Source organism: Aphis gossypii, chromosome X (genome assembly GCF_020184175.1).
Source record: "Aphis gossypii isolate Hap1 chromosome X, ASM2018417v2, whole genome shotgun sequence".
Lineage (NCBI taxonomy): Eukaryota > Metazoa > Arthropoda > Insecta > Hemiptera > Aphididae > Aphis > Aphis gossypii.
Window position 1 is genome coordinate 43782922 of NC_065533.1, and position 72089 is coordinate 43855010.

Consider the following 72089-nt stretch of genomic DNA (forward strand, 5'->3'; position numbering starts at 1 on the left):
TTTTAGTGATAATTGTTATACGTAATTTAAGTTTAAACTTTAATATTTGCATACAACATTATTTAAACTATAATAATATATTAACTATCTGCAAAATATATTTTGAATTTAAAATCTATTCTACAACTTAATTTTCAAAATAAATTTACTCCAACGTACTATCAGGCTAATAATAAAATAAATTAAAGTTAATTTTTTATAAAATTTATCTATTTATTTTTTTGTAAATAACTTCGTCCATTTTTGGTATTGAAATTTATAATAAAATAAAAACATAATTATTTTCCAAATCATGGTCCTCCTTCGACTAATATGCTATAGGTATCTCAATAAATTTCATAAAACATTTAAAGTTATTTTTAAATTATATTTACATATTACATAGAATAAAATAAAATAAAAATCTTCCATATTTCTGTGATAACTTACAATATATAATATTGTATAAGTATTTGATTCATCGATATGAGCGTAAAACTTTTGGTTTTATACATTCTTTACTAAACGATCAAGTTACTATAATTCTGTAATAATAATACTCATTTATGACTTACAGCAGTATTTTTCTTGTTAATGTAATGTAAGAAGTGTTGTTTCTTTATTGTTTAATATAATATATTATTATATTCTTTAAACATTTTATTAAACACAGATTTGACCTATGAGAATTAATTGCATTTTCTAATAAACCCGTATAAGAATTAAGTATTTTATACTTCGCATTTATTTAAATTATATATTTTTAAATAAATATTAAACAATTATAAATAGGAAATGAGAAAAATGTTAGGTCTATTTAGACAGTTATTTTTTTTCTGAAAAATTGTATGATTTAATTTATAAAGTACAACAAAGTTATATTTATTAAATGTTATTTTATATGTAGTTTAATACTGATCATTGATGTTTCTGTTAGTGGTCGTATTTTTTTCTACTTAAAGTTGCATCACTAAAGTATTAATACTCAGATTATTAACTAATACGTGAAAAATATATTTATGTATATTCACATCCTTTTTTAAAATTTTTTTTTTTTTAGAATTATTTGATACATAACAAACAAATAAAACATAAAATTAAACAGGAAAACAGTATTTGTAGTAACCAGTAGATTGATATGTAAAATATGATTTTGTGTAATGAAAATGAATGTATTGTCACCTATATCTAAGAACAGTTTATATTTTATATTATATTAATGTTGTTATTTGAAACTATTTGTACATTATTAATTCTTTAAGTTAAAATAATTATTGTTAAAAATATAAGATACGTAACATATTATACATTAATACTAACATAGTAACGTATCATAGAAAGGTGTAAAGTGGTTTAATGATTTGTGATATTATCGATATTGATATCATAAAACGAGTTAATGTATTTTGTGAATTTATTTGTGTATACACATTACACAATACTACAATATTTGATATAACAACAAGTGACAGGTTTCTACGATATATTTTTTTTTTTAATTACAAAAAATAACTAAAATCGTTTGAATGAAAATAAAATTGTTATTCTTTGTTTAAAAATCTGATTTTGTGAAAATTATTACGTGTATAAAAATAAATTACATTTTTATTTATTATTGTACTGATATAGTATTTTTTTTTACTTTTTTTATAGTTGCTATAAATTATAATAATAATTTGCAAGAAACTTTGTATTTAATCATCAATATTTTTGATCGAGAAAAAATCGTATACTTTTTGATTTTAGCTTTTACTATTACTGTATGGGTTTTACTTTTGCAAAATAAATTCCAAGAAAATTCGAAAAATAATATTAACATAAAAAAATACATTTGTAATATTCAATTCCTGTATTAATTAAATTTGTGAATGATATGTTTTAATATATAATTATATTTTCACTTTGATGAATAAAAAGAAAAATTTTAACATAGGAATATATTATTATACATAGATTCTTAATTTAATTATAAAATCTTAAATAATACACTCATATAAAAAATGTGTTTTGAAGTATAAACATATGGACTAAATCAATACTCCTTGTAATATTCCATGGTTACAAAAGTTAAAAATGTGATCTTATATGAACAATGTGAAATCAGAGCTAAAGTTAATAAATCGAAATCATTCGTGATATAAAAATCTTAATTACTGAAAGTAAATACATAATTACGCATTTAAGTCATAAGTAACATCTTTAAATAACAATAATTTACATAATTTACATTCCGAAATATTATATAAATAACTTCAAATAGTTTGACAACCACTTGAATTCTCTAGTAAATAGCCACTTCTCAAAACAAATCCACCTTAAAAAGAACTCATGCAAGGACTTATATCTCCTTAAATAGGTACTTAATTTAGGAATACCATTAATATGTGCCTTTATATCTCCCTTATTATTATTATTATTATTATTATTATTAATTGAAAATTTGTTCGTTATTTAAATCGCGTAATGCACTCATGAAATTTGAAAAAAAAAGTAATATACGTAGATAATATAACTATTTGTTTCGATTATAAATGTATTAATATTAATGTTGGTATGGTTCTTTGACAATAAAATAACATTATTGTTCTTAATATGTAACATTTTGTGAGTGAAAATTTAGTCACATAATAATAAGAACAATGTTCATTGAACATACATCAATGTATTTAAAATTATAGTTTAAATGTAAAATGGGATTTCGTTTGAGGTCTTAAAAATTAAAATGTGTATTTTATTAGTGATTCAGGATTTCAGATATTATTAAGTTTCGTGTATAAATATCATCAGTGGAGAAACAAAGGATGGTAAAATTCCATGATCCAATAGTAAAAAATATTGTGTTCTAGTAACCATATTTCTCTACCCTCCTGAGGCTCAATACGTATTTAAAGTTTGTAGTACCACAAACCCAATTTTCATTTCAATAGATTTTTATAAATACATGTTTACCTTCCAAAATTATTTCTAGTTACCAAAGTTACCTAAATTGAGAGAAGTATAATATAAACAAAATTGGCGGGCTTTTTGTGGAGATAAGAAGAAATGTCCATTGTAATGGACAACGGGTTTGTAAAAATACAAACATTTTATTGTAAAATTAAGCTTGGGCGCTAAAGCAGTTATAATAATTGTCAATTATAATGGACATTGGGCCTCAGGAGGTTACTCACTACAACTAACAGAAATAAAGCAACGCTACAACATGGACCACGATAATAATAATTCCGGCTACGGCTATAGGCAATTTTAACCACTAGTGTTTGTTGGTTAGTATCTCAATAGATCAGATACGAAATCAATATTATAATATCTTTATCCTATTATTTTGTTAATAATCTTCAATTTCAAAGTCGTAATTTATTATTTATTGAATTTTTTTTCAAATTAAAATCAAAAAAAAAGGATACTTTTAAACTCAAAATTTAAATGTGGTTTTTAATGTATCCATGATGTGGTTTTATTATCCACATAATTATTACATCAATGAAATTCGAATAAACTAATACGTTATTCGTCACGTATTTTCATGCAGCAAGAATTATAATACGTACCGCCGTTAATCCTATGTCATACATGAGATATTATGAGTATAGATAAACATACTCGCAATGACTAATATTCTGTTTAAATTGATGTTGGTTGTATTTTACTTATAGTCTAAAATATCAAATTTAATCCCTTATTTGATATATGATCGATGCATTAGTCACTATACAGTAAATACAGATGCACACCTACAATCTACACTGATAAAACATTATAATATAACTTATAATTTGTTTAGTTTGGTTTGTAATATACAAGTATAGTGTTTTCAATGGATTATATTACCTGGAGTTTTTATATTATTCGCTTGATCTAAAAATTACCTAAACACAATTAGAAGAGAACACTAAATTTATTATTTCAAAACAATATTTATTTAATAGTTGCATAAGGTAGATAGGTACATTGGAAAGACTCGCGTTATCATGTTCGGTAAACATTGGTCCTACATAAAAGTCTATATAATATGCGTTGTATATTATCTGAATATTAATGTAAATATAAGGGGACCCCTTTTTTATCATTATAAATTATTATAAATTCCAAGCGTAATAATTATAGTGTGAAAATTTGGATATTAGTTTTTCAATAATTTGTGCTCATAGCTCATACATATTTATGAGTTCATAAAAAATTACAATAGTCATTTTTAAATATATAGTTATATATATAATATACATATATATTATACATATGAATTATGTATATAATATTATGTACATCGGAATTTATTTGTGAAGTTATAATAATTTGCTCAAACTGAACACATACTCACTATTATACGTCGATTAAATTGCATTGTTAATAAATATTAGTTTTCACAATAACTTACAACATGACACATGGCGCATACATAATATTATTCAAAAAATCCAAACAACTATATAATAATAATATTATTAAACTTTAAATTGTGTATCAATTATTCTTCAGATAGAACAACTATAAGCTTACTTTATTTAACAGCCCAATATGGCAGTATGTACTCGTATCTATATTTTCTTAAAAATGTATTAACACTTACAAGTTACAATTTATTGAAAATTAATATAGTTGAAGTCATGACAATTGTCTTAAATAAATTTATTAAAAAAGAAACATACGAGAAAACATTTAGGTTTTTATTATTACATTGTAATGTAATTTAATTTAAAAATTAATATTCTTACACATCATTGCAGTATGATTAAATACTATGTAATCATATTATAAATATTTCACACAGACGAAACAAATAATCATCATTCAAATAATAATTTGATTTAATTTTATAATTTGTATTGAAAGTTACTATAGTATAATAAATACATTTGAATAAAATAATAAATACAGCAATTTAATATTAAGTATTAAAAAAAAAAAAAAATACATTGAAACATTTTTATTTTTGGTCAATAACCCAATAAAAAATAATTAAAATCTACATAATAATCTACATTTATATTGTACGTAGTATTAAATAACAAATAAAACACGAGTGTAGTCTACTGAGTTTCATAATATATTGTAGATTATTTCTTCTTTTTGTAACCAAATTCATTTGTCACTAAAATAGATAAAAGGACCACTTAAGTTGTTAGGATGAAATAATTTATTATTTTTATTACGTCATACCTTTATAGTTGTCTTCGTAATAACACAATAAATTCCATAACTCTATGCCTTGGTCGGTTTCTATGTCCATGAGACCACCGTATTTAGTTGGTAAGCATTTGGCATCCAGATGTGCTAATAATGATGTATGGTCATAACCATGCAAAAGCATCTAAAACAATTTTTACAACAAACATGACATACAATTTTTCGAAACTTGCATTTTAAATATTTAAAAAATCAGTTATTATTGGTATACATAATATATTGTACCTATCACGAGAAATATAGAAATTTTAGGAATTGTAATAAAGGACCTATCAATTTTTTTTTTAATATTAAAATTATTATTTTAAGATTCCAATATTTCTCACAATGACAAAGCCATTTATGCACTGCCCTGAATTCTGAGGTCAGTTTAAATTGAATCAAATAATTATAAAAAAAATCAATGGCCTTGGATTGAACGTTAAATAGTTTGATATACATAATAATACTGTTGGAATTATAACATTTGGGTAGATCACTATCCATATAAAACTTTGTGTTTAGACTTTTAGAGTAAGCCACTCAAGTGTAGTTGCACAATTTCTGGTTGACTTTGCAACCCTCAGTATATTAATAGTGGTTTATGTAAGAACAAATAAAAATATATATATTATTTTGTATTTTATTTAATAAAATTTTATATGATATGTTTATCGCTTATTTTAAAAGTCATAATAGTAGTAAACATAATATACTATTAGGTATTTTTAGAACACTACGGTTTTTTTTTTATATATTTTTTTTTTACTTATTGAAATTAAATATAATAACATAATAAAATACAAATATTATTTTATATATAAATATAAAATAATAATATTTTAAATTTTTAATATATTTATATAATAACGTATTAAATACCATCAATTATGTCAATATTTAAATAAAGCAAGTATAATAAGTATATAGATACGTTAAATGTTATTATGTTCTCAATACTATACCTATACTAAATAAGGTAGGTACATCTGGTCATTCTTACATATTTTAATTTTAATAATTTTTTTCTCCTTTTTTTAATATAAAATTTGAGATTTATGAAGAGAAAATGAATATGGTACAATTTGAATACCAATTAAACTTAAAAAAAATTTAATAATGATAAGGTTAAAATACGTAAATTAGTTATTTAAAAACGTTTCCAGTATATTTTTAATATAACCATATAGAAAAGCAAGTTTATCAAAGAAAAAGTATATACGTAATGATATTATGCTAATTTTAATTAAACCCTATTAATCGGTTCTGAGTTTCTAGCGTAATCGACAAACTTGACTTTTTATTATTTATCGTACAAGACCAACGAAGTACAAAACTCTACATTTCTGATACGAGTAAATAAATACTAAAATATTAGGTAATAAGTATACTACTAATTTTGGGTTAATTGTATTATTGAAATAACAATTACTTTGTATAAATTAATAATTTTCATGGGCATATTTTTTTCTTTCATCAAATATTTAATACAAAATATATTTTAATAGTGTTAATAAAGTAGAAACCGTAACAATATCGTTTATATTTATTTTACTGCTAATTAAAATTAAATAATCATGATTAAAAGAAGTTGGTCTTTTATAAATTTATTTGTATTTTTTAAAAAGGTACATTTTTTTTATTTATTAGTTCAAAGATGTCTTACTTGAAATAGATGCAAAATGAAAAGGAAAAGAAATTGTAATCCTACACAGCAATCATAGTTGTAAACTATTATGAAATAAATCTTACTTTAAAATCCACCAATAACATATTTAATTAAATTTTCAAGTTTTTACCAAGAGAAAAATGCTTTATCGACATTTATAGAACATTTAAAATAGCCCAAAAATGTCAAAGTATTAAGACAAAGATTATTTATGTTTTGAAAAATGATAGTTATTTTTAATTTTGATCTCTCAAAAGTACCAAATAGATTTATTTTACTATCACCAGCTAAGTAAATTGAAGTTAAAAATTAAATCATTTTTTTTATAATCATACAAAAATAAAAATAGGTATAAATGTTTTGTATTTTAGTTTAAATAAATCAAACTGATTGAGTTTAATAATATTATAAAATGTCATAAAAAATGTTATAAGAAAAATAATAGGTAGGTTTATGTATTGGATAAAATATACTTTTAAGTGTAAACACTATAAACACAGAATACAAATAAATATTATACATTTTTTTTCAAAGTCTTTTATTTGTTGATTCAATAGAAATACTACACAATTAAACTTTACTTTTGTGTTGATATATTTTACTCAGAATATATACTTACTATACCTACATATAAATGAAAGTAGTTCATTAAGCTGGTAGTGAGGGATACTGCAATTCCATTTGGTATTTCATAACAACACAAGGAGCCTCCCGGAACCTTACTAGTACTTAAATACCTACTATTTCAAAGATATGTGTATCGTTTGTTATTTAATTAATTAATTATTATGTGCAATACTTGTAATACTTATAACCTTTATAATTCTCATAGTATATTTGACATAGTATGGCATATCTAATTATAAGTGGTTTATTAATTTTTCAATACTAGAGTATTTAATTATATATTTTGTGCATTTTTGCGTCTGTGTTTTATTTTACATTGAAGACTATTATTCACTTACAAAATGCAACGATTCTTTCTAAAATACTATAACGAATAACTTCTTTGTATATGACATTCTCCAGCTACTTTGCACAACGTTTATAGCATTTGTGTGCACTCAAATGATGACAAAGCTAGTATTTTTGCTATCACCTTATTGATACTTTCAAACTATGTAACACCATTTTTATTTCGGATAAAAAGTAACTTAGTTGAACTCACTTTTATATATGCCCCCTCTTCAAAAAAAAAAAAATACACTTCTTTCCAACTAAGGTCCAATATACAATATTTAAATTCCAATTGAAAAAGTTTCAGTAATACTACGTACTTAAGTTATTAATAACTGCAAAAATACTCCACAAACTCCCAAAAAAAGTAAATTATATTCTTAATACACACGTTAATTATTAAAATACAATAGATTCAATGCTTAGTTTATCTTACTACTTTGTACTATGACAATTTAATATCGTCATATTATTCTTCTTCAAATCAAGAAATCCACTAGACTATTCATCATCATATAAGCATATTAACCTAACCACTACTCAATTAACAATCTTGACATTTATGTTTAAAAAAATTGAAAAAATCCTATTAGAAGATTACTAAGTATCGTAAAAGTATTAATGAATCCATAATTTGGTTTTCAAAATAAAAACGCAAGTCTACGCAATCCATCAAATTTAACATACAGTTGACAAAATATTTTTTGAAGAAAAATAATACAATGTTGGCGCCTTCTTAGATGTTTCATAAATGTTAGACAGTATATTTGTATAACACAAGCATCTTGTTTTAATTAAAACTTATTCTACCACTTATCTATGTACTTTATCATTAAATCATATTTGGAAAATCGTTATTATCAGTTCGTTATGATGCATCCACTTCTTCACCAAAAACAATTAATACAGTTACCCCTCCTCTAGTGTGTAATATCTTCATATCTGATCCACTCGCTCTACCTATTTCTTTTATTTGTAGATTGCAGATGATTAAGCTATAACAGATAATAATTATGATTTATGATGCTTACACTGCTTTCCCTCATATTTTATACATTTTGAAAAATATTAAATGGAGTTAGATGTAGAACCAAATTAAATCAGATCCATATAACGCATCTTCACTATTCATCGGACAAAAATTCATTTCTAGTCCTAAATGAACTAAACTTATCAACTGCGCAATGGTATCTAATATTTAGGGATTACTATAAATCATCTGTTATGTATATTCTGTAATAGATCTATGCAACAAACTTTTTTCGTTAAACTATCATTTCAGTCTCTTTCACTTCTAGAATACTTCTAGTCACTCATAATATATCATCTAAACCCCTATAATCTTAATTTTATTTTTATGAATTTTGACACACCATATCTTATTATTGGTATCTTCAAAAATTTAGAATCGATATTATTCAACATATTTAATCCATAATTGTTTGATCTGTAACTAAAGAGCTATTTGTCACTCCAACCTAAATTAAATATCTTAAATCATATAAAGCCTCTGTTTAAATATATTGATATCTACAAATATACAGCTACCATGCTAACCTAAAAAAACTGCTAACTCAATAGGTAGTATATTGGTTCCAAATTTTCAACGTTTTTTTTTTATTATTATTACGGGTTGGCTTTGAAACCACTAATAAAATCACCATGTTTTTTTTTAACTATAGAAGACACCAAGGGGAAAGTTTTAGACATTTCATTTCGATATTTTTATATACAATAGAAATATTAAGATTAATAAATCATTACAAAAAGCCCACATTTCCTAGCGAAATCTATAAATTGAATCAACAAACTTGTCGGGTAGCTGCAGTTAGTTGAATTCTTGTACTAACAAATAAATAATCATATTTGTTCATGGGAATTTTATTATTATTTGTTATATAAAAATTGCGTATGATTTTAATTTTTTCATTGTTATATAATTTTGTTGCGTTATACTTATCAGAAAAAAATGTTGCTAAAAATATCCCGAACAATAAATACAGAGGTATTATATAAATATATTATATTTATATATAAATAACTGTGTAAATATAAAGATTTTTAATGAAAAAAGACAAGCCGGAAATGAATTGAAGCACCAAGAAATGTTTGTTTTTTTATTATGATTAATTAATTGGTTACTTTTATTTTACTATGAATTAAAGTACAATAAACCAGGGGCACGTTGATATAGCACCACATTTTATGTTTATTCATTTTTTTCCAGTGTGAAATTAAGGGATATAACTAGTATTATTTATATATATGCATGTTACTTAAATATCTATATCTTCAAGCTCGTATTAAAATAATTTTGGGTCCAAGGTCAAATAATTTTAGGGGCCCATAACCATAATTAAAATTTTGATGACACAAAAATAAAACTATTTCAGACAAAAAAATAAATATATTTATAAATTTATTTCTTACTTTTTTTAAATCCAGAAATAAAATTGTTATTTGTATAAATAATTTTTTCTTGATTTTTGGGAAGCAAACTCTTTAATTATATCCTGGGTATTAATTACCTCCAAAACATCACTCTCTGTACACAAAACCATAAAACTATTTAAATTTTCTTGAAAACTGTTTGTTCTATACTTGTTTTTTATACGAGCTTATTTGGAGAATGCTCTTTTAGCCGAACAATTTGCAATAGGTATGGTATAGCTTATATAAAACGTTAATGTATTATAATAATAATGATATAAGTTTATATCATTGCAAATCTTTGTATTTTATCTTATATAAACCAGTGTACATGTTTCTTTTGATTTACAAAATATACTATTATTACTATATCCATATATTTCTGATTTAATAATAAAAATGTACTATTCAAAAAGGGCCTACTATTGTTTAATATTCGTTGTGGGCCCGGAGCCATGTCTCCCTCTGCCCCCCTCCTTTAAACCGGGCTTGTATATCTTAATACTTAGTTTATACTTTATAACACTATTAATAATTTTAAAATGCAAATGCGATAAATATTATTGATCATCTATTATAGTAGTATATTTTACTATAATTATAACTTAATATGTGTTGTTCATGTATTAATTTAGTATTGTTATTTTGACGTTTTTTTAAGTACTTTGTAAATATGCATTTTAAAATACATAAAATTACATGTCTCTGCATACGTTTAAATTATTAATAATAGTTTTTTTTATGACTATAAAGATATCTACTGTTGAATTTTATATTTTATAACTGAAAAATAATGTTAATAGGAAATTACATTTAGATAGGTGTACCCAGTATTTTTAATGCATTTCGAGTGCATCTTCATTAAAGTTGAGTTTAACAAAGAATACAACTGGTACTCATCATCATTATTATTCATTAGTAATCCGATTATATTGTTTATGTTATACGAGTTGAAAAATTAAAATAAATAATTTTAACTCGTTAAATTATACTAGAAATCATTACAATTAGGTACATATACAATATACATACATCCTATTTGGTTCTATATTATATTAAAACCATTTTGAAGTATGGTATATGTCAATTTCATTTTATTATTATTTTTTTTGAATAAAATATTATTTGATAAATAATAATATGTAATTTTGTCCATTAAATGTACAGATATTAATGTATACCAAAATAATTTCTTTTTGCTAATAAATTATTTAAAATTGTTTATACATACTCTATTTCTCAATTTTTCTTGCATAAATGGTTTAAATACGGCAAACACCATGTTGAATATGTACGGTTGATTTATGATATGCACTTCTTTAAGTCTTGCTGGCATTGAATACTGAAACATAATGTTTTAGTAAATTAATAAATTATAATATAATATAAAAATATATAACGTGAAAATCAACATTATGTCTGTAACATAAATGAGATAATACCTAATTAATAATTATTAATATTGAGTATTGTAAGGAAAAAAACCTAACACAACGTTCATTATAATATACAATATACTGTATATATAAAATATTATATTATTCGTATAAATTTATGTTGTATCAATTAAAGGCATTTTAGTTTATATTTAATCTTGCATAATTTTGTATTTTACTCTGAGATTAGTTATTACTCTACTATAGTATAAGTACTCAATTAAAACATTTTTCAGATCCAATTTGTTAATAATATAGGTAGGTTATAATAATTGTTTTAAAAATTGTTAAATTAAAATGATTGATATTGACTTTTATATTTTATTTTAGTAAGGGTCGAAAATGAATGACAAAAATATTGGGTACAAACAACCAATTGCATTTTTTTTTTATTTTTTACTCTTCTTAGTATTTAAAAAAATATATATTTAACAAATTTAGTTAAGATTAGTTTTTAAATTATTTTTTTTTCACTAAACCGTATGTCTTCAGTGCTCAAGAAACCTTTGTAGCTTATAAAAATACGTGAAAAAAGTATGTATACATATAATGTTATAACTTATAATATAAAATCCATGTTATACAACGTAGGTGTTAAACATGGATACTACAGCAAAATTATTTTTCTGAAAAATTTGGTATATTTTTATTAATAAATTCGTAGAATATAATTTAAACTCTATTCGTCGGTAAATTGAAATCATTATTTTAAATTTAATAATTTTTTTTTTTATTAGTTTGTACCTATAGGTGCTGCCTTTGAATATATGTTTAGGATTTTAATTACGAAAAACAATTTATACTAAAATTTTATTTATAAAACTTAAATCAACAAATTATTTATTATATCATCACGAATAATAATAATCTAGAATGAAATTTTATTGCTTGAATATTATAATCTCGGTTAGGATTTTTGTTAATAATATAATGCAACGTATCATTATAACACAGTATAATAATGATCTCAATTTTTCATTATTTAATATAAGTCTTATAATTAATTATTATTCATAATAATTGTATCGATAAACATGTGCTATTTTTATATTTAGCTTTTTCATACTTAATTAACAATAATATATTATATTATACGGATTATATCATTCAACACGACTCTCAAATGAATAAATAATGTTATAGTGGTGAGAGAATTTGTCCGAGTTTTTTTCATTCATTGTTTGCATAATGAAATGGGACCATTAGATTTTATAGTCTTATTAGATTACATTACGAAATAAAAGAACTAAAATAAATTGTACAGTTTTATTCTTAATTGCTTCGTTATTTTACCAAAAAAGAATCAAAAGTTTTTATGCTTATAGTTAAGATTGGTAAATATAAATGTACCATGTTAGAAATTTGACATGGTTATACTAATATTATTATTTTTTATCATTACATTGCATTATGTACAAACAACTTAAATGTTGCAAACATTTAATTTAACCATTTTCTGTGGTATTTAATTAATCGAATTGTTCAATATTCGTAACACAGTTAACATAGGTATTTAATTTTTATAGTAATATGTATTTAACACTAAGTTATAATGAGTAGTGTGATAATTATGATTAATAAAGTGTTCGAAACTGTATTTCAACAAGTTTTCCGAGATAGTGGACAAAAAAATTAAATCATTGACATGTCACGGGGAAATATTCCTTAAATAATAATATATGTTTTTGATTATTAATATGTATTTTATATAAAAAAAAAAATAACAGCAACCAATAATTATTTGCTTACAGTAATGAAATTACTTATTAGTTAATAATCCATACAATTATTAATACACTATTTTAATGGAAAGGTACTTTTACAAAAAAACTTATGAAAATTCTTATGCAATATTTAATTTTAAATGGAACGTGCTTTTCTCATACATTAATATATTATTTAAAACATTAAGTTATGAGAAAAGTGTGGTTTTCAATTAAAATAATTTCAGTACCAGAATTTTTTTGAATATTTATGATCAAAATATTATAATAAAATGGATTAAGTCATATTCAAATTAATTTTTGACGTATAACAATAAGAATCACATGCGATCAGTTGTGCAATGAGATGGGAACAAAACATTCGTCCTTACCTGTATCCAGTCCAAAACCATTTTAGCGAAGTTCGGTGTGAATTGCCAAACATGGTTAATAGTTAGACCAGCAAAGTCTACTAACAGCACAGTGCCTGACACTTGAGTTCTAGGCTCGAGAATAGCCGCTTCTATCACCAGCTCAACGCCACGAAATATCTCTGTCAGTGAGCAATCTTTAACTTTCCACCTCTCTACAGGAATGCAAACAATTTATATAAAAATAAATACATTTCAGATCATGAGAATCTGTGTTAGAAAGTTACATAACATAACAAGTGGCAACAAATAGAATAAGTAAATATTAAATAATTCATAATTTGTTCATTGCTATCAGAAAAAAAATAATTAGAATTTACGCTAAGCAGCAGTGCATGCTATTTATTTTTTTGAACTATGTATTTTCTATACGATTTCCAAATACAAATTAATAACAAAATATGTCATATCAACACAGTTTGTACTGAAAAAAAACTTATTTACTTCAGAAGATTTATAAACTTTTAATAATAAATTAGCGTCTAATATTATAATTACATATAGTTTACCTATTATTATTCGTATTCATGTAAAAAACGAATATAATTTCTATTTAAATACCCACTTTTAATTATAGTTATTATAGTTATTAAAATAAATGGTTACATTTAATTTAAAACTCTAAAATGTATCATATTTGTTTTTAAATTAAATTAAATACAATATATTCGTAAAATAAAATTGGCTTAACTGACTTAGTACAGACTATTTTCTTACTTCAATATTTAGATATACATTTATTGTTTTTAATTTTTGATTTAAAATTTTGAAATATACAACACAGTGAACTATCTAATCAGAATCATGGTCTCTAGAGACACATTACTCTGTCACTTCAGCATACGTATTTATTTGTATTTAGTATTTACACATTTTAATTGATGTGTCAGTGGTCATTGGTGAATAATTTTACTTCCCAATGAGGTAAATAATATATTTTAAAATAAATATAATAGTTATTTAGACGTACGTCCACATTCTGTGATTAATATCCGTCTTCCGTGTTGATCACGTGATGGTAAGACTGTAAGAATATTTTGCTCAAAAACGTTTTTTTCTAAGGTCGGTAGTAGATCATTGCAATACTTTGGATTTTTTTGTCGTAATTTGTACAAACATTTCACCTACAAAATAAACTGGGATTTTAATTTTAGTAAAATTATACATTTATAAATTAAATGATAAATAAATAAAATGACATTATGCTAATAATTTATTCGAGTGTATTATATCTGAATATATAAAGTGATTAAAACCATAATGTAAAATAAATTAACGTTACCAGTTAAAAGTGATAATGAATGAACATAAAATTAAATAAATTGTTTGATAACACGTTAAATGTCCTCTAAATTTAACAAATTAAGATTTGTGTGTTCATCCTTGTTTTAAATAATTCCAAGAAAAACTCTCTTAATTAGTTTTTAAAATCATGCTGTATAATTTTTTAAATAAGTACTTAATAAAACTCATTCAAGGAAACACAAATTAATATATTCAGACATAAAATTTCATTCCATTAGTTAATTATTTTTAGCTCTAGCATTATACTAGTATAATGCATAATAATATTTTTGTTGGTAGATACATGCAAATTAAATAATATACTAACTCTTTTGAATGCACTCTCTGGATAGAATTTGCAAACCCTCAAGAAAGCCAACAAATACAGTTCTGTAGATTCGTCAGTAGGAAGGTAAAGTTTTTTCTCTTCTGAAACACGAAAAAAAGCAAGTAGAGTTATAACAGTCATATTACTTAGTATTATAATAAAGGCCTCAAAAAGTCTAAACTAAGACTATTTATTGGTTGTAAAACAAGTGCTAAGGCTCAGATAAATGTATGACATCATATTATATGGTGTACAATTTCGCTAATAACTGCAATAACTATTAAGTATGTTATATAATATAATGTTCATGTAAAACAGTGCACACATCAACGGTAATATTATTAAATTATATAATTATAAAAGCATATAGGTAGTTGTCTATATTATATTTTATTACAACCTATGTAATACTCACGGCACAAGCATTTTCCATGCGATCGTAACACGATTTATTTGTTTACATTCGTAATTCATTGTATTTATTTACTCATTCATTGTACTGTAACAAATCAGCACTCTATGTTTGTGTGTAAGACTCCTCTATTCATAACCGGGAAAAAAAATAAAGCTTACAAGTTACAATACGCACACGTATTGCGGTGTTTTCCCGTATTTTATGTGAGGATTTTTATGAAGAGAGCACATTATACGACCAAAAGAATTGTAAAATATATATTGTTGTTAAAAATATACGTGACCTATAGTAGTGTATTGTATTCAATTGTGAATTTAATTTATTTTTAATAATAATAATTTAATACGCATAATACGTTGATAAACATTTTTTTTTAAAAATGGTTGAGAAATAAAATTTTTGATATTTCAGACAAAAAATCGTTTTATATGAGCATAAAAACCGCATAAAACATAGTAGTAGAAAAATGTTTACTTAAAAAATATTTATGTGAAAAGGTATATACATTTACTAAAAATGGACAAGAGAAATGTAATTTAAAATTAAATAAATATTTTAGAAAATTAATAATAGAAGTATATAATAAACTATCAAATATTTGAAAATATATTTTATTTGCTCGTTTTACGAGTATAACGAAATTAAAAAAAAAGTTATTTGTTTTACTATTTAAAACGTTTATGTGCTGATATTTTTTGTGTTGAAATTATTAAAAAGTATGCCAATTAATAAGCTAGTATATTTCATTTAGTGAAACATTACGAGTCATAATGACCTAAATTATAAGTTTTTGATTAAATTTGTTTCGATAGTGTTGTCCTGTGTTCAATCATTTAAGTTACAGATAATTACCATAAATAAAATAAATGAACAATGGTTAAATTATTTTGCAGACTTCAATTTTAATTTTTTTTGAACAATTTTATTATAGAACAAAAAATCATTTCTATTGATTTCTATCTCATTTTAATTTAAGACTTATAGCTATAAATTTCATCCCAAATCGTATTTTATAAAATAACACGAAAAAAATAAAATACTTTTTCGTTTAAAACACATTTTTTGTAGATCAAGTTTACCAGCAACTTGTAATATTAGTTAGTGAATAAAATATTGATTTTTAGTTATTGTAATACAGTATTTATTTGATACAAGTATATTTTCTATTATATGTAATATTTTAAAATACTATATTATTTTTCAGCTAGAATGTGCACAACACACACTCATTGAGCCGTTAATGAATGTTTATTTTACTGCAGTGTCATAAATATCGATAAAACAATATCAACCGTAAATTTGTATTTAAATCTTGGGAATTACAGGAAACGTATTAATTCTAAATCGTAAATCTGCAAAAATAATCGATTCATATAAAATAAAGTGCACAAACATATCTAATAAATATCAAATATGAATTCAATAAATACGCCAGCCAAAGATAGGAAATATTTCTTCACGTTATCAGAAAACTGAATTTGTTACTGCAAATGTCTGTATTTCATTTTTATTTTTATTTTTATTTTTTTTTAATAATATCATTCCAATTCCATTGAGACGACGATAGATTTCCCATTTTATAAACATCTAAAATATAGACTTGCACGTTCTTTAAAATAACCTCCTCGAAGTCGTTTAATAGGCTATAAAGGAAATACATATTTGAGATGTATGGCGTACCGAACTAGTAATAAAATCAGCAGTGCAATTTTAGTGCAACATTATGTCAAAACTCACGAATGTTCATTAAAAGTTAACGACATGTTGTTAAACGGCCGAACCATCAAAAAATAGTTTTGGCACCATCGAAAACTATTTCATGGAATATATACGTGTAAAAATCTGATGATAAATTCAATTTATGAGTTAGTAATGAGTATATCAGTGTCTCGAGAGAAGATACTTTTAAAACATACTCGCCTTAATGTGCACGGAAAAAATAGATATATTTGTACAATATAAAATTTAACATTTCCTATGTATGCAATTTTCCATGGTGTTGCATGTTTATTATATTGCACTTGTACTTAATGTATATAGAAATATTAACATAAATATAAACATATTATTTTATTGATATGTAAATTTCAATATATGGCCTATAAAATAAAATGAATTGGTAATTACACAAGATATACACACAAAATAACCACATAAATAGAGTAGAAATTACAACAAATTAAATAAGAATTTAGTATTGAAGTATATAATATATATATATATATATAGGTACTGATTGCAAAGATGAATAAGATGAAAATAACTGCATTGTATTATTTAAAAACATTTTTATTTTTTAATAATAATTTATGTTGAATATTATAACGTGTAATACAGCAATGTTTTCTTTTTTCTTTAACTGAAATTTTAAATTTTAAAAGAACCTCTTTTAAAAATCAATTCCAGTGAAGTCTAAACTGATGTCATTCGGAAATGTAGATATTATTTAACATTTTAAAAATAATTAGAGTATTTATTTTAAAGCACTTCCAGGAAGTATAAAAAAAAACGTCTTCGTATAATGCTTAATACCCATCTGTATATATTTAATATTTAAAATGTTAAATGAAACATCTGATGTTTTTTTTTTCTGTTTTTGTTGTGATAAATGCTATTGGTTAAAATTAATTTAAAAAGACTATGTTGATGTTATTCAAACAACAAATAACTTATTTTATACCGGCAGCATTTACAGTTTTTGATTTTCTCACTCTTAAATAACTGAAAATTATAATTTGTACGTTATGAATGCAACATATTCGTGGAATTAAACTTTAGGCGTTTTACTTCCGAGACTGCAGATTCTTCAGCAGCGCTCTTGTTCGCGTGCATGATGTGTTGTATTTTTCTTCTATAGTTTCGGTCTGAATAAAGACGCGGGGAGACCAATACACTTGTTGTCAAACACACGCAGTAACAATAATTATTATATAGCGCGTAGAATTTTAATATTTGGTATAACATTTTTTTTTTTTTTTTTACTACGGGGCGACAAGTCTTTAGACTTTTGACATATTTGACGGCATTCAACCCCATGCCACGATCTCGTTTTCTAGAAACCATAAAGTACCTCTACGCGTAATTTTATATATGCATACAATGTATATTATTATGTTTACGTACACACACACATACACATAGTTTACTAGAGGATAATAAAATTATAACGTTTACTAAAAAAAAAAAAAAAAAAAAAATAATAATAAAATAAAACTACTTCTGCCAATACAACAACTACTGTTACAGATTACGTTTAGTAACTGCGGCACAAGTGGGTCGACCGATAACCTGCAGATCGCTTCGGTAACGACACCGTAACCTAATTAGCGTTGGCTAGAGAGAAATATACTATATAATATTGATATAATACGTACATTATCAGTAAACCGGTCAATAAACTCCATAGTCGTCATTATATTATATTTGTTTGATCTTCGAATTTGGATTGATTGGCAAACTTGTTTCTCTCATTTTATTTTATTGTAATTGGTAGTAATTTAATTGAAAAATAGATATCATTAGCGTTGTACACGTCGTTTGACTTTTACAAATTGTAAATCTCAGACTGCACACAGAGAGATATTTAAGTGTAGGGTTTCAATTGGTTTAAAGCAGACAACCAAACCGATTCGAAAATAAATTTACTAACGTTTACTTTTATATTGTTGATTCCTAATAATACGACTACATTTTTGAATGGTACCTACTCCTTCGTGCCAGTTATGCTCAGTCTGCGGTGGAATTCATAAATGTGGTCTGTAATACATTTCGAGTTAAAATACATTTATAATATATAACTATTTTTTTTTTTTTTTTTTTGGTTTATTAAATTAAAATTGAATTGCATTTACAAATAAAGAACATTTATTTTTCAGCTGATTTGGGATTGAATTTTTGTGTACCTAAAAATTGACTGAAATGGATTCGTTAACCTTTTTTTGTACTATAAATAGATTTTCGTGTTTTTTTAGGGAAAATATAATATTGATAATACGGTATGTTTGTATAATAATACATTAATAATTATAAAATATACGAAAATAGCATTACCAATTTATTGACAACTTTATTTTTTGCTATTATATCATTTTTGTATGTCTTTTTATAACAATATCTCATATAAATATATACTTTTTCATATGTGACATGTCAATCAACAAAAGTTGGGTATCAGTGAATCACTATATGATTTAAACTCAAATCGAAATATACAAATTTAATACGATTGTTTAAATATATATATTTGAGTAGGTAGTTGAACCGTATTTTATAGTATAACGATATAAATAATAATCCCAATGAACAAAAATAAATATATTAAGAAAGTCATTTGTAATTTATTCGAGTGTATAAGTAAATATAAGAGTATATTTTTATGCAATGCAAAAAAAAGGTATTAAATACTTACTTAACATTGAAAAAAATCTAACTCGATACAGTTTTATACAAAAATAACATTGGCGTAATTATATAGGGGCGACACTTAGTTTCTTAAGAAACTTTTCAAACCTTTCAAAAAAAAAAAAATAAAAAATGAACTAAATAATGTAATTATACAAGTTATATAAATTCTAAAATACACTTGCCACAGTTTAACCTTCCCGTAAAAGGTTTTTGACTTATTTAATGTTACTTGATTTAATAGAACTTGAAGGGCGTATCTTTTCGTGACATACTTCTTCTAAAACAATTACTGAACCTTAAATACTCATTATGTTTTATATCAAATTTTACACCAGAAAATAAAATTATGCAACTATGAAATATTAAATATATTAATATTATATTAAATAGGAAAGAACAACGAAATCATGTATAATTTATTGATAAAATATTATAATAATGCACTTAAAATATTGTGACATTTTTACTCCACAATATAAATAGATGAAGGATTCTCTGCAATTATTAAAGCTACTAAAATATTAAATTTGATCAATTTAAGTTTCACATTTTATGACATATTGGTAGTGGAATATGTACTGTACTTTTTAGTAAGTTATAGTTTTAAATATTTATATAGGATAAGTATGTGTACGAGAAATATACGTTATCAGTATCAAATAGATAACCTAATTAAAAACACCTATGCAAAGTGCGATATCGTTTTATTATTATTGTAATATTGCATTAGCCATTAATACATATTATATATTTATTATTATATAATATATTTTTTCAATAATTATAAATACTAATTAGTATTGTTCTGTAAACAAGTATCATTTTATTTTAAAAGTATAGATAATCATGCGTTGATTGTGATATTAGTATATTTTTACTTCAGAAATAATAAATTGAGTACGCAATTAAGTCATGGTATTATGAATATTATAATTAGAAATAGAAGATAATATTGTCCGATGATGTGCTTCATGTAAACGAAAATAAGCATTTACGATCAAAGATACAATTTTGGACTGAAAATATTTAATCACACCAAGTTTGATCAAAATTTTCAAATGACTGTAGTGATGAATTAGAAATGAATTAGTGTACTGTTGGTAATATTTTGAGGTAAAAACAAAATGCATTAAAATAAATGACAATGTGATAAATTCAACGAAATATTTTATTATAGTTGTATATTTTTTTTAAATAATATAAAAGAATGATATGATATTAAGACAGTAAAATAAGTGTGATATATTCTGGTAAATATTCAAAATGTCATATTGTGTACAAGTGAGGGATCAATATACCAAAGTTTAATTTAAAGTTTCAAAGCTAATTACATCCACGTAGAACATTCCACTGAATTTAACTCAAGATTTAATATTAAATAACTTTCTTTTAACGTGATTGGTATTAATTTTGCAGTGTATATAATGGATAGTAAAATAATGTTATATTAAAATCTAAATAATAAAATCATTTGTTTTTTCGGTAATTATTTTTAATACACGCATTAATAATACGCGCACAATTGAAGATATTTCTTTTTTTATTAAAAACAAGAAATTATTAAGTAAGTAATAAAACAAACGGTATAACATTATTTTTTAATTATGACCATTAGCTGTGAGCTGTCACAAAAAATAGGTACCGAATATCTAATATACAACATTGCGCATTAACCTCACAGATATGATTGTAAATTAAGGTATCACCTGTTGTCTTGTATATGAAAATTTAACAATTTATTAGTTTATAATTTTAAAGATTTTCATTCGCATAAAAATAAACTTAGCGAATAAATTATGCTGATAAAATGGCGTTACGAAATATATTTGGCAATAATCCATATTATTTTATTCTCTGTAAAAAAAACAAAAAACAAAACAAAACAGTACTTATAGCTATATCAATGATTTTTACTGGAATTATAACCATAATAAACTTTATGTCAAAATATTAAAAAAATAGTCGGTGTAAATGTTTTATACACACACTTTCTAAACTTTTAATAGTAGTTAATTTAGTTGCTCGTATAATTCAGCTTTATATTTAATTGAAGACATCAATTAGTTCAATGTCAACTTATTTTAGTGCTTAAATAAATTATAAATTTACAATTATAGCACATTTGCGAGAAATCTATGAAAAAATATCAATAATACAACTTATATTCTTAAGGAAAATTTCAAAATTAATATTTAATATGACTTATATAATAATATTTTTTATGTATCTTAATGTTTAAACTTTAAACACTCAATATTTACATTTAAAATAAAGTGACATTTTAGATACACATAAAATATCAACTACGCAGGTATACACAAAATAACTAATTTAAAAAATTTAATAAACATTGTAAACAATTTTAAAATTATAAGTATCTATAATATACAGTTATGATTTAATGAATGTTTTCTACGTCTTATTCATAATTATAAGTTATCATAATTCAATAACACAAACATGTTTGATTATAGGTATTTCAAGTTACGAAGATACATCATTGAAATCTTAAAGAGTTACTTGACATTGACCTTAACCTTAGATCATTCTCGTAAACGTATTTTAAGTACTTTAACGTCTGGTATATACTGATTCAATTTGATATTACACATAGCAATCAACTTTAAACCGCGAGTATACTGATTCACTGCCACAAATTACAATATAAGTATCTGATTAATTGACTATTATGACTTGAGACATTGAAAACAATTTTTAATAAATCAGGAAAACCCATTTTTCCATATTTCACCAATACGCATTTAGAGAAATTCGTCTTTAACGAGCTTATAATAATATGCAAATAGTGTCATGAGATATTGAGAACATTTTACGATTCAAATAATACCATATTATACTGTTGAAATAGTTCTGAAGTAGTGGTATAATATATCATGAAGTTTGAGCATTACACTTAGAATTCGTATGATAAATAAACGAATACATCTTGTCATAAGAACTCTGAAAAAGTATACAAATCCACTATAATCTTTGGGTATTTGATAATTTTTGATTCTTTATTCTTAACACCTCATCAAATTAAGTGGTAATATGTTTAAATGAAATTTTACTCATTTTATTTTTATAGATATTTGGGTAAGACGATTTTTATAATTTTGTATTATATTATTAAACATGATCAAAATATTAATTTAAATCACTGCACCAAATCAATTTATATAGAGGTAATTATAAGTAAATAAGTTATGTTACATTATATTATATTGTTTATACCATTAGCTGTTGATGGAATAAAATTATACTCATACTCACTGGGCCATACATAATATATAAAACTATCCATTAAAATAATATGCGCTTTTTTGTGTTACAAGTATATTATAATGGCAGTATAAAGCTTATCATCTTCAGGTTTTTAATGATTTAACTTTCAAAAAGATTTTAGTTGTACATGGTAAATATCTACAGTATGTAAGTGTATTAAAATAAATCTACCTACCCAAAGCTTTTCTTTAAAATATTGTTTTAAAAGTGTACAGTATTTATTATCAAACGAATAATCATCATGTATAACAATGTTTATAACATAATATAATATTATGTGTGTAAGTGTCTGCCTGTGTGTATTATGTACTTTGCTATAGATTTTGTTTTAATTAAGAAATATTACATAATAATGTAATATAATATACATTATCATGGGTGTAGCGAGGTTGGGACAGGGGGACAACTTGCTACCCCTACGCCTCAAATTGAATTCTATTTCTTTATACCTATCAAACGCGTAAGTTTTATATTAAAATCGAAATATTAAATAAGATACAAGAACATGAAGTCTAAAAATAGTTTTATGAGACCTAGTGTACTCGTTTTATATTTTATAGATTGGTTTATCTGTAGATTATTTGAATTACGTGTTTAACGCTAATCATTTTGCGCTTTACACATTAATATCAACTTTTACTCAAACTGACAGCAATAATGTGGATATTAGCCGATTATCTAATCGCTTAAGTGATTGGTATAATAGATTGATTTTGTGAAGACTCTATACTAGTCTAGACGATTATCATTGATATAATTTAAAAATAATATTCGAAATAAACACTTAAAAAAAAAAACAATCAAATATTAATTTGCTTCCTCCTGATTGAAATCCTAGCTACTCCATATACATTATATTAATATAACATAATTAACTTACAGGTACCTATAGTATTATTATAAATTATTATAATCAATTTTTTTCGTCAACTATCAAGTCAGCATACTCATCATTACTCATATATATTATAATAAGCGTGTGATGTAAATATTTACAATATAATAATATATCATGTAATAATATTTATTATTGGCTAAGTTTTGCTTAGACAAGCAAAAAATGTTTCTATCTTCAAACCATGATGATATGGAATTATACATTTTATCTTCAGAGGAAGTAATAAATAACTAGTTTATCGTCATATTTTTATTTAACTAAACTCCCGAAGTCCAAAATGTTTTATAGTCTTTGAATATTTTATATAAAAAAAAGACTGTGAAATAATTTCAATAACGGCCTAAATTATGTGGCCTTAATCTCATTAATATTAATAGCAGTATTGTAACTGATTTGAGTTTATGAATCGCCAAACTCAATTTTGGGGTAGAGTTCAATAGATTAAAAGCAACGGCTTAAAAAAAACATATTAAAATATTTAAATGAAACTCTATCATTACTGAGGAAGGGCATAACCCGTCAAAAAAATATGTATATTGTTTGTTGTTGGAGTGAAGTTACATGCACATAATAGGATATGCGCCTATAACCTTATAATTTATCAATCAATAGTTTCCTAGACCCTCTTTGTGTTTATTATGCATCTCATTTTATACTAATAGCCATGCAGGCTACTATACTAAAATTTAAATTATATTCTACATAACCTTATCAGACAAGTAAGGTTTGTGTATCATATTGTACGATTCATTCATTTAAATTTTGTTGACCATAATGACTGGTAGAAATATAGAATATTCGATTTCGAAAATATATTAACAAAAAATTGCTTGGACAATTAATTTATTTGTTAACTTTAATATTTATTATTTGTGTCAACCATAGATTTTATAGGTACCATATTTAACGACCCATTATTGCATAAGATTGTGCCGCGAGTTCTTATAGACGAATAAAACACACATAATTTTAGCTACACTATTTACAATTGCATAGGTTAAACGGCGTATGCAATTAACAGACCAGAAACCATTTTTAGAAAATGTTATGTATAATACATTTCTCTATAACAGGTTACGACGTTTTCGATTGGGAACGTCGCAATGGTTAATATTTTAATTAAAATCTAATTGTTGTATACCAATTAATAATAATCGACATCGTTCGTCACCAAGCGAGTTCTTTAAATAGCGCTCCCTTTTATGTCAAATGTGTATGGTAATGATCACTCAAGAGTCAAGAATCACCTCTGAGGCGTTCTTCGTCTTTAAAAAACAACTTTTCTCGTTACGCATTATTATAGTTTATAATATGCATGCAATACTATATAATACACACCACGTGGGCACAAGTACCTACGTATATACCATACGACTTTTACGTTTGCAAAGTCCATAACGTGGGTACCGGAAACTCATCTTTTGTCGAAAGGACACCATACGGAAAATTGACTCAGCCAGTATATACACGGGGGATCATCAATTATGATTACCCTGATTTTCCATTTTTATTAATGATAATTTAATTGAATTCTAGATTTTGTAAAAAAATATTTCAATTCTACTAAGAATAGAAGTCCCTAATTATTGTTTTACAAAAAATATAAAATATATTATGTAATAATTACTTAATCTAGTATTTATAATAATACTCTTATAATTTTTACGAACTACAAAATGTTCGTAGAATAACATAAACGAAATAACTATAATTCATTATTTATTCATCATGGCTTTTACATCTTCTAATCCTGTTATTATTATCATAGACCAAATTATCCTTAGCAGATAAATAAAATTTCTTGTTCAAATTAGTCTATGATATGCCTATTAAAACACTTAAAAAATTATAATTTGAATAGGATATGTATCGCAAAAAGAAAACATGGATTCGAGCTTGTTTGAAAAACCACTCTGTATATTACATGTAGTGTTATACACTTATTGAACCATGTAGGTATATGATAATGTCGTATCTCGGACGACCATTCCAAGAATTCCACGCTATTTCAGTTTTTTATGTATGGAGAAATAATGGAAGTATCTGATAATAATTGCACTCGTGTGAATCTGAGATGTGTCATCATATCACGTACGTGTTTGTTAACAAGAAAAGCGTCAAAACAGAAGGATAGGCGTTATTTTTTTCGCGCGTACGTCAATAGGGGTTTGATCGTAAAATCGAATACACATAATTCGTTAGGTACTCATCACAATTTTTTTAAAAAAATAAAATGTATCCGCAATGTTCTGAACTTCAGTTTTTATCGGATAGTGACAAACGCGCGAAGCCAGATTCTGGGCGATGTGATTTCAAAATGATGCGAATATCGATACGGAAACCGTTAGTCGAAAATAAAAAAAAAAGGATGTACGTACTATTATCAATACTTTCTTAAGAGGATTTCAGTGCACTGTTTGTTTTCTTTCTCTCTTTTTTTCCACACGTAACATAAACAAAACACATTCATGCAAAATATTATTTTTTAAGTTATTTTTGAGTAATATTAACATTTTTGATTTGTCTAAATATTATCTTAAAAACAATTTAACATATTATATTTAAAATTAAATATAAAGTCATATAATAATGACGTATATAATGCATATCATATTAAACCTTTAAATACATTATACTATGTAATTGTTACAATGTGTGTTTTACTTTTCAAAAACTCAGAATCACAAAAAATGATTTTACGTGTAATATTGAGCTGACATGTATCTTATTAACAGGTAGGTACGTAGTCAGTTCCAATGAGTGAGTGGAATATATACCTACGTCAAACATAGGTGTGGTTAGAAATGATGATATTATTGTAAATTAGGCCATATCGGCGAAGCTACAATACCATTTTTTGTGTTATTTTGAAACACGCTTCCTCCCCGCTACCCCCTACGAGAACTACGTAACTATGTAGTTGTACATACATTTTATTTTGAATAGTGTTTTACTATTGTAACATAAACATATATCGTCCACTATCATGATAGAATACGATACTCAGTTTTTAGAAATATTCGAAAATTTAAAAACCTAAATAATACCTTATCACATAGAACTGGAATTCAATCAAGAAGTGAAAAAAGATTATGGCGATGGCGGTGTGCCAGTTAAAACTTATATTGTTCTTATTGAAAAATTGTACCCTCTTAACGAAATATATTGCAAGCTCTCGCAAATATACCAGTAATAAGCAGCTTGTAAATTGAACATGTCTAACTGGTTAAGATGGTAAAAATAAATTGAAAGCCCATTACTACTGCAAACATAATATAATATGTATAGTGTATACATTGCATTATCGCCTCTCATTTAAAAATGTTAAGACTAGGCAAGTTGATGATATTCTTAACTGAGTTTAAGTTGATAAAATTTATTTAAAAAACTACTATTAGAATTTATTTAGAGTTATTATCTAGAAATATTATTATTTGGTATAGTTAGCTAATATAGATAGGTATATAGCTTAATGTTATAAAAATTATGAATATTATTGAACGCTGGCCGAAGATTTATAACTTATAACTTAGGTATTTAGTATGTTATTTTATAACGTTATGACGAAAATATTTTATATTTTGATAATATTGTGTTTATTTATATTGGCATTTATTACCAACATTATTATTAGTTTTACATATCCAATTATGATATCAAAAATAAATCATATTGTTTAATAATTCTGGCCAAAGACAACACGGAATAAGTATTTTACATTTTGGACTCCTATAATTGTGTATTGTAATCAGTGCTTATTTGAAAAGTAAAACATTAGAATGGGCTGGTCGTATTTGGAAGTCTGGAGGTATAGCGAACAAAACTCAAGAGACTGAACTGAAAAATGTTCTGGGGTCGACCGACACGAAGATGGGCGGAAAGAGTAAAGGCAGATCATATCGGAATCGCACAATGGACGAGTATAAAAGACGCCGAATGCATAGGTAAGTGAAGAGACGTGGTCGATGCATCGAGGTCCAACACTGCTCGAGGTACTCGACTTTTAACTATTAACTCGTTTGTACCTACACATATCAATATTTTAAGTATATTTTAATACGAAACGCACAAGTATACCTACGTCATGATTCATACGATGACATATTATTATGAATAGAAGCGCGGACGAATTCGATTTTTTCCCCTAGAAAGCAAGACATTATTTTTCTCGACCTGAGGTATTACTTTTTTTTTTTTTTACCTATTTTTTAAACCTTTCGCAGCCGCCCCCCCCCCAATTTATCGTCTATCGACACGACGGTGTCCGCGGTTTACAGTCAAAAACGACGCTCCGGTCACGGCGATTACAATAAGCCGCGCGTCTACTTGCAACACTCCGACGACGGGTACGTCTACCTATTCGCTTACAGTCCGTACTCGTCGAGACGACATCGTTTACGAGCCGGCGCATAACACTTTCGGGACGATGGCTAAAACTGGTTCGGGCCGGCGGCGCCACCGGTACGCGTTACGAACGATAACACGACGCGCGAACGTTGCGTAACGCGCGAATATAATATCGTCGCCACACATTTGCCCTAACCCAGCTGCGACACGATCGCCTTGACCCAGTATACGCACTGTTACGTTCGCACGCTATGGGTGTGCGCAGGTGACTTTTATTTTCTTCCCCGAAATGTGAAATGCATCGAACGCACAGGTCAGTAGGTACGCGCGGAGTGTGCCTATAATAATAATAACAACACGTCGTACAATAATAATAATAATAATAATATTTTGTACCTTATAAATATTATTATATGATAATAATATTGAATGTGTATATACTATTACTTTATACTATTTAGGTCCTATCGCGGTGCGTACATACGGCGTAACGATGTCCGCGATATTTATAAAATCGTCGATATTTGTCATAGGAAATAGTAAGTACGATAACCTAACCTAACCCTTATATTATTATGGCGCGTGTGTTGTATTACGTCGGTTTTTGTATTTTTGGAATGAAAAAAAAAAAATAATAATAATAATAATAATGTTCTCGCACAGTAACACGATTTCTGTACAGTGCGGTGTGTCTAATCTAATTAGACCCACAGACGATATATCTATGACGGTTTCGACGTGTGTAGAATAAAGTACCTACACTAAAATATTTATTTTATGAGCATTTAAGTCGGTTTATCATAATTCGCGAAAAAATGTGTGGCACAATTGCATATTGTGAAGTACCTGCTACTTCACGCGGGTACCTACTACACCACTGTGGGCAGTCTTAGTTATAAATGTTTAAAAATAAAAACAACTATTGCTTTAATATTTGGAGTTTAATTTCTCGACTTTTCATTAAAATATTTCGCTTCAAAATACGAAATTAAAAGATACGGCGGCGCGTTGTCTTTTAAACGAATTAAAAAACTGTATACAAAACTACATATTTTTGCAAAAATGTAATCGGATAATGTTGGGTAAAAGTACTTCAAATTGTATTTATACAAACATTTTTTTTTTTTTGATTGAAACACAAAATTTACTGGGAAAATATGTGTTCTGTTTTAGAAGAATCAACTTGACGTATAAAATATACTATAATATATATATATATATATATATTATACTATATATATTATATATGATTAGTGTGTACATTTCTTTTCAGATCAGAGACGAGACGAGGTATAACGTCGTCGACTTTATACGTGTAAGTACATTTTTCTCTCTCACTTTTTTTTTTTTTTTTATTGCGATGACCTATTAATGTCATAATACTACTGTTTCAATCATTTCTTGCATGTGTAGTTACTGCAAATGTTTATTATCCTTTGCGCAAACATTACAATATTTGATCAATTTAATTTTATTAATACCAAAATTATTATATTTTAATGTTTCTTTGTTACAACAAATTTATTGAACGCCGCCGATGTACAAATTAATTGTAGTTATAATTTATTTCTGATGTCGTAAATTGAATAAATCGTTGTAAAATTATACAGTTCCTCTTATTCAAAATTACCTATCCCACAAATTTTATATTTAAAACAACAATACAGTAATTTTACAGTTTTTATCTTATAGTTTCTTATTTTAAATTTTGACAACAAAAAATACTATTAGGTGTACAATATTTTTTTTTTTTTTTTGGGGTGGGACAACATTTTATTTTAGTATTAGAATTTAATAATTCTACAAATTTAAAATAAAAAAATTAAGGTAACTTCAATGACACATAAATTAAGTTTTCTTAAGTTATCATAGGCTTATTAATGGTTTAGATTTTAATGACATTTGTTTTTGCTTTATTACGAACGTAATCTTGAAAAAAATGTACCTATACAACTTTATTGTTTTTATCAGATTTATTGAATTGCAAAATTATATGATTTATATTGAAAAGTGTATGTTTAGGTATTAGGTTGATGTATATAAACCATAAAAATCAATCAATTAATATGATACCTATTTCTTATAATGTTATGTACCTACAATCTACATTATGTTAGTATAAGTAAATATTGTTATTCTTCAGAAAATATTGTACGAATAAAATATTTAGCTTGACTAGGTAGAAAGCTATAAATTTTCTTTTTTTTTACATATATACGAAATAAGATATAATTTATCGGCCAAAACTATAGTTATTTTCTTCCATTAATAAGATACCATTTTCCTACAAAAAAAAATAATAAAAAATATTCTTGACTATTTTCCTCTATTTTCCGTTGTCTACTAATAAAGAATTATATATATATATATATATATATATATTTATTTTAATTATATTATAATAAAATATTATATATATAATATGTATTATATATTTTTTTTATAATTATAGGAAATTTCAATGGAACACATTTTTTAATGAAAAAGTATACTTAATAAATAAATATTTACTTTTTTTACATTCACTGATTGTAATTGGAAAGCAATAAAACGAATAGTATGATCTTAGCCTCAGGTACTCGCCCACTATCAAAGTACTACAACACAGATAAAATATCAGCTATGTATTTTTATGTTTGGTGGAATATTTAAATTAATCTTTTTTTTTTTTTTTTGTAGGGGAAAATTGATGATAGAAGAAAATAGTATTTCATTTTTGTAGGAAAAAATACCCACTCGATTTAAAGATATACTTACATTTGGCTAATAATAAAAAAAATAATAAATAGTGTAGGTCTTTAATTCAATTTATAGAACAAACGGAAATTGAAACACAAATCATGTGGATTACATATTGTTTTATGTTTATTATTATTCAAATTTTGATTGTTATTGTAGCTATATACATTTTCAAACGATCATATATTTTAAATTATTTTTTCAAACCTTCTTTTTATCATAATATTGTATCGGCTATGATATTTTTATTAGGCCTGCCACGGTACTTTCTACGTCTTCCATTTAACGAGTGATGTTTGGCATAACCAGACACAACTTGATAAGTAGCTTCAGCATTCATAGTCGTATATATTTTCATCCTTTCTTTATCCATAGACTCAAAGTAATAATTGTTCATTGTATTTTACACACATACCCGATGTGAGCAAACTGTCATGATCAGATTACGTTTGGAAGATTGTTTTAAATGGTATCAGCTGCAGTATGTTTTGAATTTCCCGAGTATAAACATTGTGTATATCTAAACTCCTCAATTCAACCTCATTCTCGAAGTTTAATACTATTGGTTTTTAGATATTCGTAATGTGACCACATTGTCTAAATGTTTACAGAAATAGATAAAGAAACAAACGCAAGAGTTAAAATATAATATAAATTCTTGATCAAAATGAAACAGCAAAATAATGTGTATCAGTTTAATAATTTTGTTTTATTTTCTAATTGACTTTTATGTTTTATATAAATATTATAATAATAGGTATGTTATAAGCTTTGTGAAATTTACAAAAAAAAATTAATTCATTGAACATTTCCCTATTATATTATGTTTTCCACTTATTAGTTATTACCCATGTTGAACTTTTTTAATTAATGAAACATATAAATATTACGAACATAGTTTTTTTTTTTACAAAGCATATAATTTAATAAATAAACTGCTTCAATATTTAATAATAGTTTATTGAAATTTATATTTATAGTTACTTATTTGTTTGAGCATCGTGATATTTGAGCACGTGAGGTAAATAAAAACCCGCACTAAAATGTAGGTACATTTATTGCTATTTATGAATAGCTATTCATTTTTTGAAAATTAAATTAAAATAGTTCAACAAAATGTTTAATAGATAGGTTAGGTAACCTACACTTAATAATATTTAAATATAAAAATACGATTTTAATAATTTACGATTATCTTTTCAGAAAGTAATAAAATATTTTTTTCCAATTATTAATTTTGTACAATAAGCATTTATTCACTCAATTAATAATAATAATAATTATTATTTTATTTTATGTTGCACAGACTACAAAATATTTTTTAATAAGAAGTATCTACTAAATGGAGTAGTTATTTGACAATAAAAAATGTCTAATCTCTACATTTACATCGAACAATTAAAATTGTATTCCTTCTATGTATATTGTAGCAGTGTGTACAGAGAATAAAAGAAAAAGTGAAATAAATATTTAAATAAATGAACTAGACTTTTTTGTTGAAAAATATATTGTTATTGCGCATTTTTATGTCTTGATATAAATTTGTTAATAATTAAACGTTAAAATATTGTATTCATAATACCTAATATATATTATATAAATATCAGTAGACATTCTCAATTAAAAGTTATCGATTTATGACTACTGAAAACTTAAGTGCACACAACGTAGAGGTATACTTCATGTTCGTGATTTATTGGGCATAAATTACGTACTATTTTATAACAATACGTTGTTATTTACACGTTATAATATGATTTCTTTCAATCGGAAACAATTGATTTTCATCACCATTTATTATTTTCCTCCGACTTTTTATTATTATCGATAATATTATTGCAGTTGATTTTGTTTATCTAAAACGTATGGCTAAGAATATACTAATATTTACTATATTTTTATTTATTACACTTCTCTGTATCTTAAAACATAATATTTGATGAATTATAGGTAGGTACATCGGATTTTTTTTCCAATTAAAATTCTTCGCGTCGTTTTGTGCACCGATAAAACAATAATTAATTAGGTTGTAGGTAGGTACATTTCTATATTTGATATCAAAACAATAATGTAGGTATACTATATTGTATAATGCATGGCTCAGCCATTAAACTTTGCCATTTCTGAATGAGGTCGACGACACATTATATTATAAATTATTTAAATTATTATTCATCTATTTTGCATTCTCGGTACATAATTATCGTATCATAGATCACCTATATGGTATATTCTGTGTCGATAAAATATTTATTAGCCAATCTGACCGCTTGTACTCGGCTTATTAATAATTGGATTATTTATTAACCTCTGCATTGTGTTAGTAATTGTATCCATAATTTTGCGTATTTCATTTTCAATACGAAAACGATAACGCAATGTTATGTTTTATAATAGTTAGGTAGTTATTTTGTTTTTCAAATAATCATTATTCGTTTTTTTTTTTTGTTATAATACATCTAGGCTTTAAATCGGTATCTAGATGATTATAATTCATAATGATGTACATTAAGTCAAACGTAATTATTATTATACAAAGATATAATGAATACAAGATAGGTAATAGTATTCGACGTGTGATTTGAATATCATATCGATAATAAGATTTGTCGACAATTTCAACAGGTTTGCAGGTCCGACAAAGAAATGCGGAGCTTTTGGCGTAATGGTTTTTATGAACTTAGCGGTTTAGGTTCTAGCTCGGGGTAAGTAATTACTTCACCACAGTTATTATACATTTACCGAGCATTGTGGGACGATGCGCGAATATGCATTTATATCATATTAATTTCGTATAGAGCATTAATAACTGTGTCTTCCGCCAATTAGGATTAAATATATAACAACCTATATAGTACGATACAACGAGTATCTAGATACATAGTTCGCGGAAAAACGACTGTGGCCGGTTAGTTAACGTCGATGGCGATTAAATTAATCGCCTTTTAATCTGGGAGTTATGTCAAAACAATATATTTTATTTTGATTGAAATTAAAATTTCAGTTTATTTTGAAGCAAACACGTAATGGCTCGAGAATAGCACAAGCACCGATACTGAAGGGTAAAATTGAATACGATGACAAAAGTTATGCTACATACTACACGGGAATGACATTTGTAGCGTGGAATACTAAGTTCACTTCGTCGTATGTAAGTCACGTTTAAATGATGTTGGTATGTAGTTTTGTTCTTAGAACGTTCTTAGGATAATGGTAAAATGTAAATTCGCTCGACAAAGAGCATAATTATTATTACTTTTAATTCTATTATTCAATATACGCCGCTTTTAAAATATAATCAAAAACTCTCAAGTATAAATTCAAAAGGAAAACAATGTTGTAACCGTTTTACATGTATAATGAAAAAGGTGTTAATATATCTATAACTGCTAAAAGTACGTACGCTAAATTATTTATAACTGCATCCCTCTTTTTGTATTGAATAATTTACACAATCATTCACAGTGGTAGCATTATTATTACTCGTAAAAGTTTCTCTAGAATATACATTTCATGACATTTATAATATAGATACAAATCGCTGAATTTTAATTCGAAAAGATTTCGTCGAAACTATGAATGAATAATGAATATCATAATAGTAATTCAGCTCAGTTCAAATAACTAGTGTGTATGGTAATTTTTAAAGATTATAAAGTCTTACCTGTAGTAACAGTTCATTTACCTATCATCTTCCGTATACTTTCATATCATTTAAAATTATAATACCTACATAATTTATTTACATTATGCCGACGAGGAAATCGGCTGAAGGAAGAAAATTATTAATTTTTCTTTATTTCGATTTATTGATATATGCGTATGAGCATACCATATATTGTTATGCACTTATACTAATACAAATGACGTTTATTTTAATGCATTTATAATGAGTAGGATGTAGGAAGACATTGTTATTTGAGTTACAATGGAATACTACTACTACTACTACTATACTACTAATAAAAAAAAAAAAAAAATTGTAAAACAACTACTGTTATTAGAACTTTAAAAATCTATTAAATTTGGGGATAATATTGTATAGATCAAAAGTTCATAAATAATTAATATTATGAATTTAGAATATGTAAAATATACCTAAACACTTGTATATTTTATTATACAATGTACTAAAAAGTACTTATGTTGTATAAAGTTATTATTATTATTTAAAAAAAAATGTTTTACACATCCTATGGAAAATATTCAAAGGTCCATATAATTTAAATCGTATTATACCTTATTATAGGTATTTAATTTACTAACTTTTTAACTCTATTAAGGTTTATCGAATAGATATGTATATTAAGTCGAATCGCATATAACTTTTTACGGTAGCATAAGGTTGCTCTTCTCTCGCGAGGACGCCAATTTATTTTAATAGGATTAAAGGAAAAAAGCTCTTTATGGAGGAATCAATTATTATTAGTAGTATTATTTTAATCCCGTCGTTCACAGGGTGTCCTGTGCTATAAATAATGAAAACGGATCACAAAACCGTTTATATACCTATTACAATACTATCACGCTACAATATTATGATATTATTTCTATAGGGAAATATTATAATACGATCGGCAAAAATCTTTGTATTCCATCATTCGTTTGCGAAGTGTCAAAATTAAATAAATAAATAAATAAAAACGGGATTTACGAGCGCTTTACCTCTGATTAGCCGTCGTAGTTGCTCGAGAGCTTCGGCCCTGCGCTCCGGCGTCTCGCCCAGCTCGTTCTTGGCGCGGTGCTGGTACGACTCTTCGAAATCGCTGTCGTCCTCGAACCTCAATTCGTACCCGGCGCCCATTTTCACGACCGGTCCGTATTTGTCCACTTCCATGATCGATACGGTCTGGGTTTTTCTTTTCCCGGTGTGGTTATGTACGATGAACGACGGTCGGACGATAAAAAAAAAATCCGATTTATATATACGACACACGTATTATATATTGTATTGTTATATCGATGTACCGCGTAAAACCATATATATACCGATCGCTACGCAGTTAGACCGACGACGGGATCAAACGGTTTTACGCAAGAATCGATGTACAGCGATATTGTTCTGCACGCTGATCGACCAACCGGTACGGCGTGTGCTGAGTGTTTGCGAATGTGTGCGGCGCTCGGACGTTTGGATGCAAATGGAATTACAACACGACCGCCGTGGTTATTATAATGGGTGATAGGCTGCGATAATAATATTATTACTTGCAGACTGATAGTAATATTATTATTACGAGACGGCACTCCCGCCGTCGACCGCTGTCGGACTGGTTTCGTCGGCCACTAGCGCCGACAGACGGGTGGTTTAACGGTCAACTATAATACCTATCCCGAATTTCGACTTAATAATAATAATAATATTGTTATTTTATCGTCCGTTCACAGATCCGAAATATTTATCTCACGCGAGGAGAACCTAAGTTATTATCGATGTCGGACATAATGAATGAATCCAAAAAGCTAAGTCAACGGTACCTACGTTTTGACTTAAATTTTTTCGTTTGATCTTTCTGAAATTTAACTTTTAACTTAACCGATACCGGGCGATACAAAATAAGTTTATCATTTTGACATTGGCTTAATGAATAATGAATTACTCCACAGTCAAATCCAAGCTATGTTTATTTATAAATAACTGTACTATAATTGTGATTATGAATGATATGTTATGTAATAGGAAATTAAAATTTTTTTAATTTATTTCTCGTTGCCAATAGACAGCATTGTTCAGTTCAAATAACTTATCGTGATACCATATGGAAATTCATTTTAAACTAAATATTCATTAATTATAATAATAAAATAAATTAACTTTTTTTAAAGCTATTGCCATTTTGTCCTCATTAAGTTATAAGTAGGTACACTCTTCGGAAGTAATGATCCTATCTTGGAAAACCAACCAATTTTAATCATTTTTTTTTTCTTCAAATAATAGAGAAAAATATTTCAGTGTCTAAATTGAATTTTATTTTTTAATATTTTAATCACGTGCTTAATAAAGTGTCTTTGAAAAAGATACCATTATTTGAAATGAACTAAACATTTTTTTTCAATACGAACTATATAAAGTCTGCCCTAAATAGGTATCTGGTAGTAAATTATTGAAAAAGTAATATAATTTAAGGTGCAACTAAAATACAGAATATAATTTTAAAAATCTATCGGAAAATTAGAAAAATTGACTTCAAACTTCTTTAGTTACCTAGTATATTAATTATTGATTTCTCTACAACTCTTACCAATATTATTTTATAATGCGAAAATATTTTAATACGATTGTGGACTACGACTACAACATTTTGCCAAAGTGAGTAAAAAGTTTGGCCTGTCACAAACTGAACAAGCCTCATATGAAAATAAAAACTAATTATCGAGTTTATAGTAAGTATTTAACCATTTTTCAATTAACAGCTTAGCGTCGATGTAAAGTTTTCCTTTTGTGTGGTTTAAAATATTAACAGTGAAGTGTAATATTTATACATATTTATATTACATATTATAAATACATATTTACATTTTTATTTTAAAAACCACAATCTGTTATACATTATGTATTGAAAAATTCGACAAGTGTATTATAAGTAGCTTGACGTTATTTGGTATCCAGTAAGACTACTTTGGCATAGTTCATCGACATTTCAAAGTAACTCATCATATTTCGTGTAAATTTTTTTTAAATATTGTTTTAGGTAAAACGGTTACAGTTCGTTTTACTTCAATATATTTAAAGAATTAAAACAAGTATTTATCTATTTAATTTACACCTCCAATATAACATTGTACACAAATATAATATGATGTTATATATATTACCTATGTTAATGGCATGTGCTCGTATGAACTTATTGATATGTAAGTGGTATAAGTCTAGTGTACGGTATCTTTGAAGAAATATGTAGGTATGGTAAATAATATGATTATAATTAAATGTGTCCACGTTGACTAATCATTTTTAACGTTTACGTAAACCAGCTATTTTTACTTCGTAATAGTCACATCGTTTACACTCGTCCTCATTTTTCAAACCACGAGTTTTAGGTTACATGGTAACAGCTTGAAATCGTTCAATCTAACATTAAATAGGTATTTAATTACAACGAATTAATAGTAGATTCCGAAAATATTTCATACGTTTCTATTGTTTTTATTCACCAATCATACCTATTTCAAGTTATTGAGTATACGATTATCTCAATTTTTTGTTTTTTTTTTTTTTTTTTAATTATTTATTATTAAATTTCAGTTATTTTGCATTTAAAAAAATAAACATAATAATAATAATACACACCTTTACAATATTTTATAAACTATGTTTTTTTCGATTATGTCTCTGCTATTTATATTATACACATTATGCACATGTTCATCTGGTGTTCTTTATTTCTGCAAAAAAACCGGTAACGTTCAGTTATTGCAAAATGTATTATTGCATTTTTTTTTCAATATAAGTTATCTTCTCAAGTATAAATTACCCCCTAATTAATATCCATGGTTTTGTTTTTAATTTTAGAAATTATGTCAAACAAGTATTAACATCAAATATTATATTAAATGTTTATATGTGCTGTTAATACTTGTTTGATTCAATACCTACGTACGAAAACTTATTAGTAAATATTAAATAGTAATTAATAGTTCGATTATCGAATTATTTGAAAATTTGAAGTAAATACATTTTTTAATTCTAAGTAATTTCTATCAATTTTTAAGACATAATGATTACCTAGTAGGTACATAGCTTAAAGCAAAACATTAATAATTTGAGTTATCGTTTCTTATTGATTTTTGAAAATGTCTTTTTTAAACTTTATTTTCTCTAAGTGATATGAAAAGCTAATTATAGTAGGTATCAGATATCATGATTTTAATCGAACTCCATGTATTATTATTTTTTTGAATATGATGATTTATTGTTGCTTTCTGATTTAACGTAAGACCAAAAAATAGCCTACGCCAACTACCGAGAAGAGAGAAGCGAAACGAATTTACAAAACTCATCAGTCTTTATATATATTTTAACAAGCTTTGTTCTATCTATAAATTTAAAAATATTTATAAAAATTGCATTTATTTAAATTAAACTATAATTTATCTATAAATATACTATGCAGCGTGTACATTACATAACTATTAAAAATGTCAATTAATTATATAATGGGTTCAATAAAAATAATATTTTTATTTTTAAGTCTTTAATTGTGAAAGTTGTGAGATCAAAATGACCATATTTTTAAGACATACCAAATATGCCTAATCGGTTAGGTTATACAGTCTGTCTCGGTGAAGACAAAATCACAAAAGTTATCAAAAATAATATTGTAAATAAATTGTGAATGTTCTTTTCACCTATATTATTTATATCATAAATTTACATTTATAATAATTCAATTATATAATATTATTATAATACGACTATATAAATAACTAGAATACTAGCTGACCCATAAAAAGTTGTTTTGATGATGGTACAGAGTAATAAATTCTAAAAAATACATACATATTATATGGTTGCAAGTTCATAAATCGAAAAAAAGCATTTTCGTTTTTTTTCTTCAAATTTTCAATTTATTTTTTATTCCAAGTATTACAAGCATCAATAAAAAATGAGTCCAATCGGTCTATCTGTTTTAAGTTCGCGTTTACCAATGAACAGAATTTCATATATATACATTATAGCAGTGGTGAATATTGACTCTGATGTATATAGGCATGCTTATTTATCATAATGTATTATAGTTCTATTTAATTTATAATTAATAAATAATACACGAATTTGTATTAGTTTATAAATAAGACTTTAATGTAATATATATTATTATATACAATAACACTTACTATAATAATACTTTAAAAATTGTAATTGAGACTTGACTAACTCTTTTAACTAAAATAAAAAAAATTGTCATTTACTCGTACACGTATATTTTATAAATTACGTTGACGAAGCGCAACAGAATGAGCATGCCCCAGGTGCTTAATACGCGGCTGCTAGAAGAGGGGGTCTCGGAGTAACTGGTTTTTTACAGCGATAACAAGAGTCATATAGCTTGCGCATACATATATATTGCATGTTCTGTCATTAAATGTTAGAATAAAGATAAACACAGATACCTAAGTATAACAGAAATAAATGGATTAATGTAACACATTATATTTCTTTTAAAATACGTAATATAATATTGATTATAAAATAATTTTTGTACCTATTTTGATTAATAACGTTTTTATTTCTAAGCATGTAGCGCATGCTGGAATGCCTGGAGAATTCGCCACTAATATATAGGTATTTATACACTTAAACCTAATGCTATTAATCATAGTAATGAAAAAAAATACTCATTACTTGACAACGCAATTACTATGTATCTAATGTCTATGTTTCTAGCATTGGAAATCATAAATCTAGTCACCTATAAATATTTTACATATTTATAAGTCCTTGTGTTCTACATATATTACGTAATGGTTTTCTCAGTGTATATATATATCTTTCTCGTATACTTCCAAAAGTATAATTAATAGCAATCACCATTATCATAATAATAAACTCTTCATTCAAATTAAATAATCCATTATGCAAAATGTGTATTTTTAATTATGATATAAATATATAATAATTGACATCATATTTTCACATCGTACAAAAAATATATTCGCTACACCACTGATGGGAAATTTATATTTTTGTGTTCATTTTGAAAACTATCCGCTTGAAACCTTGAGCAAATCAAATGAAACACTATAATTGACACGATAAAAAAATATTAACAAATCTCTTCAATATATATATATATATATATAACACTACATCCTTCTAATTAATTTAGTCTAATATTGAAATATCTACATAATAGTAAGATTATATTATAACGAGTATCTATGAAGATTAATTATTAATAATGTTTAATACTTTAATTTATACCCAACAACAAAAACACTATAAATTCTAGTTCCTATAGGAATAGTTTATTAAAAATAATATGCATATATATATATCATAATACATATAGTAACCAGTTTAATTGGTAATACTGAAATAATTCTAGTTGCTAATACTTAATTAGGTAATAATCTTTATTTATTTTAAAATTCTAAAGTTTTACCAAAACTGAGCATTTTTTGGCTTAATATTGGTACAATGTAAATATATCTCTGCTAATTATTAAATAAAACTAAAAATACAAGCAATGGAATAAATCATATGTTAATTGTATTTACAAAATAAATAAACTTATAACTTATTACTTCAAAAAAACATTTTATTTTTTAGGTATATATAAGTAAAATTAATTTTTTAATAAATTTATTTTTAGTTTTTTTTCCATGAATACCTAATTAAGAATTGAAAAAATATTTATATAATTGTTTTAATTATGTATGTAATTATTGACGAATTATATCGTATTATTTAAAATCTATATGCGTAAATAGACTTTATTTATACTTTAATATACAGTTATAGAAAATTGAAATAATAACCAATAATAATATAAAATTTATAAATATTGTATAATTACTACTTACCTATAAGTTATTATACTTAACCACTAGTCATATTCTATATAAAATATGAATATTCGTTGGACATTGTCTTAATACAAATAATGTGTTATGTAAATTATCTTCGAATAAAAAAAATGTAATAATGCTAATATACCAACGTATAAACTATTAATATTTAATATGTAAAAAATCGTGTAAATCGTGAGTTATTATCCATAGGACTTTGGTCTCAAGCGTACCTATATTAATGGTATAGCATTTGGGGTATGTACTCATATTTTTTGAATCATTAGATGTATTTATTTATTCAGTTAATAATTTAATATTAAGAAAATAATAACAAGTTTGGATATCAAATCATATTCAGTTTACATATTATGTTCAGAAACCTTGGTAAAGTTAATTAGGTAACTATTTTTCTAATTATTTATTTGTATAATTTTAGTCAATTTACCTAATAGTACATACAATACTATACATTTGATAAACATTTTTGTCACACTTTTACTGTTAAAGAAACAAGTTAACTTAAAACTAATAGTTTTTTCTTTAATTTATCCTATGTTCAGAAAGCTATACCAATTTGTTGTAATTATTAATGATTGAAGGAAAGTCACCGTTTTCTTCCAAACAGAGTTTGTTATACGATAAAAATAAAATCGATCAGTGTCGACGATTAACACGGTAAATGAAAATAAAATACTCTTGCACACACATACAAAAAAAAACTTATCTACAAAATCTTATATATCACTAATTATAATGATGATAATCATATTTTTGACTCATTCACTCCTAATAAACAAAAGAAATAACTCTTTTTCAGGTAACTTGCCGAAATAAAAGCAGCATAAAAGGCTAAAACGAATACCAAATTAATTTCTATAAATAAATATAACCCATGTTCCATTTGGAGAAGCCCCAATAAAAACAAATACCACTCTCCAATCAAATACGGAATCGCCAAAAACCACTTCAACTTCAATAGCCAATAGCAATGCTCATTAAAAATGCATAAGTTCGTGAATTTCGGTGTAAATCCTATGTAAATGGCCACAATTTAAACGCATACTCAAATGGTGTTTATAAACAAATCACCAAATATTTTTATGAGAGTTTTGATTAAAAACATTAAACAACACAACTCGACTACTACTTTTGTGCCGTTGAATTATAAATTTAAACCAAAATGTAATTACGTTTTTGTTGTTAATATTATTATGTTATTAATAAATTTAAGATACTTTTTCACGGTGTTCTAAATTAAACTGTAAAATGATTTTAATATGTATATTAATACAATATTAACATAAAGTTTCATAAACTAATATTATTGTCGATTGTAGAGAATTAATTAAATAAAATTAAAGTATATAACAGCCTTCGACGTTTTCTAATTGTTATAACAACTTTTTAGAATGGTAAAAAATATAATTTAATAGTTTATCCACTTAATTTTATTATTTTATGGTTAAGAAGCATACAATTTTAATTTGCTTGAAAAATATTTTGAGATTGTTTTTTAACAAGGCAAATTTATAAAATTAAAAAAATTAAAATGCTATAAGTTTAGTTCATGAGTGGTAGATGCTTATATTATTAGTAATAAAAGTATATATTTCATTTGTAAACAATGGACAGTTACTTCCTTAATAATATATAGTTTGAAGAGAAATTAATATTTAATACTAAGTTTGAAATCCACATTCGATATTTTTAATGGAGTAATGAGTAATTCAATAATGAGTTTCATGTAATAAAAGTCAAGAATTATAATAGTTGTTTGACTATTGATGGATCTATTTATTCATTATAGTTGGCGCTCAGCGGTCACTGTATATGATAATATATTAATTATTTAAACGTAACTGCTGAGTGCCGATGTTCTAAAACATTTCTAAAATACAAAATAATATTTTCATTTGACCTAAGACCAAAGGATAGATAATAATTATTAATTGTGGCATTAATCAAAAAATATAATATAGCGAAAAATTATTTATTATTCCTATATCTAATGCGAATTATAATTTATTACAGTTTAATAAGTCTTATACATCATGCTACAAAAGCCTAAAAGTAACAACTAACTTTCAAAGTCAACAAAGTATTATTTTTTAAACTATTTTAAGTTATCTTATTTCAAATGTACTTGGAATATGTATAGTTATCTACCTAATTATTACTTTTAAATTTATAATAAAAAGAAAAATACAATTTCTATAATTAAGCATACTTATTTATTTTCTACAAACTTTAATCTATTATTACTTTTTACGGATGTATATGTAACAGTTATAACATTACTATAAATATTAATAATAAATGTAGTAAATTAAACATAATTTATCTTGGTTATATAAGATTTGAAACTTAGTTGGTTTTTTTTCCAAGAATGAGTTTTAGTAATACTACATTGCACTCAAGATAAAATTGCTTTTGTAAAAAATATAATTTATTTGATTCTATCTTCGTCTGTGTGAAGTTACTAAGTCGATTTATTTTTGTTAATATGTTATAATTTTTAGATATATCTTATATTATTAAAAAAATTACAATTTTTAAGTGAGAAATTAAACTTAAATAAACATATTACAATACATAGACATTTTTTATTTAAATAAGGCTTCTAATAATAATACATTAAGGCAATCTATTAGTTACAATGTGATTCGTTGTAAGATTTATCATCTTGTGGTGATGTAAAGTATCTCCATGACCACACATAAAATTAAATGATACATATCAATATCTATTATCTATAAATCATTCTGCAAATAATATTTACGTATATTATATCGATATCAAGAAAAAAACATTAAGAAACCAATAAGGCTATTGATGCATTTCAATCAATTACAATCAATTCTAGTTCATTAGTAAAATACAAATTTGTTTTGTTGTTATTGTTTTTTTTTTTTATTAAATTATAAAACAAAAATATGTTTTTTATTAGACTCGTTTTATCACTTAATTTACCTAGTATGCGTTTACAAAAGGGCAAATATCTATTAAAAATGTCAAATTTATATGAAAAATTAAATTTTATAATTTATATTATGCTTTGATTTTGTAATATATTACGAATAATGAAAATATTATTCATGCATAACATATTATGTTGCCAAGTATCTATATTATCTACCACGCATGTGAGTACATCTAAATGATAAAATAAACGTCTTATTGAAATTTATAATATCTGATCGACAACAATGAAATATTACAAACATATAGGTAAAATGTAACAATTATTTAATGAATTTCTATTAAATAAAACTTATGCATTTTATGGAACTATTACATTTTCATAGAAAAAACATTTCAATTTAACAAAAAATAAAAAAATAAATGTTTATATAACGAGTTAAATCATATTATTATTCTATAGCAAATGTAATAATATTATATTATAATGTTATAAAATACATGCAAGTATAAACTTTGTCATTTTATTTAAATTTATTTATTATTATTTTACATATTACATATTATTATTTGCATAGTTTATTTTGTACAGTACAAATAAATTTCAAAAAATCATCAAGTTCGTTAAATATAGAAGTTCCACTGTAAATAATAAATACACATTTAATATAATATACTGTTAATGGTACAAAATATTATAATATTATAAAGGAATTAGTCAGTATTTTTTATTAACTGATATGGTATTAAATAAATTCCTTGAATCGAATTTTCAAGTTGAAGGAATACCCATGTTTGGTCAAGTATATCTGGTCGTTGCCCCGTGATATTCATAGCCTAATAAAAAAATGTTTTCCGTATTACATACATTAATATTCATAACTGCAGAGCGGTCATGGCCAAAATTCATCAAAACACTTCGATTATAATATAGAAAGAAACCGTTAAAACCGTCTACTTTTTGAAGCATATTTCAATATTTTATGTTTACACTATTTGCAGAAATGATAAGTATGATAATACCGATGATACGTAGTAAAGACTGCAAGGCCCAAGTAAACCGTTTAGTTTTAAATTGAATTTGGATGTCGAAATTTTGAAAGTATAATATAATACACGTTGTATACGTAACGATTGTCAGATTCTCGAGGCGTATGTCTCACATAAAGATAAATATGAATAGATCTATAATAAAAGTGTTTAATGATAGTAAGCATTTATCATATTTTAGATCCTTATAATAACATCATACACGCACTATGTACCTACAACACTTAAACCTTGTGAAAGTTGAAACGTTTGAACTTGATTCACAACATTAGTTATCAAATAGGCATATCTACTTATATCGTCTAGGACAGAACATACCTATTTATCCAGTCATTTCGTATCATATCGTTTAGTTTTTACATTTTGACAACAATGTGCGTTTTTTGTATACCAGAGAAATTATCGAAATATAGGGTAATTAGCGATGAGACTGATATTATTATTATTGTGTTAGTCTTTAAATAATTAGTTTACCTAGCGCAGCAGCGAGCAATATTATTACGTTGACATATTGTATTATTATTATAATATTATATAGGCTGCACACTTAATGATTCGTATCCCTTAAAGACTATTAAAATTATGATGATCATATGGTATGATGATATGAAAAGTCTGAACCGTTGAAAATGTTTTCTAGGAACGTCATGATTAATAGGTAATTATACAAAATAATTTAAGTATTGTCATTAATTGGAAATATTGCGTAACAAAGTTTGTTCTTTGATCGGGAACCAACTGAATAGATGCACTTTAAACTGCAAAACGTACGATTTTGATATAAAATATAATATATATATATATATATATATATATATTATAATATTGTTAAATTTATTCTCGTACTTGTTAGATCATACAATATAATATTTTATCAATAATCGTTTATTCCATACCATTAGACATATCAATTCGACTTGATATTAAAATGTTATAATTAAAAGCGATTCGTATAATATGTATTATGCATATTGAAATTTGAGATTTATGCGTAGACATTATTTATTGTGCACAAATCCCGTGAAATATCTATCATAATTTAGCGCAGTAGTCAGTAGATACACTGGATATCAAGAATATTCGTAGTATTATTGTTACCCGTTTTGTACCAACACCGTCAATGAATTTACGTACTTTCAAAAACCGATTCACTAAAATTCAAAATACAAAATCAGAATTAAACGTGTTTGGTTCATCGCTACCGCGGGATTCTGGATTCGGTTACATTAAACAGAAAAACCACAATTCAAACTCGTGTTTTCCATTAATTAAACAAATCAAATTGTACATACACTGTCCACGCGAGACCGATATTATCGTACTTGTGTGTGCTTTTAAATATATTTATACACGTATTGTCTAGTATTGCACATCAAACATCATCAAATAAACGTTGGCGCACGATGAAATAAAATCCATTATTAATTGTCCTCGTTACATTAGTTTCGAAACATTTTGTAATTATTATACTATCCGCGAGACACGCTGTGATCAATTGTATGATATTCATCAAGTTAGGCGTGTGTATAAAAAATTTAGAGTAATACACGGTTACGCGAATCACGTCTTCGACAATGCAACAATCGCTACACGCGTGCAGTCTGTTGTCGAAAACGGTAATAACAAAATTACAAAACTTTATTTCGAAATGTTCACAAAGTGCTAATGTACCTACCTACGTTGAAATCCAAAATAGTTTTTTCATTCATAAGATATGGTACTTATACTAAAACTCCCAATGACATAACCGGTAATTACTCAGTGCAGATACAACAAAGTGCAACGCATAGTAATTATCAAATTCGAAATTGCCGAAATATAAGTCGTTAATCTTTTTTTCTGAAAATCAGTAGCTAAGGGTCCTACAGATACAGCAGACAGCAAGATATACACTTTTTCTAACAGCATATAAAATATATGTAATCACAGTTTAGAAATAACGAGATTAAGAACGCCCGTTCGTTGCGTTTATATATTCGTAACTATTTATACAACAAATCATGAATTGCGACGTAAAACGTTACTCATTTTTTATTAAATAGGGCTTCGACTTGAACAAAAATCATACATTTAATATAATAAATTTCGAACTTTTTAGCTCATTCATTACTGAAAAATTGTAATATTACCTACCATATTTTTTTTTCATTGGAAGATGGTAGATGTATGATTTTAATATAATATTATTATAATTATTTTTTTTGTTTGCTTTTAAACGAGATTTCAAAAATAATTTGATATTAAAACTAAGCTTTTTCGCTACTACAGTACTCGTACAAACTGCATACCATAACACTCCTTTATTATTATATTAAAACCACATAGTAACATTTACGAGTACCTAACCGGGGTATATGAAGCTGCGATGATGACGTAAAGCATCGCCACAACCATGATAATATTATAATAATATGTGACTAATGATACTATATTATCATTTACAATAATAATAATAATAAATATAATAGATGCCTACACAGTATATTATTATGACGCGTGTTGTACGTACGATATGCAAACTGACGATTAAAAAGTTTAATAACCCAACGTGTTTGGTTAATGTGACAATATAATAATTGTATTATTGTGACGTTCGTACCTACGGTTGTGTGGAATTTTAAACGGTTCCGACACATAATGGGTGCCTATGTGTGTGTATACTTAACTATATTATAATACAAAGGTTGCGTCTATTGTGTTTCGCATGATAATGTCATTAACTGTATAGCAGCCGTTATATTACTGTAATTATTGAATCATTATTGCATTAAACGTTGATATTTTTTTTTTCTAATACATTCATCAACACAGTCCATTGCACTTTAAACACACTTGGCATGGATGCAATTTTTTTTTCTGACCATTACAGTTGCAACTGCAACCAAACATTAATAAATAAAAAAAACCGATAGAACTTTGCGTTACACGATAAAACGTATTAGAATTTTGTGTTATATCAATAATTGTTGTTACATTAGAACTACAGCTAATACCAAAAACAAATAATAAATAATATGACTCATTGGATTTTTTTCTCGTGAAGCGGAGTTAATATTAATTACATTTATGTTTATGAATTTGTGATAACGTTACATTATTTCATTACTTAGTCTGTTTAGGTAATAATTATTGTTTATTTATTTATCGCTGAAAGGTAAATCCAAACACAAAAAATGTGTCTCGTTTTAGATGACCATGTCACCTTTTGAGTGTTTCACACTCGTAGGTACATTTAACAGCTATAAATTATATGATCGTATATCTAAAACGACAAAATATATTATTATATTATGATAAAAACATTGAAGATCCTCGAATCGTATATTTTAGTATTTATTTCTAAATTTATAGTGACAATTTATTATTAACAATCATAGTAGGTATTAAGTCGTTGAGAACTAAAATCGAGTACATTTTGATTTACGATAACAAATATTTATTATTCATCCCAAGTACAATGTTATAATATTTAATTAGTTTCAACCGAAATCGTTTTATACAATACACAACATGATAGTATTAAATAACAATGATGTATAATATTATAATATCAAGAAATATTTTTTAGTTTTATACTGATAATCATAGTAGGTAGGAACAAAAGCAATATTATTTTATTTGAGTTATGTGCGCTTAAATGTATTATGTGTATGTGATTTGAGAACTTTTTGACACTCGAATGCCAAATATTAATGTGATGGGTTATTATATATTTTCTAATTATATTAATTGTACGTACAGGTCCAGTGACTGGTGAGACTATATCATAGAATATTAGTCATTAAAAGACCGCAGCAAGGCCATTCAGTTTGCTTATACCCTTCGTTTAGAAAAAAAAAAAAGAGAATAAAGTACTATGCGTATTGTGACATGAATATAAATGAAGTACATACTCAGAAAGTGCCACTGACACTCGTATTGTCAACATTTTTATTGTTATACCATGCGTACGTCTTTACATGCGCCGTACAAGTGCTTACCAAAACACATAAGCAATGATAATATTTTCGAGGTGATGATAATATTTCTCGTCAAGCCATTTTTATTTTATTGTTATTACGTTACACCTTATACTATAATAGATGTGGCAAGGACGAAAAATAAAACCATTTGATGGACGTGCAGATTTGTCAAGTAGGTATATAGTTTATGATTTAACAACACTATAATAGCCAATAGGTATATTATTTTATTGTTATCTACAGACGCCAAATTTTACCAAAACAAAATGTATTTTAGTCGCCTACATAGTTTGTTGTTATTTACGTATTACGTTATCACCGCTAGGGCGTTGTTTTGTAAACGAATTGAAAACATAATATAATAATATTATATCATATTTTGCGAAATTATTTGCCAAGGCCGAAATCGTTTAATAATAATAAAAATTATTATTATTAGATATCACGAAATAATAACAACAAATAATAATAAGTTCACGAATACTAACATAATCATTATCAAACAAAAACTTATTACTAATAAGTTATGAATTATCAGTGCATTATTGTTTATATAACACATACTTCGTTGTAATACACGATTTATATTACGATCCTCAAAATATGTTATTGAATATTTATGTTTATTAAAATTAAAGTGTACTATATACGGTTAAAATTATATATTTAAGTTATTTTTAATGTAAAAGACGGGAAACAAATTAATCAAAGTACTTTCATACATAAGCAGATAATGATTCAGGTAGATATTTACTACCTATTTTAATATCTATCAAGCGTATAGGTTATATTAATATGGATACCAAGTAGGCTCCTGTGTTATATTGTTATGCACCTACTATTACAAAGGAGCTGTTTCACACGAACAATAATTAATTTCATTGATTTTAGGTACATATATATATTTTTTTTTTTTTTTGATTGATTGATTATCATATAACGCTCTTAATAAATATCATAATACGATCTGATAGTTATATACTGTTGTTAAGTCACAGTTGTATAGGAAATGGTGTAACTTGTGGTTTGTGTAGAAAAACCACATTATTTATGAAAAGAATAAACAAATATAATAGTGTGAATAATATAGTGAACAAAATACAGAACTAGTTTTGTAAGTTCTTTAGCCAATGTTTCATTTATTTACCAAGTAGTCTAACAATAGTGTGCAATATAAGAAAATTAGTTTCCTAATAATTGGATTCATATTTCTATAAGAATTATATTATATATGTGTACGCGTATAGAGGTTGTAAACGCTCATTGTTGTTATTTAGTTTTTTTCCAAACTGTAAGAATACAGAAAAAGTAATTTTCTTTTGTTTATAAAAGGTGTGAATATAATTTTTAAAATGTGTTGTACGCAGATGATTGTATACATGCAGGTAGGTATTAAAGTATTCCGTGCTACCGCTGTGTGCACAAAATAATGTTCACAGTTTAATTTTACACACTTTAATATAGTTTAATCTTTAATGTAAATAATATAATATCGTGTAATATTCCAGATGAAACTTTTGTAAAATCAAGATGCATAAGTCAAAAGCTATTAGTATTTCTTGTTGCCGATATTTATGTATTTTGTTTAACTTCAAAGTGAACTTTGATTAATTTACACAAGTTTGTATGGGATACTTACTATTCACTAAGCAAGACGATGTCAAGTGTGCCGTGTTATATTTAATATCATAATTGTCTTATGCTTATAAGTTATGATACATACATATATAATTATGTATTGTATTAAAATAAATTGATTTATCAAAGTTACATTTATGACTTTAAATTCCATTATAAAATTTGAAAATCACTCAAAAATAATGGTATTTTCTGCTTACGTGCGCAATTATAAACAACACGTTTAATAATACAATATTATTTATGATTTAAATAATTAGTTCAAAACCATTAAGATTCTTAAATAACGTATAATTATTCGTGTGTATACTTTACCCCATAAGTAATTGTACATATCCAAACAAAAAAAAAAAAAAATGTACTTAATTTAAAATTTAATTAATCATCCACAGTTTTATCGATAATTTATTATAGTGTTAAAATTATACAATATAGATTTTTTGGCTTGACACGATTAAACACCATATTACTAAACGTTAAAAAAATAAATACTTTATAATATATATATTCTATATGCATTTGTGTCAAACCACGTAAAAAAACTGGCGATTGCCCCAAGGAATATTATTATCGTTTATAATTTTTATGGACGCGATAAAAAAAAAAAAATACGCACTAAAATCGTTAACATAATATTGCAATACCGAATATTCTCGAACCCGATTTTCATCCAACCACCGGTTTTATCATTACCGTCATGATGATTGTCAGTGACCATACTAGTTATATACTTTTATCGTATTTGTAGCTTTTCCCATGTCATATAACTCTTTTCTAACAATTTGTTTTTAAAATCTGTTTTATTCAGTACAATAGTGCTGTGTAACGTAATACCATTTATACATTTTTGTAGTTATTTTTGAAAATTGTTTTCTAGTATTTTTATTTTAGACTTAAGTTTTATTACATTGAATTTATACAAAAATGATTAAAGATAGTTTGTTAGTCTAAATCATTATTAAGTACGATATAATATTATGATATATTTATATTGATGTTAAAATATTTAATTTATTTTACCATTAGTATGACGATGACGGTAGGTTGAATTAATTTTTACTAAAAACATTACATTTATGAATTTATGATACTAATATTAATTTAGCTATTAGTTTTACATAGTATATAATATATATATATCATTCATATTATTGTTATTAATTATTGAATCAATTACGAGTTAAAGCAGAACGATGTGAAAAGGTTTGTGTTCTAAAAATACGCAATAACTTAAAGATAACTTTGAAGTAATCTAAATTTTTTTTAAATGACATTATGTGTATAAAATATAAAAGTTTACATTAAAGTTTCTCAAGTTCTCAATTAAAATGTTTTTGAATTACAACAAAATAATTGAGAAATTTATTTTTATTTTCATATATTCAATTTTAATCCATTTTGTGCTTATAAATATCTATAAGAAAATTGTGCTTATTTATTTTTAGGTTTTTTGGTTTCAGTATAAATTTTATTTATAATATTACAATTACAAACTTGAGATATATAATTTATACATTTTATAGATAATATTAACAACAAAATAATTTCCATATTTTCATGATTTTGATTAATTAAACCTGGCTTATAAACAAATTCGTGACTATTGTATTTATAATATTTTTAAAATACCAATAAAAATTATTACTTGTAAAGGATCTTATTTTAAATTTTAAAGACTTTTAACAATGCCTAAAAATATCAAACATTTTGAAAAAAAAAAACTAAAAATTAGAAAAATTTTGAAACCCTCTTTAAATTTAAATATCATATTTTTTATTTTGCAGTGGAATGCGTAACTAGTTTTTGAATAATACTTTTTGAATTCAAAAAAAAAAAAAAAATCTAAAATCTTTATTTTATGCGTGAATATCTAATTTTGTGAAAATTAAAACTTCAGGCGATCATAAAAAATATGCTATATGGAACATTGTATTTAATATTCAAATATTAAGTATGAATATTAATACATTTTATAAATTGATACTACAAAATAATTTGTAAATGTTTATGATTTTATTTGTTAATAATTTATTTATGAATAATTTACATTTTAAGTGCAAACTTTTATCCCAAAAAATCATCTTACAGAAGCCAAAATAATGCTAGAAAAAATTAAAATTTAAAAACACCTATAACTACTAAATTAAACTAAAAAAAGCCAAAATAGTTGGAAAGTTATTTCATATCTAGTAAATACCAATTTGAAAATTTAGTAATTTTAAATCTTCACAGTTTGAGTTACCTAAAACAAAAACAAAATCGATTTTGTCAAAAACTAAACTTTCATGAAAATTCTCATTTTCTTTAATTTGTATTGTTGTTTTTTCCCAGTTATTTTTAATAGTATTAAGAAATTATTATTTCTGTCATCGATAATGTACTAACTAGATTCAGTTCGCTTCTACAATTATTTAGCCTTAATATTCGAAACATTTTTAGTGTTCTAAAAGTTGACGATAGAAATAAGAAATGATAAACAAAAACAAGCATGCGGAATCTTAAAATAGTCAATTATTTTTTTTTTTTACACAATCATCTTATAATTACTCATTTGTACCTATATCCTTCTACTGAATATATTTTATCTGCTATAAAAGTTTTATATATTATAGACATACATTCTTTAAAAATTACCCTTGTAAACTTAGCAGCACAATACTGTAAACAATTAAATCAATCTAATAAATTTGTTAGTAAGTTGTTTGAAACTGTTAAACAACTTTCAAAGTTTGTTAGACTTTATGCTCGACCCTAGAAAACATGAAGATAGTATCGCAAAAATTAAAAATTGTCTTATGATAAAAAGAATGTACAAAAAACTTGGAAAATTGTGTAACAATCTCTAACAACTTACCAACAACCTTGTTATATTGATTTAAACGTTGACTAATAATTTTGCACTGCTAAGCTTATAAGGGTTTAAGAATCGTGTCAATAATCTGATGAGGCTTATTATAGCAGTTATTATTGAAAACTAAGTTAATATTTTTATGTATTTTAAACAGTGATTTTATTTGAAAAATATGACAATTTTATCAAAACTAGCATATTTATTAATTATTTAATTAATACTGAAAATTCGTATGAAAACTTTTATACCTACTTATATTATTACTTTATTTAGCTATACAAATTAATATATTATACCTACCTATTAAAAACAAATTTTTAAATATTATTAATATACTGTGTTATTACTGATAATAAAATATTTTTTTTTACCAAACTGAAACCTGTATGGAAGTACCTACCTATAAATAGGTTATACATAAAATAACAATTAATGAGTATGGTCACTATATTGTTGCCAAGCACGATGGATATACTAAGCTCGCTTTTCCATTTTCATCGTGTTTATGATCTAGTCTAATAGATATAAAATAATATTACCCACTAATAAGTAATAATATACCTAAGTCAAATTATACATCCTTCCTGCGTTAATAGTTTCTACATATCGTCAAGTTGTGATATGGTTTATCGTCATTCTTTGTTCTAGAATCTAGAGTCAATGTCAAAAATTCGAATGCAGTTTTTAGTATCAAATTATATCTACACATAACTTATACCTGTATAATATAAATTTATGAAATTCAAAAAGAAATTAAGAATATTTATTAACTATACGGTCGTAGAATAAAACTGTAATTTAAATTATAATAAATATAGTTCTAAAACTGTTATAAAACCATTAAATTTCACCGGGACAATCCTGAAACATCAAATGGTATTGAATTCCATTTTTTATTTATTTTTTTTTAATACTACAAGCTTGTTATTAAAATGTCAAGTATATCATACTGTATTAATTTTAATTTATAATAAAAAGTTTAATTCTCGATGATTTCATAATTCTTAGACTACATATTGATAATTTCTTAACAATATGTATGCTCAGAACAGAGGAAACACTAAACTCCTGGAATTGAACAATCTGCAAAACCTCGATTCTATTTCTGCTACCATCAAATAAATCCGTTGTTGCTACTAATTAAACTATACTATCTGTTCTCTGATCATTAAGTTGCTTATATCATATAATATATGTATTTGTGAACTATATATAACTCTATAACGTCATGTATAATACCTACCTACGCTAAACAATCTCTGTGAATTACACTTATATAATGGCCATTAATACCTTTATAAAATGATTCTTATTGAATTACGTGTTTAACACGAAAATCACTCGAATCTTCAGTTTTGAATCACCTTTTATCACCTTTTATCACCTTCAAAACATTATATTTTTGCTGTAAACAAGTGGCATCACATATTCTATGTTGTGCATAACTCTTAAAAAAAAATTGTAAATTTGTTATTTGTATCCAATAAATATAATATTGATTATAAGTTGTATTTCATTTCAAGATTACTTTATATTACCATATTTTCTTACCGTAGTAAGATTATAATCGACGAGCTAAATGTATTAAAACATTCATGATTGTATATTTGTATGTATCAGTATCATTATTATTTAGTATATTAATGAAAAGTTAACTTAGTTAAAATATTATCATGAACAGCTGTGGTTTTATGTTTATAAATCGAGTTATGGTTACATTTTGGTTGTTATAATAACAAAATCAGATAATTATATGTTTATGCATTCAATAACATTTTAACTGGGGATGTTAAAAAAAAAAAAATACGCTTCACGCACTTCATCATACAACACCTAATTAATTCGCGAACTTGCATTTTGGATTACCGATAGTCAATAATTACTTCAGTTAATTAAAATGTGTTTATTTAAAATAATGATGCAACATATTATATTACAATATTTTTAATATGGTGATATTCAATTTTACTTTTAGTGTTTCGTGTATTATTATTACTGTTTATAATTGTAATTTTTGGTATGAAAATAGATAATTTTATTTTAGACCAGAGTTCATAAGAAATGTTTATTATTATTGTATACATTTCATATTTATTATTTATTCAGTATATTCATTATAAATTGTAATTTTTTAATACACTATTTACATAACATTTGAGTATTCTTATGATTGATCGGTACCAGTATGATTAAATATTAGAATAAATTTTGAAGATTTACGTAATAAGTTACAAAATAATAAGTTATATAAATAATAACAGACTGACTTTTTTGACTAATAGACCGATATTCATTAAATTTTACTCATCCAATTTCATTTCCGAAAAAAATTTTAAAAACATGTTAATTTTCTTTTCTTTTTTTATTTAGGTACTTGATATAATATGTTGCTATTATTAAATTGTAAACTACTAATAATTAAAAATCGAAGGCCTTTCAAAATTTAAAATGAGTACATAAAGTACATAATATAAAACATGCGATATATATTATACATCTCAATACATCATAGTATTCAAATGTAAATCAGTCGTGAGTTCTTTGAACTGCATTTATAAGATGTAAGTAAATTCAATCCAAACGTGCGTTTGTTTGCGAGAGTGGAATTTTATTATTTTGATTATTGTTAATAGTTACATATTGTGTTACTCAAATTATTAATCATTATGTTTACTAGAGAAGAACGTATTAACATTTTCACTTCCTGGAAAACATAAAAAATAGCAAATACCATAAACACGTATAGCCTTATTTTAAAGCACAATCAGGGTACATTTTTTACATATTTTTCTGTAGACAGCGAATCCGTAGAAGCGTAAAATATAAAACACGCATTAATATATTATGCTTGTATAATAAAGTTGTAAATTAATTATCACACATGTGGAATTTTTTCGAAATTGTCTTTTAAGACTGTTTACTGCGGTACACCAATAGTATTTAGACAATTTAGGTAATTAATAATTCAACCGTGATAATATTTTTACAAAAACGAATTATCATCTTACGGACAAATTAATAATTATTCATAGATTTATAATATTATCGCACTCTCTATCTCTCTATATATATGTATATATATATCAAATATGAAGTTGGTAACAGAAATGTAAATGATACAAATTGAGACGGGACAGAGCTGATGTGTATAGACGGTAAGTATAATTAGTTTTCACGGGAAAAGGGCCAGAGAGAAATGTATACAGGATATATGAATAATATGCTTATGCCCGCCGAGGTAGGGGTGGGATCACTTTCAACAAGGTAATAGGAGAAAAGGAACGATATTCGGAGATTGCATCTGTGACATTGTCAATATATGTCGGTTCGCCGCGTATCTTACGGTTGGATGGTGTTGCCTTTGAATGTCGCCTATAGTATCGAAGTGTCCGAACTTAACCTAACTTAACATGAACAATAACGGTGGCCATAAAATCGGATCTCGGGACCTACTGTTTATATATATATATATTATATAACTAGACTTGTGATTCACGGGGCGTAAACTCTCCGGCGTACGTTGTTTGTCAACTCAACCATGCCAAGAATGAACGTTTTTGTCGAGCAAATAGAAAAACTCGCCAAATGAATATAATGAATATTAAAGATATTATAACGTTAAACTGAATACCAAGTCCATTATTGACCAACTCCTTTAGTAATTATTACCGAATCAAATAATAATTACATTTCCGCGATAATAATACCATATTTTAGTTAGGTATCTATCTATTTTAATACATTATTTTGTATGAAAAGTTACTAAAATGATATTGTTTCGTTAACCACAATACCTAAATTGAACTGAAATCATATTTAAACTAATTTTAGTTTGCTATAAATTTATTTAAATCTACAAAAAAAAATAAAAAAAATACATATTAACTACAAACCATTTTTAATTGTTTAATAAATAGTATTTGATTAATATTACATCAAAATTTAAAAATATTTCATTTATATTATTTAATTATGGATAAAAATTAAAATCTAATGATAATAACTATAAATTAATTTGAGTAAAGAAATAAACAGTTACGATTAGACAAATGGCGATTACAACTCGATTACTAGTGAAAATTAGTTGTTGTTACTTACTTGAGTCAATTTTTCATATTATATCTGAAAATATTTTTAAATTAAAATACTAACCAACTTATCGAAAATATATTTTTATTTTCTATTAAAGTGGGTTTCTGTTTTTGATAATTTTATAGAAAATGTTTGTTATTTTTGTTTTATAAAATTAATAGTTGATTAATTAATAGTATTAATATTTTGAAATTTTAAAATTCAAGTATTCATTAATGAATATTTATTTTAATAGAACGCTTAATAACTTTTGTCTTAAAAATAACTTAAAATTATAACTATGAAAAAAATTAATTGTATACTTTTGTTTTTAAGGCATTGTTTATGGGCAATTTTTTTTGTTCACTTAAAATCATGCAATTTAATAAATATGCTATTATCAATTTTATTCACTATAAACTGTGAACATATTTACGAATTGTAAAAATAATATTATCGTTCTACATATTATATTATGATACTATACATATATAAATATTTAAATTACTTTTATTTTTGACCTAACTTTATAGCATGATTGTCGCATAATATGACGACAGTTGTGGTATATATTTTCTGCGCAACCTATATCCTACATTTCCTTAAATGTTTAGAAGCATTAAAAATTCAAAATTACATTGTAGCAGGATTACTGTTATAGTGCTTATTATATATATATATATATATTCATATATATGTTCCTACTGTACATATTTTAATAATTGATGGTAACATAGTTTTAACTTTGATGTGCATCATTTTACCGTAACAATAGGATTCTTTTTAAACCTATACCTTCTTATACCTACTTCAGGAGAGAGTCTTTACTCTTTTGCCATTGAATGGCACGTTAAAAATGTTCTCAGTAATTCTCGTTTGATATAAAACTAGATTTCTACCACGCGCCACAAAATCGGAATTGTAAAATCTCATATAAGTTTACTTGTCGATTTTTTAACGTCATGATTTAATTTCATGTAGTTGTATTATAACACAGGTAATACAAATCCACATACCTAATAGAAGTTACCTATTGACAGTTTACCAGCATTTCAAGTCACAATTAAAATCTTGTGGCCAAAAAATTATAATTCAATATTTTATGAAACTATGTTATTATGTTTGTATGGTATTTTTTCTTATTTTAGAAAATATAATGTTTGGACATACCTTATTAATCGATTCACAAATTACCTGACTAAATATTTTAAAGTACACCATAATGTTTCCAAAGTGGAATGCAGAGGGAATGCTTATGGAAACTTTGACCATTCGTATAATTCCAAATAGCTCTCAAATAAATTTATTAAATATTATAATAATTGTATAGCTTGTACTTAATATTGGATAGAGTTATTTTTATTTAAAATTGTTTTATTGTACATAATACTTGGTATTTAATTTGAAAATAATCATTAAAAATCTACCAAATGGCCCACTTTTCCTATACGTGTGTAGTACTGTGTATACAATATATACTTTGTATTTTTTACATTTACTTATTAAATTTTTAATAACATTAGCAAAGCAGACGCCAGACACATCTTCATTAACCTCTCTAGGTATTTTTCTACTACTGGGAGATTATTTTTTATATAATTATCAGTTGCTAAGTTAAATCTGTCAAATTGTTTTTTTTTATATATTATATAAATGGCTAAAAATTATTAAAATATTTACCTTTCGAAAATTAATTTTAAAGGTATGCAGACATTATAAAGTTATACTTTTAAACTTATGTCAATCACCAATTATATATTCATAGATTTCTAGTCTCTAATAAGTTAATTATAAAAAAAATTCTAAATGTAAGATTATTATATTTACAACTGAAAGTATTTAAGTAGGTATTTAAACGTATTTTGATAAAACAAAAATAAATTGGGAAACATGCTCTACTTACATTATATTTTTAGTGTGCCTAATTTGTCATAGCTTACTATTGTAATTATTATCGTGATACGTTTGATTTCAATGATAAATTATTAAATATTAAAAATAATTTTTAGGATATTGTATAATCCATATTTTTATGACTATATGGTGTAGCGTAAATCTTCTGTTATCAACTTTTTTTTTTGCATTTTAATTTTTATTAATTATTGTTTCCAATTATACTGCAATATCTATGTACTATAAGATTCATTGTGCTACTAAAAATCAATTTCAAAGATGAAGATAAAAGAATTTTCTAATCTAAATAAATGCAAGATAAAAAAAATAATAATAATGAAACAATTTAAAAAAAAAACAAAACATAATTTTCCAACAATTAATACATTTGTTTAGAATCGAATTAAATTAAATTGATGAACAAAAAACGAGTATTTATATAAAAAAAAGCTACTATTAAACATGATAAAGTATAATATTTTAATTTACTTTATAGTTAATATATTTAATTACAATATGATAAAAGTATAAATCAAAGTCATGGACTTATAACTTAGACTCTAAAGCGCTGTATAGGCTTTGAAGTTTCAACCTTCTATCGTGAACACAGCAGCATCATCTAACAAACAACTTAACTAAAATATCGGATTTTTATTTTATGTTACGGTTTGAGTAAACTTAATTAATATATATACATTTTATATAATATGACGCTTAAAAGTTTAACCAAATAATATTTCCACCCCATACCTGCCAACAATATTTTAATAATATCGTTACGCATATAACATTTATAAGTTCTAACATTTAAAAGATATAATTTAGAAAGATCATCGATAGTCTTAGGATACTATAATATTATCAATTACCGATATTACTTTTACTAGTTTCTATTGACTTTATTTCATGTTGTAAACACATTAGATTACCATTATAAGTTTGTATAACATTTCAATATTGTTATTCTTAAAATTTAAAAAAAATAAATATTGGTTTTAATGGTCATTGGTCATATAATAATAATAAAAAAAAAATTATGTCATTATAAAACGAATACATACATGTCCTCGCTTATTGCCAAAAACAATTAACTTATTATAACATACTGAATATTATTTACCATTTTTTGATTACAGTGAATTATTTAAATAACGTGGTCAAACGATTTAATGGTTTAAGATCAAACTACCTTTGGGTACAGCAGCAAACGCATTTATAACCTAACCTAACTTGGTACCTTACAGGAACAAATCTAACGCCTTGTGAAATATTCATTTAAAATTTTTTTTTTCTTAGATTTTATACGACCCGCATAGAACTTCAATTTAAAAAATTCGATTTTCAAAAGTTTTAATAATTTTTCACTTGTATGCACAAATATTTTTAAATGTTCTTTTCTGGCGTAATCAAAATTCGGAATCCAATGCAACATATTTTCTCTTTTGGCAAAAATAAAAAATAAAAATGATTAACAACCAACTATTCTAGGAAACGTGATAATTTTCCCCGTTAAGTAGTTTTAAATCGTTGAAATTGTTTGATAATATCATTTGATTTTCCCATATGATTTAATATATAGCTCTGCACCACGCAGCCATAATTTACCTGAATATATTTTATTATTAATAAATAATAACAGACTTCGATAGACTTAGTGATTTAATTTAAAAATAAGTTGTTTTTTTATATTAACTAATAGCTACTGCAAAATATTACAAACCAGTTTATAGTAAAAAATACATATGTATAAATTATGATTTCGATAGTTCATTAGGATTGTTACAAAACTGAACTCGGCGAAAACATATCTATTTATAACCTAAGTTAAATTAAATATTAACTATTTATTTATTTTATTCCAACCAAGTTACGACAACTGGGACATTGGTTAATTATGACATTTTAATATGCATCGTATAAAAATATGTATATGAAATTTTAACGATGATATAATATAATATAATATAATATGATAATATTCAACGGATTGTGATTGAAAAATAGTTGATAATATTGTACTAAAATAATATATTACTTTTATACTTTCTAATTTTCCAAATTCGATTACTGCATCGAATCTCGTACGCCATGTCAAAATTCGTTGGTACCTATAATCAGTACCTACATTATCTCCCTCGAGCACCCTCTATGTAAATTCGATTTAACGACGTATAATATGTGGAATGCACAATGTATACACAGTGTAAACAACAGATCGTTTTGGAATTCATTATCGAAAACATGGGTGATTAGATAAAAAACTAAATAATAATACCCGTTTAAAACAAACAAAACATGTCAATAAATAATAATGTTTCTAAACTGTACACTCTATTCATTTTTTTATTCATTACAAATACTATTTTAAGTACACGGTTTAGTATTATCAAAATAATGATGATTTTGTGTTTTCACATACCTAGGTACCTACTACTTAGTAAGTGAATATAAACAGAAATTAAGTTCACCATATATTTAAAAAAAACATAACATGGCAATTAATTGTACAAAAAAAACTTTGGGAGAATTAAGAATTTACAAATAATCAGAATTTGATACATTTGAATCAAATTATCAGATTTATCAATCACAAATTAATCATTTATCATAATTCATCAGCTTGCTTATGAAGTCAAAAATAACAAATAAACTTTCAAAATACATTGTTTTGTAGGTTTGATTTTATATGATATATTATATATATATATATATATATTATATTATATTTAGTTAACCAAACATAATATATTTATTATGTTAAATAAATAATTTAAACATAAAAAACTAAATTTTAATTATTATAATAAACTAGATTCATACATCTAAATCTTCAATTTTGAGCGATACACTAACTACAATAGATAGTGCAGATAAATATATAACAGATTATATAAAAAAAATTTTATTAGGTATATACTATCAGTTCTAACCATAAAATGCTATTTTACCAAGTACAATAACAAAAATTGAATTATTAAAAATATTTTCAAGGTATGAATTATATAATCCTAATAATTATGTAAAACCATAATAATATGACAAAAAATGTTCATGTCTTTCTATTGAGGATAGACGATTTAAGTATTTAAAAATAAGTAAATATAATAAGATCTATGTAAATACAATTTATTATAATTCCAATTTTTGATTTTTTTTAAATTATTGCAATACTTTTATTTATTCATTTGTGGTTTATAATTGTATTGAATAATAATGTGTATTACTTTATATCTGAATGCGCAAGTGATGGATTCAATACATGATATATAATATTAAAAAAATTGTACAAGTTAAATATTTGTGTTGCGTATATTTAAATTAATGTAACCTCACTCCCACTACAGTAGATATTCGCTCTGAATTCGTTCCTATAGTATTGCACAGACCTACACACTTTATAACCGTATGCATGTTGACAAAACACTTCTATATTTTCTATTTCATTCACTTTCTTTGTTAACGTTTCTGAAGTGCGTTTTTTCGGTAAATACATTTTTGGTGGGTGGTTAAGGGGCTGGTTGGAAGAGATCAATATAATATATATTATATTATATTATATCATATTATACTTATAAATAAAATATAATATTGAACAATTTTGGTTGAATTACAAATATTGAAAGGGGCTACAAAAAAGTACCAATTTTACTGAAATACAAAACTGAAAAGTCGTCGTTTGGATGTATTTTTGTATGTGATAAATGTATTTATATTTGTTCGTTTATAATAACAACCTAATATTGATTCCAATAAAAAAATGTTTAAATATAACTCGAGTACATCAAAACTGATAATGGTATAATTTTATCAACAGTATAATATTGAATTTACTTAATAGTGACGTGCATTTAAATAGTATATTTATATCCTAAATAAAAACGCAGACGTAAGTAAACCCACGGTAAGTTTACACGAATAAAAAATAACTCAAAGTACAAATTCTATAGATACTTTGTGTTATACTATCGCCAAGAAACGTGCTTATATTTAATTTAAATTCATTTAGTAACTTTTATAAATAAATATATTTTTTATAAAAATACATTATATATTTTAGTGTGGAATCTATATATGCGTGGGTGTTAATTAATTATAGTATTCAATTAAATAGAAAACAAAAACTAAAGTGAGCCAATTATGTATTTGTTTAGTTTAAAAAAAAATCAATATCCTTTATTGTTTTTGGTAAAATAATAGTTTAAAATTAATTTTTCGTAACATCGAATAAATTTTAAAAATACAGATATATCTACTTTATTGACAATTGACTGTAGTCCTTGATTCAAAATAAAATCTAATATTTAATATCGGTTATTGACAAAATAATGTAACATTTTTAATAACTTCATACACAAATAAAACAATTCGTTTGTATCTAGTCTACAATAAAGATCAATTCGATAAATTATAATATTTAATTATGTATTGTATCTATTGTACCTATTGTAGGTATCTATAAAATCATTTTTCCACTTCAACTCTTTTTATTTTTCTTGTACTAGTTGGCTTATAAATAGCGTATGGTTCTTTATAGTTTGTAAATAGAGTAAAATGATTATGCTCAAATATAGAAATATTTACCACAGAATAAATAAGTCGTTTGTCTAACTAATCAATATATGAATAATAATTATTATCATTATAATATATAATGTGTTATTTTGGCTTCTATATTTTTAAAAAATTGTGTAAATATTTAGTTATGTACTTAAATCGTGTTCTTAATGAAAAGATAATTAATATTATTCATATTAACTATAATAATATGAACAACAATGTAACTGTGGTGACATCGGCTGTTAATCATCATTCTAAAAATGCGGTGTTATTAACACTATATTAGTTATATAAATTACGTGTGGAATCCTTTTAAAAACGTTGAAGGGTGTGAGGTGCAAATCGAGTTTTTATTTTAGGAATGGGTAATATTTTCCCATTTAACTGTTTGGGCCGTTCATTAATTATGTTTTTTTTATTTTTTATATATACAATACCATATTATCCCTTATTATTTTATGGTTGTCTCCTATACACGCGCTTACAAATTACGAGAAGGGTTTCTCGTGGAAATTTTCTCTATTGTAACTGTAACAAATCCGCGTAATTGTACGAGTTTGTCGAGAGGGATCTTCGCCCTTACTCCTGAATTGAAATCCTTTAAACGATTTTTTATTATTTTTATTTCAAACAAAAGCAATCATAATATACGAAAGAATCAAATGCCAATGAGGTGGGAGTGGTGGGAAGTCAACATCGGTTGTGTGATAAAATATATACAGTACAATAACTGATAAAAATCAGTAAAACTTTCATTATATTTACGGAGAACGCTATCATATATACGGGATAGTCACATATAATATATATATATATTTATTTATTTAAACTATAAATAAGATATATATTATATATATACATTTATTTTATTACTCTTAGACGTTTAATTCTACATCGTCATCGTACATTAAAATGTCTCTGATAATAATTAAATCAATGCACACATATTATTGATAAGTACAATGGTAATAATTTATTAACATTGTGTGCAAATTTATTATTATAGCTTGTACTCACGTTATGCCATGTATTTGATACACTGATATACATAACCAAGCCCGTATTCAGGGTTTCTTCATTAAGGGGACTGTGAAAAAACATTAGTATTATTTTATATCATTTAATAAACTCCATATAACTTTTTGAACAAAATATATAAAGTAACATAGCAATTAAAGAGTAAATACGTATTTAAATAGTAGTTTAAATTAAAAAAATTGAACAAATAATAAATAAATTACAAACGAATGGTAAATTATATATTATATAGTCTATAAAAAGAGAAGGTAAGGGACCAAGTTTGCTATTTGCATACAGTGATGGAGTGGTTGGTTGTTAACATAATTAGAATTAACCCCTGAAATATGGAAAGGAGTAGAACGACGTGTAAGACGAACGAGGATATTAAAAGTAAGTTGGGATAGTAAGGTAGAAGAGTAGATTTTACCAATGAATAGATATCAAAGATATGCTTAGCTGCATGCCTACGGTCAGCTAAAGAAAATAAGTCAACATTTAGAAATAGGTATGAGAGAATAATAACGAGGAAGGCCATCAATATTTTATGTATAGCTAACGAACATCAAGAATTTCCGTTCTACTATTTATTTATATTAATTTTTACGTATATTATGAAAAGTGTTTATTAATTATAGTTTTTTGATAAACATAATACTTCAGAAACCTTTCAGGCTTATCTATTAATTTCATAAAACCAATAGCTGTTGATGCAAAAAAAAAACCAACGGGGTGAAGTTAAAACATTCAATTCTTCCACCACAAACCCGGCACAACAGGAACCTAGGTGACATAGCCTAGGGCGGCATTTAACATTTTTGTATTATAGATTAAAAAAAATAAAATGACATACCTATGTAATTGTATTAAAGAGGAGGAAAAACTTAAGATTGTCTAGATATGTTTAAACACTTGAGCCGGTCCTGTTCCCCCATATTCACAGGCCAGTACAGTGTACATAACTCGTCATATATACATTTATATAATATAAGTGTAGGTTATTTTATTAGTTAACACCCGGTATCTTGATTGTTTTTGAAAATATATTTTTTTTTATATCTATAAGGTTTCTATAATATAGTAGTTTCGAAAAAAATAAATATTTTTGGTATTTTTATCGTTATAATATATTTAATTAATTACTTTTTTGAATGAAAACATTTCATATTCCTGAAAAAATTTCTTTTGAGAATATTTATACGATGTACAAATTAGATTATGCTCAAGTAGTTAATTAGTTATGAATATTTAATTTTTTGATAAACGGAGTAGAGTGGTTCGAGGGTAGCCAAACAGTTGGTTTACTACTGACCTGCTTTATTTAAACTTTAAATAATTTAAAGTTATTACTCTTAACGGGGTGTCAATGGTACGAACAGGAGCGAGTAAACCTCAAAACGACTGATATTTCAAACACACTTCTAGAACTGAAACTGGAACAAAACAAAAAAAATTTAAAATTATTAAAACTAACAAGTTTAAGTGACAAAATATAATCAAAATGTAAAATTTATATAATATAATGTAAAAACTTTAAATAACTATGAATAGTAATTAAGATGCTATGACTAATGGCTCTTGCTGCAGCCAAGTTGTATTTAAGAACAATAAAAAAAAAGTAATTACTATACTTTTTCAAAAATCGATTTTTATAAATCAGTTTGAAAAATATTATTACTTTTTGAATCAATAGAAATTAAAAATATACTTATGCTGTAATTAAAAAAAAAATTTAAATTTTCAATGATGATAAGGATATAAAATATAGAAAAATATATATTTATTTTTTAAAAATAATATTTAATTGAGAAAAGTTTTACGAAAATAAAACTTTTATATAGGTACATAGTTTTTACTTTATTGTGATAATGAATGTTAAGAGTTAAAATTTATTATAATCACCTATATTATGGCAGAGTGATGTATACAATAATAAGATTAATTTTTAATTAGTATTTTTAGCGTTTAAAAGTAATATTGTTAGTCGTTACATACTAATTAGATTTAGAACTATTGTTATTCGTAAAATTGTTGGTTTACATTTTAAATTTATGATAGAAAACTAATAATTGCAAAACTAACTTTTATTTGTGCAAACATAATATTTAATGTTATATTTTATAAATTATGAATGTGTGTCCTTTATGTATTCAATAATTTCTGGAATAAATAATATGAGTCTTAAAAGTTTAACGAGAAAGTCAGTACGAGGGAATATTCTAATACATATTATAGTAATACCTATAGTTTATATATATAGGTAGATGGGGGAAAAATACAACGAGATACCACCCATTATTATTACACGTCCGTAACAGCTAACAGGTTGCTAAACAGAAACGGCAGGGTATAAGAATTCGAAGAGACTTCTTCTTTTTTTTTTTCTTATGACATTTTATTATTTCCATCAATTTACGTTCGACGAATCGTGACTCACGTACCTATATGTATATATATATATATATATATATGCTTTGGTCGTGTGACATTCGATTAGAAAATAAAAGCGCTTAAAGTTTTCCACTATACATAAACCATTTACACGGCTTCACGTGAATAAAATTTCGCGTATACAAAGCCGTATAACTTTTTTTTTTTTGTAAAATTGTATACACACAACATCACACTCGTCGTACATAAACGTGTTATATATAGCATTATACACTTGCACATACATGTAAGTACGATTGTCATATATTCTATTATAAATAATATATACTTACACACAGACAGATATAGGTAAACGTACACAATATGCACGTGTACACATACACACCTGTTTGAGAATCGCGTTTGGACACGTAGGTATAAAGCTGTAGGTACGTATTTGCGCGGTAAAACAATTTTATGATAATGCAATAACCTGTAACGCGTAACTGGTTTGCAGGTTGGCAAGCGAGTGATGGGCGTAGTAGGTGCAAGTATGACGAAGTGCATAACACCACGTAAGTAGGGTATTTTTTTTATTTTCTGAGAGACAATAAACTTCCCGAAAAACGATCCCCAAACCATCGACTTATATCTGTAGCGGCCGACCAAAGATGTCGTATCGCGTCAAAAACATAAGCACCCCGCGATTGCGTCCCGACACACGCATAAGTGGCATGTAATGCATAACAAAACAATTTATAATGTTTTATTTATTTATTATTATTATTATCATTATCTTTTTTTATGTTGTTTTTATGAACTATAAACCTTCGTTTGTGCCAAATATTGTCGGCACGTGTAAAATACATAATATCTAGCATTAGTAGTATTATGGGTTAACAATATTATACTATTGTATTCAAATAAAAACTAAAAATACCTGAGACTCAGTGGGTACATTTATATAGACATAATATAGTTTTAATAACTACAATAAAACAGTATTTCCTACCTACTGCGTGCGTGCCACAATCGAGTTATAAAAAGTCACTTTGGGACGATCCTCACAACGACTCGGTGGACATTGAATGAAGCAAGCCTGCAAGATAGGTGACGACAGATGTCAGTCAAACCACTGTTTTTCGCCAAATGTAATGCACAATAGTATTGTTTGGTCGAGATACAAACTCGATAGACGTCAAGGGGTATTGTACAGTATTGGGATAACAATCCCTAAAAAAAAAAACAATAAAAAACAACCGACTAAAAATTCACGGAATAAAAAGGCCAAGGAACAAAAAATCTATGAATAAAAAAACCATGGATAAAAAAATAACACTAAATAAGCTATAAAGAATATCTCGTCTAACATCCAAGAAAAATTATATTATAATATATGTAGTTATGACTTTGTTGTTATGGTCATTTGATAAATATTAAATAATATATTGATAAATTTTAAAATACATAAAGTACATTGTATGGAATCGTTTGAATTTTTTATCCAGTGGCATTTTTATCAATTGCTTTTTAACCGTGGCTTTTTTTGCTCATGATTTTTTTGTTGGTGGCTATATATCCTAGATTCACATTATGCGAATTCCCCTGTCTGTACCACTGTTCGCAGTGTTTGAAAATAACGGAGTCAATCGCATTAACGTTTATATTTTGTGAACGAAAATTTATAAACGTCACTTTTATTAAATATAACGTAAACGTAAGCTAAATTCACATTGACAAAATACTTGGAACCATTTCACTGTCGTTCAAATCTAATAATTTTTTTTTTAATTTAATTTTTAATAATAATAATATTATTACTTATTATGCTGTTAATATTACCATCATTCTATCTACAAACTATAATATTTACTATATCGTAAGCAATCAAGATTTTTTTTCAAAATATTTATCAAATTTAAAAAATAAATTGTACGGAACTATGGAAAATTAATTGTAGGGGATGCACAATTATAACAACAATTGCATGCATTTCAAAATGACTGTTACTCGATTACAATGAATCTGGTCGTTGTTTTCGGTCAATGTTTCCAAATATAGCTTGTAAAATACACAAGGGATTTATCAAATAGGTAGGTACGTTTTTTTTTCTATTTTAGTAATATTTTTTCTACATATTTTTACGACGGGTAAAATGCACTTTGTATTCCTTATTTCAAAGATCTCGCAGTTTTTATATTATAAAATGAGGATTCCTGATCCACGAAAAACCTCCATCATTGAATATTTGGATACATTAATTTCAAGTCGTAGTTTTTGTGAAACCACGAACCATAATTAATTAGGTTGACTATAGGTTAATCTTAGCCTATGTATCGATCACACTTATAGTAAATTGATCTAGATAAATGTACTATATAGTATGCACTGTGTACTATTATGTTTACACATGATCCCAATTGCAGTTAGTAAGACTTATCGACAGCAATAGTCGATATTACTACCCGTTTGGGTGAGTATGTATGCCTTGCCATATGTGGATATAGTACAGTAATATGTTATGCCATACGTGCAGTAATCGTTATTGTAGCCTATCAGAAAATGTTTTAAATATATTTTTATTTACATTTAATATGATAATTTGTATTTATTTAATTTAGCTTTTTTTTTCTTATAAATTTGATGAGTATCTCAGTGATTATATTGAATTAAAGTAAAAGTATTTAACTTCCATTATAATAGGTATAGCGTATATATTAATATATTAATAAACGTTTGTTGTTTAATAATTATAATATATTAAAACAAATTTTAAAGTTATTCATATCTTAGGTATTTTTTAGTTTTATCTAAGTACCTATAATACTAAAGATGAATGGATATGATATTATATAAAAAGTTTGTGAACATGAACGACATCGTTTTTTACGCATTGCACATGAACATGAACAAATTCAATTTTTCAAATGAACTTTCTGACGCTGGCTGTAGTCAAGTCACGATGAATATGCGCTTCATAAATTTTTTGTATAAAATATAGATATTTAAATGAGAAATACCCAAATTAGATTAATTTAGATGATGGCTGTAGCCATTTTGATCAACAGTCTATTTTCCTTTAAAAATTAAAAATTAAAAATAAACCTTGTCCATTTTTTTACACTTTTAATTATCTTCCATTAGTTCCATTAATAAATTAAGAATTTAATAAATATATTATTAATTCAAATTATATATAAAAACAAGAAAAAAATATTTTCCTGAGAATTATCAACAATTAAATTGTTTTTTATAACTATATAGGTACAAATTATTCAGCAACAAATGAATATCAGTTAAAAGGAAAACTATATTAGACAAGTTAATAGTTACTTTACATTTTATAATTACCTAGAAATATTTTCATTTAACCGTTTCTTTAACTTCGATTTTCGTCTAATGGCATAGTGTCATCCTTGCCTTACTTTTCCTTTTTATAATAATATGGTACACAAAACTATAATACTAGTGTTCACTAAATATATAATAATACTGCCTAAATATTTTAACACTCGTAGAAAGATAGCAATAGAAGAAGTCCAAAAAAAAAAAAATATTTATAGAACAATGGATGGTACGAAAAATAGATCTATCCAATGTAACACGATTAAAATAGTAATATATATATTAAGTCAATTATTATGTACGCGTATGTTAGCAAAAATATATTTAGACACCGATCATGATAGGTATCACGTATACTCTTGTTATCTGATCAAGTTACTTCCTTCGGTTGTATTGATAGGTTAAGAATAACGAGAATAACGAGAACCGA

General features: G+C 25.2%; 1 protein-coding gene across 1 annotated transcript; it reads right to left on the reverse strand.

The window, feature by feature from the left end:
- Positions 1-4891: 4891 nt before the first annotated feature.
- Positions 4892-36758, reverse strand: LOC114123672 (alpha-tocopherol transfer protein-like). Its single transcript, XM_027986727.2, has 7 exons — positions 36137-36758; positions 15384-15484; positions 14742-14895; positions 13733-13926; positions 11433-11543; positions 5140-5290; positions 4892-5071 (listed from the first exon to the last, which is right to left on the reverse strand). Exons 1-7 carry the CDS (start codon positions 36306-36308, stop codon positions 5037-5039), a joined length of 918 nt encoding a protein of 305 aa, XP_027842528.1. The 5' UTR covers positions 36309-36758; the 3' UTR covers positions 4892-5036.
- Positions 36759-72089: the final 35331 nt, after the last annotated feature.

Excerpts from the sequence above, each read along its gene's own strand:
- LOC114123672 (XM_027986727.2), bottom strand. The coding sequence starts at position 36,308 with ATGGAAGTGGACAAATACGGACCGGTCGTGAAAATGGGCGCCGGGTAC. Across the intron at positions 11,544-13,732 it reads TGGTTTTGGACTGGATACAG|TATTCAATGCCAGCAAGACT; the intron begins GTAAGGACGAAT and ends ATTATGTTTCAG. Across the intron at positions 5,291-11,432 it reads AAGAAAAATTGAGAAATAGA|ATGCTTTTGCATGGTTATGA; the intron begins GTATGTATAAAC and ends AAATTGTTTTAG.